Genomic DNA, 72,089 nt, shown 5'->3' with positions numbered 1-72,089 from the left:
CTGGTGGACTTTTGAAAATGCATGGCTACATGATGTAGCTTAGAGGACTCCGTGAAGCCCTTATCTCCAAATGCCGCATCGAATTGCTGGATAAAGGCCAAGCTTTGTCCGTAGCACCAAAAGTGCCATTGTGGGTAAGGAAAAAGATGTTCTTTCCTCCCTCTTTGAAATTTTTGAGCTTGGATGACCTCTTCTAGGAGGCATAGGATTTTCTATGGCCTCTTCTTTTAGGTGGTTTGAGAGCTGCACCATCACTTTATTCGAAAGAGGAAGAGTATGAGGAGGATGGAGAAGAGGGTGACCTCCTTCTCCAGTTTTTCTTCCCTTGTTCCTCCTTGTCTTCACCATCACTTTCTTTAGAAGAGGAAGGGATGAAGAAGATGGAGAAGAGAGTGACCTCTTTCTCGCCTTTTCTTCTCTTGTTTTCTCTCTTCCCTCTTTGAATTATGGTGTAGATAAGTATGCAATGGTCTTCTTTGTTTAGGGGTGTTGGAGAGCAGTTTTCCTGCTGACTTTGTGGAGCCATCTCCACCGAGGTGGCAGGAGACTCACTTCTATCTCATTCTTTTGGTGGGGGCTCTACCGTTGAACTTGGGTTCTCCTTTGGGAGGAAGATGCCTCATCAAGTAGTAAGTTTTTGAGCCGTTTGTACAGATCCTCCTCTTCTTTCCTTATCGGAGAGAGTCCTCTTTTAGAAGTCTCACCGTGAGCTTTACTAGGTACTCTCTCTTCATGGTGGGGAGTTTGGAGAATACCATGGGTGCGCAATTGTTGTAGCACTTCTCCTTGGAGGGATGGGTTGTCCAGGGATTGTTGAAGCCTAGAAATAAGATACTTTACAAGCATAGGGGCATCATTAGTTGCTCTTTCATTAGCAAAATCAAAGCTATTAACATTCATTTCAGTCTCTTTTCCCTTTTCATCCATACTAGCAAATTTTATGTGTAAAATTTTACTTATACTTTGGCACTTCAAGCCCCAGTTTCTACTCCTCTTTACCTTCAAAGATAAGCACTCAAGCATCTATACCCGTGGCTTATACATTTTTAACTGCAAGGAATAGAAGAGAGGGTTCAACGGAGCCAAGACAACATCGGTTCCTGTCATGCTTCTAATAGCTCAATAATGGTTGAGCCATAGGCAAGCCCCGTAGGACTCCATTATCAAGACCATAGCTCTTGAGGGTATCCCTGTTAACTGCATAAAGCGGGCGTGCTTCAAGGATGGAAAATCCCTATTCTACTTACTCTTTTGCAATTAATAACACCAACCATTTGTAGCAAGCTTGAGAACCTCTCTTCCTGAGAAAGAAAAGAGAAACCAATAGGTCTGATAACAATGTAACATTTAATGCACTAGTAACTTGTGTGTAGCGGAAATTGATATCATAGTGAGCATTTTATTAAGAACATTTTCTAATGAGTATAGAGAGAGTACTTAATTGGAGAAAGCAACATAGAAATTCACACATAGCTAATTTGGCATTGACAATACTTAAAAAGAGAGAGAAATAGAACAATTGACAATAGTTGAGGACCGGATTTACATGGAGCCGGTCCTCCCTCCATAAAGGCTTTGTATTATAGCTTCTCCCATCAAAGGAGACTTTTGCACAATATGATCTTTTTGCTCCTTGACAAAACTAGTTGGTGCAATGAAGATGGAAGCTTCATGCACCCAATTATGCTTGAAAAACACACTGTCCCTAGCCTCAGTCCCAAGACCTCACACACCTTCAAAAATGGTGAGATCTAGCAGGGAATGAGGATAGAGTGAGAGGAAGAAGATGTATCTTACGCGAAAGAATTATTCTCCTCACATAATCACTCTAATAGCATGCTTAGATTAGTAATTATCATGGTAGAGGAAATGAGCATGCCATTGAAGCTTGGCTCTTGGTTGGATTTGCATTCCATAGCCAAGAGTTGTTGGTGTAGGCCTCTACTTCTCAATGCTTGGAGAAGGACATGGAGTTATTCTTGCACACATGAGTTGTGTGTGTGTGTGTGTGTGTGTGTGTGTGTGTGTGTGTGTGTGTGTGTGTGTGTGTGTGTGTGTGTGTGTGTGTGTGTGTGTAGCAATGTGTTAGACTAAAATGTAGAACTCTCTCTCTTCTTGGTCGACCCCTCTTGCAAATTACTCATGCTGGCTTCCCATTGGCCCTTGTAGAGCTTAGCCAATCACAAATTAGAAGCATAATTGATAGCCTTGTGACATGTGTTCCCCTTTCACCTTTTGTGAGAGCTTTAGGTAATTAAATAATTAATTTAAACTCTCATCGAACCTTTTTCTCTTCTCGCCAATAGAAATCAGGCAAGCCATTGGTCTCATTGGACCCCTTAATAGACTGTCCAATAGTCTTCTAGGGAGCTTAATTTCTATTGGTTCTTTTATCAAGCAATTTTCAATTGATTAGACTAATTTTACTCTAGCCTAATTCTCATTGGTCCACCTCTATGGCCATCCAATAGGATTTGAGGGAAAATTGGGGGCAACTGGCCTAGGAGCCTACCATGTGTCCATCCTTCCCTTTGGGGAGAGCTTGGGAGTGTGTATGATGAACTCATCACAAAAAAAAAACAATAGGGTCACCACTTAGCTTGGGATGCAGCTAGGACGTAGGGTGAGCGTCAACGCACATCACTCGCAGACCAAGGCATAAAAGTATTAACTCCCACACTCAAACACAACCAAAGGTAATGGACTCCATCCACTCATGGCTGAGTTGATGCACTTGCAAGAGTGAAAAATTAGAGGGAGGAGGGGTGAGAGGGCAAGAGAGAGAGAGACCCAAAATGATCACACCAAGAAGTCTGCCATCATGGACCATGAATCCCACTAATTACACAAATATGTATATTGTATAGAACACAAGAGGGTGAATTGAGTTACAAAATGGGAAAACTCCATTATGGTGGTGATAGGCGGTTGATGTCGATGCATGCACCATGATACTTCACTACCACCCGATGCGTGTTTCCATAGAGGTTCTACGGGCTGTGCCACTCCACAAAGCCTCGCCAATGGTGCTAGCAAGATCTTGTGTCATATGATGTGTTGGATGATCTAGTGCAATCTATACATGCAGCATGATAGGGAGTGCAAAGGTGTGTGCTAATTGTAGTTTGTGCTAACCAATAGAAGTGTGATATTGTGAGAGAGAAACATATCTAATGCATGGTGCATGATAGGTGCTTTACATTGAGAATAGATGACATGCTAGCAGTTGGTTTTGTGATGGGGTGTGTGCTTGTGATCTCTTTGTGTGTTGGCGACCTCTCCTTATATACAGAGAGAGGGTGGAATTTCTTATATTTTTTATTTGGGTGTTACCTACACCATGTAACCGTGGATTAGCCATGTCTCTTGCATGATGGTTGTGATACAGGCCCATAGAGTGAAAATAGTAGAGGAAGAGAGGGATGAAGTGGGAGTCATATAAAGGAATGGGGTTTGTTCACAAGATGCACTAGTCGTAGCTAGCTTAATTGAGAGACGGGAGATTGGCTTTTACATGAAGTTGTCGAGGGTGGTTTGTCGTTGGGGAAGATGAGTCCGCCACTTATAGCGGTAGTGGATCTAGCTTTGACCAATACCTCATTAATATGGTTTGTTTCCCTCACTCATGCCCTAGATTTCAATCTAGAGTAAAAATATATTTACATTCGAACTTCCACCACTAAAAAGAGGCAACAAAGTGTCATAAATGTCCTGTAAGATTACATTACTGTCTCTAGTACATGAGAGCAAGGGCTCAACAAAATCTTCCACAGACACAACATCCTGTGAGACCAAGATACACTTTTTTTACGGATGATACAACTTGTAACCTTTGCTTTCAGCACTATAACCAACAAAAATGCATTTGACGGCCTTATCATCAAATTTTTTGCACTACATTTGTGGCACCAGAATATAAGCCAAAAAACCAGAAAAGCACATGTGCTCAAAAGAAGGCTTTCTATCATGCCATGCTTCATAAGGAGTCATAGATTGCAAAGATTTTGTAGGACACATGTTAAGTACATAAGTGGCACACATAATAGCCTCAAGCCAAAAGAAATGTGGTAAATCTTGACTTCTGAAAGAGACTTATTTTTCCTCTCAGCAACACCATTTTGTTGATGTGTATACGGCACTGTACATTGGTGTTTTATCCCACAACTAGCCAAAAATGCATTAAATTCATGAGACATATACTTGCCCATAGTATATCTCGTCAAAACATTTTCAACCATAGTCAAAAATTGTTTGAAGCACATAAACACTTCACACTTCTCTTTAAGGAGATACACCCATGCATGTCTGGAGTAATCCATCAATTAAATCCACGAAGTAAAGGTAATTGCCCAAGGACAGAGTTTTCATGGGCCCACAAACATCACTATGCACAAGTTGCAACCTACAAGTAGCCCTAATTGAACCCTCCTTTTGAAACTTCAAATGCTGCATATTACCCAAAATATAGCCTTCACAAACATGTTTGATAGGCTCTTCAAGAGGCAGCAAAGAAGAAACCACATCAGATTTTTACAAACGTTAGAGAGGGGGAATGGGGGAACACGCCCAACACAAACACAAGGGCCTCTCTATAGCTCAGGGCATTCACAGCACCCCAATCCACTTAGTGAGCACCTTCGACTCACAAAATTCATACACGATCAAACACAACTTGACGCACCCCAGCGCACACGCACTCAAATAGACCACCAATCAACCCGCACCCACAAAACGACTGCAATCATCGCCTACCGTTGCACACATACCACTCTCTCTCTCTCTCTCTCTCTCTCTCTCTCTCTCTCTCTCTCTCTCTCTCTCTCTCTCTCTCTCTCTCTCTCTCTCTCTCTCTCTCTCTCTCTCTCTCTCTCTCTCTCTCTCTCTCTCTCTCTCTCTCTCTCTCTTTTCACACACTCATCGCGGGGGCGCACACGCCATCACACACACGGCATCACATGCAATAGAACAGAGCAGAATAAGGGGGGGGAAGGAAATAGAACGACAAGAAACGCCCGTTTTCAGTGGGGGGAACTCACTCCCTGCTCAAAAACACACTATAGCCGCACTCCGCTTCACAAAATACATAGGGGGAGGCGCCCTCTCGGCCCTCTGCAGATAAAAAACCACCCTTGGCTCTTTTCCCTGTGGCTCCCAAGTCTCACGAGGCGACCAAAAGCCCCCCAAAATGATAAAAAATACTCCTTTATAGAGGGGGAGCACCCATTTTTAGCATATTTGGCCTCTTTCCGACACATGGCGAGCTCGTTTAGACATTCTCTCACTCTCACTCGCTTTGCTCTACTGTTGTGGGACTTTCCCCTTGCCTAAGGGGGGGAGGCATTAGCGATGTCGCTATTGCCCCCTCTCTCCCTTTCAAAACTTTGGACCTCCATAGTCCGTGGGACCATCCCCCCATTGGAGCTGCCACATCATCACGTCCAACTGTCGGACTCCACCGCCGCTCTGGGCGCGCGCCACCGCTTCGCCGCCATACTCGCCGACTACCGCCTCTAAAACCTCCCAACCTCCGCCTGTGCAGTGCTAGAGGCGCTCGCGCCATAGCCCACGCTCCAAGAGCTCCAAGCTCCCTTGCTACACACCAAATGGGCCTCACGGCCTTGCCCATATACCGTGCCACGATGTGTCCGCCCTGCGCATGTGGGGTGATCCCCCTGCCATGTGGCGGCTTCGCATGCCTTAAGCCTTAAGCCCTTGAAAACAAGTAAAACCCCATTGTGGTTTTATCCAAAAAACTTTGCAGCCTGCTTTTGCCTCGCTCTCCTATATTGTCCCCATCTCCTACTGCCAAGCTGCAAAGACCTTCTGAAGCTTCACTTTCCCGTCTCCAACCACAGTCTTCATCTCTATATTTTGATCCCTCGGCGACCTCGAACCAAAGCCTCCAAGAAGGAAAAAATACCATCTGCAACTGTTCACCACCTAAATGCCCCAACTTCATTTCGCTGCATCTGACCGACCGAGCATCCGACTAGCTCCGTATGGTACACCCTTTGACCAAGAATCTTGGCAAGACTGAAAAACTACCAAATGGCACATCCTCCAATGCAGTCAAGTGAGCACAGACCCGGCCCCCGGAAAATCTTCAACTGACCATAACTTGCTAACCAGAGCTCTGATTCGCAATCCAAAAAGACAGGCATGCTCCATAACTTGAGCACTACACACCTATACACTGACATGAGCTTGGGCCACCTATCCCCAGTTGCCCTGTCCGTCGGGGATTTGCTACACACTTCAACTTTAAACTGCAATATCTAGAGCACCAGGGCTCCATTGACGAGCCGTCTGGACCGGCTTGCAAAGCACACTGAAGACCACATTCTAGGACACAAAATCCACATGTCGGACACAGTAGGTCACCAACCTTCTTGGCTCTTTGCAGCATACCTTTGGCCTGAAAAAACCACTTTGAACATACACCTCCTCTATCCTTTGGTTGCCTAGGGCCTTGGTACCTTCCCTAGCCTTTTGCCCTGCACTCAGCTGCCGCCTTTGCCTGGCATATACCATCTCCTAGCTCGGACCAACTTTAGCTGCACCATCATTGCCCACCCCCTCGTTGAACATTTATGTTCAACCACACATGGCCTTATTGCACTAAAAAACTGCACACCACAAACAAACTCTCTGTATATTGCAAAAACACCTAATATATGTACACCACTGGCACCTGCTACCCGCTATCTTTGCTCATGCGGGTTGCCCAACCCCCTCCTTTACCTGTCACCAACCTCCTGGGTCAAACACTTTGCACTGGTCTTCTCCATCCACCTGCAACAACCTTGCATAGTGCCACACCAAGGCACATACCCAACTGCATAGCCAAACTGCGAACATCATGCTTCTACCACTCCAAGCATTCCTTGGCAAACTGCCCACTGGCAACAAAGCACCTCCAAGAACACCAAATAGAGCATCCTCGTGCTCACCATCCTGCTCAATCAACACTCGCGACATACCTGACACATCTGACCCACCCTCCCATCCATGTAAAGCTAGATCCTCGTCTAGCAGATCTTGTACCTGCTCAACAGCATACTGCACAGCTACCTTGATTAGCATTCCCTTCAACCACCACTTATAAACCTCCTTACAAAGCTTGGACACTGCCTTGGAGTCCGCATCACTTGTCATAGAAGGCATTGATTGCATAGGAAGCACCTCCTCCTTTGACTCTCCTTTGCCCTTCTCACCTGCCATGAACTCAATTCCAGCATCGTCGAGCTCCTCCTCGTCAATTGGCCCTTCAAGGTAGATAAGCACCACCTGTTTGTCGACTGCAATTACCTGCTCTTCTATCGCTGCATCCTCAATCTCTGCCAAGGAAGAGAGAAACTCGTTCTCTATCACATCCTCCTCATTCTCTTCCATAGGTACAACTGCTTCACACCTTTTAGCACAACTTTGCACCTGCTGCACCACTATGGCACATTCCACCACTATCTTCATCAACATAGCCATTAGCATGGCACTGCACACGAGTTTTACATGTACATCATCATCTGTAGGCCTAGACTGCTCCACTTGGTCTTCACTAAGCACTTCGGCTTGCAATTCATGTTGTTTTTCGCACAGGTTTATAGCCTCTCCACTCACATGTAAGAGGTCGAACTCATCATACCTGGATTGGGATGACTCAGTCTCCCAACTCGTATCTGCGTCCATAGAGCTACTGTCACTCGACCTAGTCTCCACTTCGGTTTCAAGCTCAGGAACCTCCTCTAACTTCACCGCTTCAACCTCATCTACAAACCGCACTCCTTGCTCTTTACCGCACTTCATTGGAGCTTCAACAACTACACTTGAACTTGGCAGCACATTCTTTGCCCACTCTGGAACCACCTGCACTTCTTCCACAATTGGAACTGCTCTAGCCGGCATCTTCGGCAGAGGAATCATTCTGTCTCTTTGTAGCCAAAGAACCCTTGGTTCTTGTAACATTTAATGGCCTAAAATCTTATGTGTAGCGGAAATTAGCATGAACATAGTGAGCATTTCATTAGAGTTGATTCCTAATGAGAATTACAAGAGTGCTTGGGTGGAGAGAGCAACAAAAAGCATAACACCTAGTTAGATAGCATCGACAATACTTTCAAAAGAGAGAGCAATTAAGCTATTGACAACAGTTGAGGACCGGATTTGCATGGAGCCGGTCCCCCCTCCAAAAGGCTTTGTATTATGGTTTCTCCCATCAAGAGAGACATTGTACAATACAATTCTTTGTGTTCCTTCAAGACGAGCTAGTGCAATGAAGATGGAAGCTTCATACACCAAGCAAAACACTTAATCAAACACAACTTGAATTATCCCCGTTCTCAGACCCAAGACCTCACACACCTTCGAAGATGGTGAGAGCTAGCAGGGTATGAGAGTAGATTGAGAGGAAAAAGAAGTATCTTACGAGAAAGAAGTACATCTCCTCACATAATCACTCATATTAGCATAGCTTAGCTTAGTAATTAGCTTGGTAGAGAAGATGAGCATGCATTGAAGCTTGGCTCTTGGTTGGATTTGCATCCACATGCCAAGAGAGTGTTGATGTAGGCTTCTATCTCACAAGCTTGGAGTAGGTGATGAGCTCTCCATTAAAGCTTGGGAGGAGATAGAGTATTTTCCCTTCACACATGGTCAAGTGTGAGAGTGTGTGTGTCCATGCCAAGCAAAAATCAGCCCCCCCCCCTCTCTTGGGCGAGCCCTAGCTGCTAAGTAAGTCTGGCTTTTGCCTCATTGGACCTCCCCAGGTCAAGCCAATAGGGATTAAGCAGCATAAGTGATAGCCTTCTGACATGTGTCCCCCTTTCCCCTTTTGTGAGAGCTTTAGGTAATTAAATAATTAAACTAAACTCTCATTGGACCCCTTTGCCTCCTGGCCAATAGGAATCAGGCAAGCCATGGGGCTCCTGAATGCTCATTGGACCCCTTGGGAGACTGCCCAATAGTCTTCTAGGACACTTAATTCTTATTGGTTTCTTTTATTAAATGTTTTTAAATTAATTAAACTAGATTTACTCTAGCTTAATTCTCATTGGTCCACTTCAAGGGTCTTCCAATAGGAATTGGGCACACCTTGTGGGCATCTGGCCTAGGGAGCTGACATGTGTCCCTCATTCCCTTTGTGTAAAGGGAGCCTGTGTGTGTGTGTGTGGCTTTCTCTCTCATCCCCTAGCTTTGGGGCTCGCCCCCTCCCATGTAGGGATGTAGAAAGACTTTTTGGGCACACACTAAGCATCCAATTTTCCCTAGGGTTGACCTTTGGACACAACCTTTGAATTTTGGAACCTTAGCATTTTGGAAGTCTTAATGGGCTGAACCTTAGGGTCTTTTTGGCCCATTGTTTCACATGGCTCTTTTGCAGATGGCCCCCCCTTTGGATCCCTATTTTCCCTCCTTTGGATCCCTACTGTGGCCGGTCTGCTAACTTAACCAATATTCTAGCTTTTTCTCCCTTGGCACTTCCCCACATTAAATGATCAGTTTAATATGAGAAAATCATTTAGGAGAATTAGATATTGATTATTATGACATTACCTCTCTCTTGAAATCATAGTCGTCCTCGACTATGGTGTAGAGAAGATAAAGCATATGCATGAGTCCTTTTCTTAGCGGGTAGAGGATCCCTATGTTACCCTACGACATCATTCCATAATGGATGACTAGTCCATTTGGCGCTTGAGAGCCTGAGGCTGCCGCAAGCATGTCTGCACATTAGTCCTATCAGTCTTCCATAGTAGAGTGACAAGCTCTACTTGGTGTTTGGGAGACGTCGTCCCCACAAACTTGATCTAAGCATGCATACTACTTCATTTTTGTGCACAAATAAAGAAAAAGAGAGTCTTATAAGACAAAAATTTTTGTTCATTTTTAACATTTTGTACATTTGCTTACTCTTGGGAAGCATTGTAAGCATTGACAAGGTTTAGGTTATCCTTTAATTGTATGCCTTGCATCCATCTAGCATCTTCAAAAGGATAATTCTTAAACTTAATAAGATATCGTCGGATAGTCTTACCGCCTCTTAATACCTTGTCTTCATGTCGGAGAATGGACTCGGGCTCCAGCACCTCCTCGTGGTCCTCGATCTCCGGTGGGTCTTCAATAGTTGGTTCTTGAGGTGGCTCTCCTTTGTAAGGCTTTAAGAGGCTCACATGAAAAGCATTGTGTATGAGCCAATGATTGGGCAACTTAAGTTGATAGGCCATCTCATTGATTGGCCTAAGAATCTGGAAGGGACCATAGTACCTTTTTGCTAGTTTAGCATAGTACTTTTGGTGGCCCGTAGGATTCTTGCCCGTAGTGTGCCTTAATCGAGCCTTGGGAAACTTTAACAAGACCCAATCGTTTTCTTTAAAGGTTTGGGCTCTTCTGTGCTTGTCAGCAGCAGCCTTTTTCCTTTGCTGTGAGATAGAGATAGCATCCCTAATTTTTTTGAAAGATTCTTGTAGGTCTTGGCTATACTCATGTGCAGCGAAGATCTTCCCATGTACCTTAAGTAGCAAGGGACTTTTTGACCTTCCCTCAATTACCTCGAAAGGTGCTTTTCCTGTAGAAGTATGTACAGTGTTATTGTAAGCATACTCTACTAAGGGTAAGTACTTCTCCCATTGGGATCTTTGATCTACTTCCGTTACATAGGCTTTTAGTAGATCGAGAATAGTTAGGTTAGCTATTTCACTTTGGCCATCAGTTTGTGGATGATAGGCCGAAGAGAAGTTTAGCCTTGTTCCTAAATTCTCAAAGAGACCCTTCCAAAAATTACTGGTCATTCTAGGATCTCTATCCGACACTATGGACATTGGCAAGCCATGGTACTTGAAAATTTGTGAAATGAAGAGGGTTGCCATTTGATGGGCTTTGATAGTCTTTTTGACAGGTATAAAATGAGCTTGTTTACTGAACCTGTCTACTATCGTCCATATTCCCGTATTCCCATGGATAGACTTAGGCAATCCAAAGATAAAATCCATGGATATGCTCTCCCATGGTGAATTAGGGATTGGCAAGGGTTGAAGCAATCCAAGTTGCTTCCCTCTATCAAATTTTGTCTTTTGACATACCACACATTTGGAAACATACTCATGTATGTTCACTTTCATGGTAGGCCAATAGAAATATGTTTCAATTCCCTTTAGGGTAGACTGAATCCCTCTATGCCCCGCATATGGGGGAGCATGAGATTCATACATTACTTTCTCACGTAGTGAGTTAGTAACGCATAGTCTATTGCCATAGAGAAGATAACCATCTTGTAAAGTAAATGGTTCTTCTTTCTTCCCTAATGCAAGGGCTGAAATCACATCTCTAAAATCGGGATCAATAGCATACTCATCTATCATTAAAGATAGATCATTGTGAGTTGCTATGGAAACCGCATTCACTCTCGGTCGTCTTGAGAGTGCATCGGCTACTTGATTATGCTTGCCAGCAATGTGAGCAATATGAAAATGAAATTGCGAAAGGAAATTTGCCCACCTCATTTGTTTGTCGGAGAGCTTGGTCTGCGTCATGAAGTACTTAAGACTTTGGTGATCCGTTCGCAGAATGAAAGGAGTCCCCAATAAATAGTGCTTCCATGAGTCTAAGGCATGTAGAACTGCAAGGAGTTCTTTTTCGTATATGCCTAGAGCTTGCTCAACAGGGTCGAGCCTTCGACTCTCATAGCCTATGGCGTGCCCTTCTTGGAGCAAAACAGCCCCAAGGCAATCACCACAAGCATCACATTGGACCTCAAATGGTTTTGAGAGATCCGGTAGTGTAAGCACAGGTTGAGAGATAAGCTTTTCTTTAAGCTTTTCGAAAGCATTGTTCTCCTTAGCAGACCACGTATACCTAACATTTTTCTTTGTTAGGTCATGTAATGGTCCCGCAATTTGTGAGAACTTTTCTATGAAGCGTCTATAGTATGCACACATACCTATAAAGCTTCTTAGTTCATGAAGATTCCTTGGTTTAGGCCATCCTTTTATTACCTCTAACTTGGATGGATCCATTTGGATTCCATCTTGAGAGATAATGTGACCTAAATATTGAATCTCTTGCAAGAAAAATTCACTTTTCTTTCGATTAACATAAAGTTTATTCTCTCTTAAAACTTGAAATATTACCTGGAGGTGTTGCTTGTGTTCCTCTAATGAATTAGAGTAGATGATAATATCATCAAAGAACACTCCAGTGAAGGTTCGATGAGGTCTGAACAGCTTCTCCATCAAGCGGTTAAATGTGGCTGGTGCATTAGTCAAGCCAAAAGGCATGACAATGTATTCGTAAAGACCAAATGTAGTACGAAATGCGGTCTTTACAATGTCTTGATCAACTATCCTTATTTGATGATAGCCACTTTTTAGGTCAATCCTACTGAAGTAGGTCGATCCTTGTAGCTTATCAAATAGGTCTTCTACCCGTGGAACGGGAAACCTATTCTTGATAGTGATCCTATTTAGTGCTCTATAGTCGACACACATACGATATGTGCCGTCTTTCTTTTGCACTAATAGCACAGGTGAGCAAAATGGAGATGAGCTAGGCCTAACCATGCCCTTCTCAATTAACTCATGCACTTGCCGCATAATCTCCTCTTGTTGAGCTTGAGAAACTCTATAAGGAGGTTTGTTAGGCGGTGAACTTCCTGGAAGAAGTTCAATTGCATGGTCGTCATTACCTCGTTTAGGAGGTAGCTCACAAGGGATGTCGTCAATAAAGACATCTTGAAACCCCTTGAGAAAATTGGATAACTCTAATTCCTTTTGGTTGCTTTTATTTTCTTTTGCTAAAGCATTAGGTTCATTTTGAGAATCTTTAACAAAAATCATGTACACGGAAATAGAGCTCTTTATTGACTTGTTGAAAGCTGGTGTATGTACAATGGGGATGGTGTTACCCATCTCCCTAGCATCTATATACATGTCCTTTTCCCTGAACTTAAAGGAGATTCTCCTTTCAGGAAATTTAACATGGGCAGCCAGACGGTCAAACCATGGTGCCCCTAGGATTACATCCTCATGCTTGAGAGGAGAGATAAAGAAGTCCTCTTTGTCCACATAGCCTTGGACATGAAGCCTCAATTTCCCGATTAAGGGAGTGACTGAAGCTTCTTGCCCCTTGAAGGCACTGTCTGCGGGTAGGATATCTCCCATCTCGTAGGATTGTATGCCTAGCTTGGTGGCTAACTCCATAGATATAAAATTGTGAGTAGAACCAGGGTCAAAGAGAATAAAAGCATCATGTTCTCTTACCTTTCCCCAAGCATGGCATAGAGGAGATCCTTTGTGGTGAGTTTGGTGAATCTCCTCCTCTTGGATTTCAACCAAAGAAACTCTAGGAGGATCTTGGCGGTTGTTCTTTTGGGGACAAGCGCGGTACGCATGCCCTTGTTCGCCGCACTTGAAACACCGGTTATCTTTACGATAACGCTCAAGCTCTTCAGGAGAGAGTTTATTCTTTCCTTTGTAAACTCCCTTCTCTTTAGCTTTGTTGGAATTGCCCTTAGGAGACTTTTGGACATTGTCCTTCCCCTTAGGCTCATTGGAACCCTTGTTTTCCGGGGGCTTATTATTTCTTTTACCCCCCGTTTGGAAATTGATTCGCGAGGCCACCATAGTATGGTGTATTACCGCCGATATGGTACGTGGCCTTTGGGAGTTGACATACTCCGCCATTTCTTCGGTTAAGCCCGCACAAAATTGTTGCTTTTGCTCTCCAAAATCCAACTTTTTGAAGACAGTGGCTTTGAGTTGTAGGTCCCAAAACTTGTCTACATATTTGTGGATGGATTCATTGGGAGAGAGCTTTAAGCTTCGCCATTCGGTGAGTACTTTGTCTTTGGCATCGGTGGCCAAAAACTGCTTCATAATGGAAGCTCTTAAAGCCTTCCATGTTCGTGGAGCTTCACCGTTGGCTCGTAGGCTAGACCACCATTGTCTGGCGGACTTTTGAAAGTGCATAGCTACATGGCGTAGCTTAGAGGACTCCGTGAAGCCCTCATCTCCAAACGCCGCATCGAATTGCTGGATAAAGGCCAAAACTTTGTCTGTAGCACCGAAGGTGCCATCATAGGTAAGGAAAGAGATGCTCTTCCCTCCCTCTTTGAATTTCTTCAGCTTGGACGACCTCTTCCATGCGGCATAGGATTTTCTATGGCCTCTTCTTTTTGATGGTTCAAAAGTTGCACCATCACTTTCTTCAGAAGATGAAGAAGGTGGAGAAGAGGGTGACCTCTTTCTCGCCTTTTTCTTATCTTGATCTTTGTCGTCTTCACCATAGCTTTCATAAGAGGAAGAGGATGAAGAAGATGGAGAAGAGGGTGTCCTCTTTCTCGCCTTTTTCTTCTCTTGCTTTTTATCATCCCTCTTTGAATTATGGCGTGGAGAAGAGTGTGATGGTCTTCTCCGTTTTGGTGGTGATGGAGAGCGTTTAGCCCGCCGTCTTCGTGGATCCATCTCCGCCGAGGTGGCGGGAGACTCGCTTCTTTCTCGTTCCTTCGGTGGAGGCTCTTGAGTTCTCCTTTGGGAAGGAGATGCATCATCAAGAAGTAAGTTCTTGAGCCCTTCATATGGATTCTCTTCTTCTTCCCGAATCGGAGAGAGACCTCTTTTGGTAGTCTCACAAGGAGGCTTCCTAGGTGTTCTCTCGTCATGGTGATGAGCTTGGAGAATCCCGTGAGCACGGAGCTGCCGTTGCACTTCACTTTGGAGAGATGGATTGCCCATGGCTTGTTGAAGCCTAGAAACAAGATAATTAACAAGCATTGAAGCATCATTAGTAGCTTGCTCATGAGCAAAATCAAAGTTATCAACATTAATTTCACTCTCTTTAATATTGTCAGCCATTCTAACAACTTTTAGGTGTAAACTTTTTAGGTGTACTTTGGCACTTCAAGCCCTAGTTGCTACTCCTCTTTACCCCTTTAGAAAAAGCACTCAAGCTACTGTACCTGCGGCTCGAATACCATTAATTGCAAGGAATAGAAGAGAGGGTCTTTCGACACCAAAACAGCACCGGCTCCTGTCAAGCTTCTAATAGCTCAATAGTGGTTAAGCCGTAGGCAAGCCCCGTAGGACTCCACTATTAAGACCATAGCTCTCGACGGTGATGCCCCGTTAACTGCACAAAGGCAGGCGCACTGCAAGGCTGAAAAATCCCTATTCTACTTACTCACAGGCAATTAATAATACCAACCATTTGTAGCTAGCTTGAGGACCTCCCTTCTTGAGCAAGAAAAGAGAAACCTTGAGCTCTGATACCAATGTAACATTTAATGGCCTAAAATCTTATGTGTAGCGGAAATTAGCATGAACATAGTGAGCATTTCATTAGAGTTGATTCCTAATGAGAATTACAAGAGTGCTTGGGTGGAGAGAGCAACAAAAAGCATAACACCTAGTTAGATAGCATCGACAATACTTTCAAAAGAGAGAGCAATTAAGCTATTGACAACAGTTGAGGACCGGATTTGCATGGAGCCGGTCCCCCCTCCAAAAGGCTTTGTATTATGGTTTCTCCCATCAAGAGAGACATTGTACAATACAATTCTTTGTGTTCCTTCAAGACTAGCTAGTGCAATGAAGATGGAAGCTTCATACACCAAGCAAAACACTTAATCAAACACAACTTGAATTATCCCCGTTCTCAGACCCAAGACCTCACACACCTTCGAAGATGGTGAGAGCTAGTAGGGTATGAGAGTAGATTGAGAGGAAAAAGAAGTATCTTACGAGAAAGAAGTACATCTCCTCACATAATCACTCATATTAGCATAGCTTAGCTTAGTAATTAGCTTGGTAGAGAAGATGAGCATGCATTGAAGCTTGGCTCTTGGTTGGAGAGTGTTGATGTAGGCTTCCATCTCACAAGCTTGGAGTAGGTGATGAGCTCTCCATTAAAGCTTGGGAGGAGATAGAGTATTTTCCCTTCACACATGGTCAAGTGTGAGAGTGTGTGTGTCCATGCCAAGCAAAAATCAGCCCCCCCCCCTCTCTTGGGCGAGCCCTAGCTGCTAAGTAAGTCTGGCTTTTGCCTCATTGGACCTCCCCAGGTCAAGCCAATAGGGATTAAGCAGCATAAGTGATAGCCTTCTGACATGTGTCCCCCTTTCCCCTTTTGTGAGAGCTTTAGGTAATTAAATAATTAAACTAAACTCTCATTGGACCCCTTTGCCTCCTGGCCAATAGGAATCAGGCAAGCCATGGGGCTCCTGAATGCTCATTGGACCCCTTGGGAGACTGCCCAATAGTCTTCTAGGACACTTAATTCTTATTGGTTTCTTTTATTAAATGTTTTTAAATTAATTAGACTATATTTACTCTAGCTTAATTCTCATTGGTCCACTTCAAGGGTCTTCCAATAGGAATTGGGCACACCTTGTGGGCATCTGGCCTAGGGAGCTGACATGTGTCCCTCATTCCCTTTGTGTAAAGGGAGCCTGTGTGTGTGTGTGTGGCTTTCTCTCTCATCCCCTAGCTTTGGGGCTCGCCCCCTCCCATGTAGGGATGTAGAAAGACTTTTTGGGCACACACTAAGCATCCAATTTTCCCTAGGGTTGACCTTTGGACACAACCTTTGAATTTTGGAACCTTAGCATTTTGGAAGTCTTAATGGGCTGAACCTTAGGGTCTTTTTGGCCCATTGTTTCACATGGCTCTTTTGCAGATGGCCCCCCCTTTGGATCCCTATTTTCCCTCCTTTGGATCCCTACTGTGGCCGGTCTGCTAACTTAACCAATATTCTAGCTTTTTCTCCCTTGGCACTTCCCCACATTAAATGATCAGTTTAATATGAGAAAATCATTTAGGAGAATTAGATATTGATTATTATGACAGTTCTTCTTGCACTTGCACTTCTGTTTGCACGATCCTTGGCTTGGTTACCACCACCTCACACTGCTTTGGCATCAACGCATTTGGCAAACCCCGCCTAGCCTCACGCTTCTTTAAAATCTTCTTGGTTCGCCCTCTCGCTAGAGCTATCGCTTCTTCATACGATGTTGGACCATCTATTTCCACTTTATCTCGCACTTCTTCATGCAGGCAATCCATGAACTGACACAATTTCAAAAAACTGGCATTTTCTGCAGCAATTACCTTGATTAACTTCCCCCAAAGGGCTTCGAACTCCCACTCGAACGCTTGAAAATCTCCCTCCAAGCTTTGCTTTAATCCGTCCAGCTTTCGCTTTACTTCATCCAGTTGTGCATCCGCTACGAACCTGCTTCGAAAAGCCGCCTCCAGGGCTTCGCAATCTGCTTTTTCTTCTTCACCGAGGCTATCGAACCATAGCTTTGCTTTACCACGAACAGAAGCGGGAACACCTGTACCGCACCATCTTCTCTCGATAGACCGCTTTCCAACACGAACAATCCATAGTCTTGAAGCCGAGTTTCCGCATCTTCAACCCCAGTGAAAATGGGAAATCCCGCCCAAGCCATCACTAGCAGCACCTGCTCTTCAAAGGCCTCACCTTTGGCATCACAAAAATCACTGCTTCGACTTCAACTAGAAGCATCAACATACTCCTCAGTGGGGGCACCAGAAGATGGAGAGGGGGAATGGGGGAACACACCCAACACAAACACAAGGGCCTCTCTATAGCTCAGGGCATTCACAGCACCCCAATCCACTTAGTGAGCACCTTCGACTCACAGAATTCACACTATCGCACACACGATCAAACACAACTTGACGCACCGCAGCGCACACGCACTCAAATAGACCACCAATCAACCTGCACCCACAAAACGATTGCAATCATCGCGTACCCTTGCTCACATACCACTCTCTCTCTCTCTCTCTCTCTCTCTCTCTCTCTCTCTCTCTCTCTCTCTCTCTCTCTCTCTCTCTCTCTCTCTCTCTCTCTCTCTCTCTTTGCACACACACTCATCGGAGGGGCGCACACGCCATCACACACTCGGCATCACATGCAACAGAACAGAGCAGGAGAAGGGGGGGGAAAGGAAATAGCACGACAAGAAACGCCCGTTTTCAATGGGGGGAACTCACTCCCTGCTCAAAAACACACTATAGCCGCACTCGGCTTCACAAAATACATAGGGGGAGGCGCCCTCTCGGCCCTCTGCAAGACAAAAAACCACCCTTGGCTCTTTTCCCTGTGGCTCCCAAGTCTCACGAGGCGACCAAAAGCCCCCCAAAATGATAAAAAAGGCTCCTTTATAGAGGGGGAGAACCCATTTTTAGCATGTTTGGCCTCTTTCCGACACATGGCGAGCTCTTTTAGACATTCTCTCACTCTCACTCGCTTTGCTCTGCTGTTGTGGGACTTTCCCCTTGCCTGAGGGTCTCTCCCTTTCAAAACTTTGGACCTCCACAGTCCGCGGGACCATCCCCCCACTAGAGCTTCCACGTCATCACGTCCAACTACCGGACTTCGCCGCTGCTCTGGGTGCGCGCCACTGCGTCGCGCCATACTCGCCGAATGCCGCCTCCAAAACCTCCCAACCTTCGCCTGCGCAGCGCTAGAGGCGCTCGCGCCATAGCCCACGCTCCAAGAGCTCCAAGCTCCCTTGCTACACACCAAATGGGCCTCACAGCCTTGCCCATATACCGTGCCACGCTGTGTCCGCCCTGCGCATGTGGGGTGATCCCCCTGCCACGTGGCGTCTTCGCATGCCTTAAGCCTTAAGCCCTTGAAAACAAGTAAAACCCCATTGTGTTTTTATCCAAAAAACTTTGCAGCCTGCTTTTGCCTGGCTCTCCTATACTGTCCCCATCTCCTACTGCCAAGCCGCAAAGGCCTTCTGAAGCTTCACTTTCCCGGCTCCAACCACACTGTTCATCTCTGTATTTTAATCCCTCGGCGACCTCGAACCAAAGCCTCCAAGACGGAAAAAAAACCATCTACAAATTGTTCACCACCTAAATGCTCCCAACTTCATTTCGCTGCATCTGACCGACCGAGCATCTGATTGAGGTGCAGTTGATTCCGACTAGCTCCATATGGTACACCCTTTGACCGAGAATCTTGGCGAGACCGAAAAACTGCCAAATGACACATCCTCCAATGCAGTCAAGTGAGCACAGACCCGGCCCCCGAAAAATCTTCAACTGACCATAACTTGCTAACCAGAGCTCTGATTCGCAATCCAAAAAGATAGGCATGCTCCATAACTTGAGCACTACACACCTATACACTGACATGAGCTCGGGCCACCTATCCCCAGTTGCCTTGTCCGTCGGGGATTTGCTACACACTTCAACTTTAAACTGCAATATCTAGAGCACCAAGGCTCCGTTGACGAGCCGTCTGGACCAGCTTGCAAAGCACACTGAAGACCACATTCTAGGACACAAAATCCACATGTTGGACACAGTAGATCACCAACCTTCTTGGCTCTTTGCAGCATACCTTTTGCCTGAAAAAACCACTTTGAACATACACCTCCGCTATCCTTTGGTTGCCTAGGGCCTTGGTACCTTCCCTAGCCTTTTGCACTGCACTCAGCTGCCGCCTTTGCCTGGCATATACCATCTCCTAGCTCGGACCAACTTTAGATGCACCAACGTAGCAAACTGGCAAAATTTTGATGCCCAAATTGTGCATGCCAAAGTTTTGCATGTGAAATAGCCTTAGAATCCACAATTGCATTTGTAAAATTCTGCCCACACTGGTCATACCAAGTGAGCTTATACAACCCACATCATGAAATTCCACATGCAATAATTCCATCACCAAAATTGAGATCGTGTGTTATACATCTTTCATCCAAAAATTTGACTACAAGTCTTAGTCTAGCAAGTCCAGTTATAGAAAAAAGATTCTTCTTGTTGGAAGGTACATACAATGTATCAACAAGTGTAAAAGAACTGCCATTTGCAACAATAAGCACAATATTTTCAACTCCCTAAACCGGATAAGAGGCATTGTTGGCGCAAGCGATAGTATTCCCATGAGGAAAAACTTAAGAGAGGTAAATGAATCACAATGTGAGGTAATTTTCTTTGTAGCACCACTGTCAAAATACCACACATGTGAATCTGCAGCAATCATGGACAACAGGATCATAAGTACACTCTGCACTAAAATCCCACTCTACATCTACATCAGCATCACAATCTCCTTTCACAAAAGACTGTATTGGACTTTGTAGTTGATCCAACCTCTTTTGCCTTCAATTTTGGCAGTTGCTTGATCAAGTGATTATTAGCTTTACAATAATGGAAACGCGTCTTCTTTTTACCCTTATCACCAAAATTCCCAGAAAAAGGCTACAAGGAGAAGCATTAGGAATAGAAGATTTTCCTGCCATGGAAGAACCATGAGAAGTGGTTACATTGTTGTTACCACCTTTTCTTTGAACAGTAATAAAATCATGTTCAATTGCACACTGTTTAGCCCCTTTTTTTTTGGAAAGTGACTCTTGCAATAGCAATGTGCATAATGCATCAAACTTGACAACTTCAGGATTTCCTTGGGTCATTATTCTTCAAGTACTAGCAAAGGTCTGGTAAGAATTTGGCAAAGCATCAACAATAGTCTGCATAAGGAAAATGTCAAAAATGACTTCGCTTGCAAAAATAAGTCTCTCACGTATATCCTTGACACCAGTAAGGAAATTTCCATTTCATCTTCCTCATGCATAATCTTTGACTCCATCTCTTTACGTAGAAATGCAATTTTTGCCTCATTTTGCGACTTGCATAAAGACCAACCAGAATATCCCCTGCCTTTTTTGTAGATTTTGTTGAATGAATATGAGTAATAGTTCACTTCATAGACAATGCAATCAATGCATAATCCTACGTATCTTTTACATCCTAACGAGCTTGCTCAGTTGTAGGAAAAATAGCTTTGGCAACACCACTAGTTCCACCAAAACCTACAACATCCTCAACATTGCATACATCCTTAGAACCAGGACATACATCAATACCCTGCACAATATACAAAATGTCCTTTGACACAAGGACATGTTCCATCATATAAGCGCACATAGGGTAACTTTCCCTGTTATGCTCAGCACCAAACATCTTGAACATATCTGTGTTGTTTTCATCCATGGCAAATACTACACCTGATGTGAAAATTTCCCAAAAAGAGGAGAAAAAAGCGGGAACAACACGTTCTATATAGCACAAACCGTAGAATATTGTAAAGGGCCTGTTATTCAAAACATGGCACTACCAAAAAATTTGCACAAAATGACAAAATAGCATGTGCAGTACTACTTGTAGTGGAAACCGAGGCCAAAATGAGCCTGAATCAAAAATTTGAGTAGAGCTTGATCAAAAGTATTTGTCGACATTTTGTCGCTTTCCAAAGCTTACAAAAATTGGAGAAAGTGAGTAGGTGTGTGTAGGAGCTTTTGGCGACTAAGCCTCGGAGGATGCAACCTGCTCTTATACCAATTGTTGGAATTAGGGTGCAAGAAAACACACATCGTTTGGATAAGACAAAGGAAGCTCATGGCACATAGCAGAGAGTGTATTACTTAATGTGCAATGGAAAAGATAGATAGCCCTAGAGTGATGGGAGTATATAAAATGCACGGGGAATAAAACCTCCTAGTGAGGGGAAAAATGCCTCGGCGGTCCTAAGTGTGTTCACACACATCACTACCACATGTATATTGTAACAAAGGCCTTGGTCCAAGCTTAGATAGCTTGGTAGGAATCTCTCAAAGGCTAGATGATCCCTCAATAATAGGAATTGACAAGAGACTAACATAAGCAGAATTGCCAATCACAGTGCATAAAAGTGTAGATGTTGATCTAGAAGTAGTGATCAAAGATATTGTTGTACCTCAGACTCTTCATGGCTCACAGATACATGCACCACATTTCAAAAGAAAGAATTAGAGAGTTAGAGACCAGATGGATCACACCCATTCTGATCAAACTTAGCATCAAACTTAGTAGGAGTCCATAGGGAAACAATAAGATTAGGATGCTCAGAGAAGGCAAGAGCATTTTCATCATTGATCTAGATTTGGACATTGTTTTTTATGATTCCATAGAATGGATAAGTTTGAATAAGTGCTTAAGGAAACAAAAGGCTACATAGATACAAGAATATTTACATGATGATGATGCATATTACAATTTAGAGCAATTCAAGCTTGGGGGGGGGGGGGGGGGGGGTCACTTAATAATTATGTGACTATCACGTGAGTGCAGTAGAACCGGTTATTCAATCTTATTTTTTCTCACATTTTCACATATAGATGAAAAATTTACATATTAAATAGGAAAAGGGTGTATATTTTATTTGTCAAAAATTTATAGATAAGGAGTTTTAAAAAGAGTCCTTGAACGCATGCGATATACAAAATTTATAAATAATGAACCCCCCCCCCCCCCGGATTCTAGATGCTTTATGTGGGAGATAGAAGAATGGTATAGTAGTGGCAAATGACTAGCTATCATGAACAAAATACTTGTCAATTACCCCCTCATCCCAGTACATTTAGTTGTTGGAACGAGTACCACAATATTTGAATATTACTATTGTGATGTTGTGGTCAATATTCAACTACAACAACCATGGTGGGAACAACCATCCACTATGAACCTTCAGACTTTGGCACTCCAATTGGAAATATTGTTGGACAATTGACCAAACTATATCCGCATGAAGGCTTTTTGAATGGAAATCAAAGCCATGCTTGTCAAAGGACCCTAATTGAGAGACAAGAAGAAGGGAATGCAATGCTAATATCATGTTACTCAATGCCTACTCTCTAATATACTTTAATGTCACAAATAAAAAGGACAATGGTGCAACACTCATTAATCACTCATACACATAGATCAAAATCTCAAAGAGCTCACTAATCAATCTAAGGAGAATAGAAATGAGTGCGGGAAGCAATAATTAAAGACTATGTAACACTTAGTCACACACCATTAACGCAAATGACACGGAGATAGAGGAAGAAGAGTACTCAACTTTCAATTGCACGCCATCAAAGGAGTGGAAGCACAAGAGGAAGCTCCACTACACGCATCACCATCTCCACCTTCTCACAAGCTTTCCATAAAAGCTCTACTCTCAAAGGATAAGTGAAAAATGACCTAGTTTTCACTTTTATATCTACGGAATAAAAAATATGTCCGGCCGCCTATGAGATGCATTAAAGTGTGAGCATCTCTACAGCTCCTAGGCATCATGATAGCATTAAATATACAGTCCGTAACTCATATAGAGATCGCAAATACATCAAAAGTCCACATATAAATGATATATCTAAGCATTGTATGCTAAAAATAGCATCACTGAAGGTCGTCCAACTGCATACTACTAACATGCCCCCCTTCCTAGGCTTTGTCATATGACAAAGCCATGTCGTGATAGACGCTCGAAGAACAATGTTCCTGCAAAAGAAAGATAATGATGAGGTAGCAAGCTGAATCATATGGAAATGAAGTATAAGCGGAGTGAAAAGCACATGTGGTAATGGGTAAATGCAAATAATTATGAAATCTTACACTTCCATTAAGGGTAAATAAATTGCACTTGTTGAAATTAATTAATCAAGAATTTTGGGCTTATGGATGAGTCTATCAATTAGTTAGCTATGACTAAGGTTTAATACATTCACTCTAGTGCTACCTTCGTTAGGAAAATTATCTAAATTCAAGATTCCCTGATTTTGTTGTTAGCATGGATTAGCGAACTAACTCTCACAACTCTAAACAAAATCTTGAATTTTTCACTTGAAGCTCAATGGAAGTCTTTCATTTCATTTTTATTGATTTTTCTTTTTTCTTTTTCTTTCTTTCACTTTGATTCAAAGTCATTTGCCTTGTATGCTTATTTTGTGCGTCCAAGGCTTTTTTATTCTCAAAGAAAAGCGCTCGCATTGGGAACCTCTAGCGCTCTAGTACCATAGGCAATACATGTGAGTAAAGTACCAAATCAAGCCGGGATTTCTCTTCCAACTTAAGATTTTACATTTTTGGTCACTTTTTTTTTTCATTTACTTTGTATTCTCATTAGTGTTCTTTGTTGTTTAAGTGTGCAAGTCTCTATATGCCTAAAACACTCAAAAGGTCTCAAATACTCAAAAAAATTTACCAACTAGGACTAGCAGTCAAGTAAATGAGTTAACCTAAACTCGTGGCTTCCTAACTTCAAGGATCATTGATAAGACTAAACTCTAAGTCAATTAACTAAAGCAAAGACACATTTATGTATCTATAATGGCAGATAAAAAAACATAACTAAATGTACTCAATCAAACCATGAAAAACCACAATTAGCAAATATAGATATGCACAAACATGAATCATGGAAAGTAGTATACCTGGAGGCATGTGATGCATCTCTTCAATAGTTGTGGAGATAATCATGCGATGTTGAAGCTCGATCTATCCATGTTTTGTGAAAGTTGAAGACCAACTATGCTACAAAATCATAAACAAAACACTACCACCTAGAAAGGTGTGTCGACATAGAAGTGAAAGTTTTATTACTAAACACAAATAAAAAGAAATCATATACTAAGGTCTCATACCTAGATGTCTAGAGGGGAAAAAACCAAGTGGGAAAAAAGTGCCTCTAGTATACAAACATGTGTCTAGTGCAACATAGTCAATCTATACAAGTCAAGGGTCTAGTGCACCTAGGAGGTATAAGGAACTCTCTCCAAACAAGAAAATCAACAATCTACTAGCTCTCTATCTAATGGTCATTGACTAGCTAGCATCTAGCTCCATACGAATAGTAGAATTTGTAGGAAAACTAATGGGTCTAGGGATGACATCAGCATGTGATTGTGTGGTCAAACAACTCTATGGCTCAAGATCCTTCAATAGTTGATCGGCTTTTTGGTAACCAAATCTTCAATGTCCATGGTATCTCAACAAATGTTTGTCGAGCTCTCCTCACATGTGGTCGTTATTGTCTAGCTCGTTGAACTCTAGGTCTAGACTGTCTTGTATTATATGGCCAATTTCATCGTCATCAACGTCTTGTATCCTGGCTTGCTATCCACACAAGTGATAGGTTAAGGTGGATGGGTTAGCATGCCATTCATGGCATTAACATGATGAGAATGGGTTAGTTGAGGACTTGATAATGGACACACAGTGCAATACAATGTAGTTGCAAAGAAAAAGATAGATTTTATATTATTCAGCTCACAGTATATCATCATATACCAAGCCAACATTGTGGTCATTCGCGTCATCAAAATCATCATTGGTGGCAAGGTTGATTTTTCTTTTCCTTTATCCTTGAAATGCTCTATGTGATCGGTAACCTCCGAAGATTTATCTTTGAATCTACAATATTTTGTAGCATGGTTGCTCTTGCCACAAATGCGACAAGGGTTGAACTCATAGCAATCTTTTGAAAGATGATTTTATCTGCCACACTGTGTGCATTTTAAATTCTTTTTGTGGTTTTGATTGTAGCGATTGGATGAGACCATAAAAGCGCTATTGGTTTGTAGTTGATTTCCTTTGAGTTTCTTTTTGTGCTTTTGTTACATCTTTAATTTCAGGGACAGGGTCTTTCTCTTTAAGCATTGTTACAATTTGGCCAAAATATGCATCTGGTACTGCTTTGAGAAGCACAACAATTTGTTCTTCATTATCTACAAGGAATTTTATATATGTCACTTGTGTGCCAATACTTTTGAGCCTATTGAGAGATGACACATCTTCTCCACGCTCCATAAGCAATTCGTAAAGTTGCATTTTTAATGCATTTTTAGAATGCTTAGCAATAGCGTCAAAATGCTACTCTAAGGTTATCCGTGCATCACATGCAGCAGTGGTGAAATCATCTAAATAATGCACAAAGTTGTCGTCAAGTGATGTGAGTAGAATGCCGAGAGCTTGTTCATCTTTAGCTGCAAATTGTGATAAGTTTTGCCGCATTTCTATTTTGTCATCATCACTCACCAGCTTAATGACGGACCATAATAAATTTTGCATTAGGTAGCCCTTGGTCTTTGCCTGCCACATGTGAAAACCATGGCCGTTGAATTTGTCAATTCCCTTTTCTCCCATTATGGTGTACTCCCATGTGTGGTGAGAGGAAGGTCTTACCCGGGTGAATGGACAATGTCTAGTCCTTGTGAGCACTTGACTCAAAGGTTTTTACAAATTAGTCGAGAAGTCACTCTCCAATATTATGGATCACGTCTTCACCAAAAAATAAAAAATTTGAAGCGCAAAAAATCCTTTTGAATGCCTAATGGGGAGCCCTTGAACACTCATTGAAGCTCGACGATGCTTTGAAGTTAAAACAAAGCTTGGCCAAGCCGTGGGATGATTCTTAGTCTAGGATGAGGGATTCAAAGCTCCAAGCAGTTTCAAAGCTAGGTGGGAAAACCCTCTATTAGAGGATGTGCTTTGCTTTGTCAAGCCCTTTGCATGTGATGAGTCTCTTAGGAAAATAGGCAATTTCAAAAGCTTTTTTTTATTAAAAATAAATAGCAAAGCAAGCTTTGATGGCGAGCTTAACAGGGTGCATCATCCTCGTGATTATTTGACACCACGTGTGTCAGGTGGGATCAATGATCGCTATTAATTGGGGGCGGAGGGACTGATTTTGCACCGTCCAATGGCAAATTAATCCTCAAGTGATCATCATGTGATCACAATCAAAGTGAACCCCAAGGAAACTCAATGTGAACATCAAGTGATCCCCGTGTGATTCTCAATTGAGATGTGATCACCCTATGAACCTACCTATTCCAAAGTGATCAACGTGTGACCCCAACCATTCTAAAGTGATCATCGTGTGATCCCAACCATCTCAAAGTGATCTCTAAGTGAACACCGTATGATCCCCACCCCGTCACTTTTTCCGTATTGTACTATGTTATCACCCTCTTTTCAAGTGGCATGCAATAGCTTAATGGGAGAGCCGACGTCACTAGTGTGGGATGTGGTGGGTTCAAATCTTGGGGGCAGACCGATCAAAATCTTTTTATTCTTGGGAATAAATGGACGGTCTACATCTTTCAAAGATCCTGGACCGCTGATCCCACTTGACAAGGTGGCATCATATAGTCCCATGGGTGCCTCATAGAGCTTGCTGGCAGGTGGGGCCCATAACTCGCAAGGTGGAAAATTAGGACGAGGCTCTTGATGAGAGCAGAGCCATGGTGTAGTGGGTCATGATAGTTTTAACTGTGAAGTTGAGTAGGTAGCTAACATGCAGTAGCAAGGTCACCAGGTCGAGGTGTGGTCAATTTGGCAGGAGGTTGAGGGCACATATGCATGTGTGTTGATTGTGAAAAGGGGTGTAGTTGTGTCAGCTTTGTGAGCATAGCCTTGGGGCAAGGTAGTGGATCTCAAACTGCACACAAGAAGGGAAGTAAACTGCAACACTCGATGTTGGAGGTAGGTAATTGTGAGTGGCTAATGGCCCACTTGAAAGAGGATGAAGATAATGGTGTGAGTGGCTAATGTCCACTTGAAAGATGAAGATGATGGTGTCAAGATGAAACCAAGAGCATCTGCACACACAAAAAGTTAATGAGGCTTACAAAGCATTGAACAATGCCTCGCAACACCTAAATTTGACATGGATGCTCAACGACAATTTGTGCCTACTAATTTGGGCAGTTATGCTATTGTCAACAGCTTTATAAGAACCAGGTTTACTTCCACCTTTAAACGTGGTTCCCACCACTTAGTCACACACACAATTGCTTTTGATCTATTGTTGTGTAGAGATTACACAAGCTAAATATACACTAATCATGCAAAATTGACCAACTATTGCACTAATGGAGTTTGATTTGAACAAGGAGATGCTCAACAAAAATCTCTTGATGAGTGCTTCTTCCACATACAATTGATGTAGTGATTTGTGGCTCAAGCAGTAAGCAATTAAGAAAGCAAAATCGTACAAAAGTCAATCACTAAATGCAATCAATAAATAAAAAACACAATGAAACACATACACTAATTGCTACAAATGACGCGTTCTTTTCATAGACGAGGGTAGTGGCTCGCAATGGACATGCCCATTCTGTATGAGAATCACCATGCAATTTTGTAACTTATTGCTACTAATGCTTAATAGGAAAGAGAGTGATAATTGTGGACTTAAGAGATCTAATAAGGCCCAAGTGTGAACCATATACTCTGATACCAATTGATAGGTTAAGGTGGATGGGTTAGAGTGCCATTCATGGCATTAACATGATGTAAATGGGTTAGCTTAGGACTTGATAATGTACACACAGCGCAATACCATTGATAGCCATTTTTCGGCTCTTCATAATTGCCATAGTGAGTTACCCCACCCTACCAAAATCACCTAAACATTGTGGCTATTCTTACCTTTTCATTGTACATAGGCCTGTGTGAGTTAGGAGCCTTTTTCCATATCTTGTTAAAACCCTCAACTAGCTAGTCACTGGGCTAGTTGAGCCAAAAAATAAAAATAAAAAAAGTATATTATGGCCTCTTTGTGTGTAAATATTTCATTGTATATATGGCCTAAATACAGGGATTTTTTATAATTATTTTGGTATTTTATTTAAATATTTATACTTAGGTGTGTGTTTTATTAAACCTGTGTATGCCTTCTTTCATCCTCTTACACCATAAGTATATTTTTTGCCAATGTGTACATACTTTAACCTCATATTTTTGTTTTATAAAAATCAACCCCCACATTTTCACCCTCACCCTCGTGAAAACAAAAAAATTGATTTCTACTTTCTTAGTCATGTTTATTATTTTTTTTTCATTTACTTCCTCTTTCACCCAAAATAATACAAAGAGGGACCATATCATATGATTCCAATATCTTTCCATATCCATAATTCCCCCAAATATTTTTTTTTATTTTTACTCATTATTCTAACACCATGTGCTCATTGAGCTAAAACCCATGAATAGTCCATACACTAGTCCCACCATGTATATATTGCTTTATTCACCAATAATACTCCTCCATGCATGTGTAAAGGGCAACCTGGATGCTTTTTATTATGATATGACAAAGGAGGGGCTCACTCTTGGATGCATTGTACAAATTCAACAAAGGAGGGGGCCACTAAAAGACTTTTGCAGGCATAAAAAACAGGCTTTTAGGTGAGATTTTTAGCACCCATCTCCACTCCAAATTTGGAGCAATGGTCAAAAGAGAAAATGTGAAACAAGAGCTGAATAATCACCTCAAAACTTTTGGTGATTTTTTGAAGAACCACCGGTGAGCTATGATGTTTTGAGTGGACCCCAGTCTGCCCACGTTTCTCACAAGTAGCCCATAGTCTTCTCTCACCTCTTTCCACACTTCTACACACACACACTCACTCATTCCTCTCAATCCCTCACTCAAACCTGCACCTTCAATGGTTTCTTTCACCTTCTTCACCATTAACCTCCCCTCTTACTCCCATAGCTCTCATATGAACTCTCCATGTATATACACCATCTCTATGCCTCTCTCTATTACTTCCAAAGTACAATTCCATCTTACCCCTTCTCTATATACATAAAATTCAGCATGTAAACCATGCTTAACCTCTACAAATTAAGAGATACAATCAACCAAATTTCCTACTTCATCGAGATAATCAACCTTGGCGGCGGTGGCGTAAAGAAGAGAAGACAAAGAAGAAGATCGATAGTCATTTTGAGAACCTACACAAGTAAGTCAAAAACTTCTTCAAGCTTCACGATCACAAGGATTTCCTCACTTCATTCAACCATCTTACTTCAACCATCCACCCTATTCTACCCATTGTAAATATATCATTAACTTTCTACAGATTACTAACACTAACCACTAACATACTAACACAAAATAGCCATTGACCTAACCATAAAAGACACCTAACCTCAAGACATGTACATAGTAACACACTCTCTCTCTCTCTCTCTCTGTCTCTCTCTCTCTCTCTCTCTCTCTCTCTCTCTCTCTCTCTCTCTCTGTGTGTGTGTGTGTGTGTGTGTGTGTGTGTGTGTGTGTGTGTGTGTGTGTGTGTGTGTGTGTAATTGCCATGGTGAGTTATCCCACCCTACCAAAATCACCTAAACACTGTGGCTATTCTTACCTTTTCATTGTACATAGGCGTGTGTTAGTTAGGAGCCTTTTTCCATATCTTCTTAAAACCCTCAGCTAGCTAGTCACTAGCTTAGTTGAGCCAAAAAGAAAAAATAAAAAAAGTATATTATGGCCTCTTTGTGTGTAAATATTTCGTTGTATATATGACCTAAATATAGGGATTTTTTATAATTATTTTGGTATTTTATTTAAATATTTATACTTAGGTGTGTGTTTTATTAAACCTGTGTATGCCTTCTTTCATCCTCTTACACCATAAGCATATTTTTTGCCAATGTGTACATACTCTAACCTCATATTTTTCTTTTATACAAATCACCCCCACATTTTCATCCTCACCCTCGTGAAAACAAAAAAATTGATTTCTACTTTCTTAGTCATGTTTATTATATTATTCTTATTTACTTGCATATCTTTTCCTCTTTCACCCAAAATAATACAAAGAGGGACCATATCATATGATTCCAATATCTTTCCATATTCATAATTCCTCCATATATTTTATTTTATTTTATTTTTACTCATTATTCTAACACCATGTGCTCATTGAGCTAAAATCCATGAATAGTCCATACACTAGTCCCACCATGTATATATTGTTTTATTCACCAATAATCCTACTCCATGCATGTGTAAAGGGCAACTTGGATGCTTTGTATTATGATATGACAAAGGAGGGGCTCACTCTTGGATGCATTGTACAAATTCAACAAAGGAGGGGGCCATCAAAAGACTTTTAAAGGCATTAAAATTAGGCTTTTTGGTGAGATTTTTGGCACCCATCTCCACTCTGAATTTGGAGCGGTGGTCAAAAGAGAAAATGTGAAACAAGAGCTGAATAATCACCTCAAAACTTTTGGTGATTTTTGGAGGAACCACCGGTGAGCTATGATGTTTTGAGTGGACCCCAGTTTGCCCACTTTTCTCACAAGTAGCCCATAGTCTTCTCTCACCTCTTTCGACACTTCTATACACACACACACACACACTCATTCCTCTCAATCCCTCACTCAAACGTGCACCTTCAATGGTTTCTCTCACCTTCTTCACCATTAACCTCCCCTCTTACTCCCATAGCTCTTATATGAACTCTCCATGTACATACACCATCTCTATGCCTCTCTCCATTACTTCCAAAGTACAATTCCATCTTACCCCAGTCTGCCCACATTTCTCACAAGTAGCCCAAAGTCTTCTCTCACCTCTTTCCACACTTCTACACACACACACACTCATTCCTCTCAATCCCTCACTCAAACCTGCACCTTCAATGGTTTCTTTCACCTTCTTCACCATTAACCTCCCCTCTTACTCCCATAGCTCTCATATGAACTCTCCATGTATATACACCATCTCTATGCCTCTCTCTATTACTTCCAAAGTACAATTCCATCTTACCCCTTCTCTATATACATAAAATTCAGCATGTAAACCATGCTTAACCTCTACAAATTAAGAGATATAATCAACCAAATTTCCAGTTTCATCGAGATAATCAACTTTGGCGGCGGTGGCGTAAAGAAGAGAAGACAAAGAAGAAGATCGATAGTCATTTTGAGAACCTACACAAGTAAGTCAAAAACTTCTTCAAGATTCACCATCACAAGGATTTCCTCACTTCATTCAACAATCTTACTTCAACCATCCACCCTATTCTACCCATTGTAAATATATCATTAACTTTCTAGTGATTACTAACACTAACTACTAACATACTAACACAAAATAGCCATTGACCTAACCATAAAAGACACCTAACCTCAAGACATGTGCATAGTAACTCTCTCTCTCTCTCTCTCTCTCTCTCTCTCTCTCTCTCTCTCTCCTTTCTTAAAACTCTACTTTCACTTTATCTACCATCAATAATGCTCTCTTTTGAGCCCACATCAATGACTCAAGCAGACAAAGAAGGCCCGCAATGTTTTGATATTCAAAAAAAATCATAATCCTAATTTTTTAGCTTGTAAATTAGGATTTCCAATAATCTTAATGAGGGGTCTCCAACCTATAGATAGGCCCCTCTCCTTCTTGTAAAACAACCTCCAATATCTCACATAGCACCCCAACACTCTATGCGTGAGGAGAGACTTAGGTGTAGCAACCACTTTGTGAGCTCCAGTCTTGGTGTGAGAGAAGCTTTCAAGCTACACATTGCAAGTGAGAGAGCGTGAGTTCAAAATATCAAAACCACTATTGTATATGTTCCTCCATCATCAATAAATTGAGGTTTGGTGCATCAAAGGCGTGCTTCAATGTTCAAATCTTCGTCCTTCCACTTGTGCGATACGGTTTAGTGAATTCAAGGTGACTTGTGTATTTTAAGTTCTATCGTTTGATCTTGCTTTAGAAAGTGTTTTAGTATGTTTTCATTGCCAATTTTGTGCCCATTGTAAGAGGGTATCTCCCACACCCTAAGACAACGTGTATGTGTTGGCAATGTTTAGCATTGACTAAGCATTGAGTGAGTTTTTGTACAAGCTCTACAATAGCAACATAATGAACCATCTCCATTTGCAAGTCACAAAAAAGGTATTACGCACGATCCATTCCTCTCTCTCTTCCCTTTGCTCTAGCTCTCTCTAGTCCATTTTGTGTGTGTCTTGGTGTGAGGTTGCTTGTCTGGTTTTTTTGTGGTGTATCTTCTTGGTTGTGACAAAATCTCTCTTGCGTCCTAGTTTGCATACCATAACTAGGTGGTGCCCCTATCTTGTTTGGGTTTGGCTGTGGGTTTGTTGTTGTGTTCTGCTTGTGGTTGCCCTAGCCCCAATTGAGTAGCACGGGAGCCTTGAGGGGTGTTTAGAGGTCGCCTCTCTTGTTGCCTACCCCCGACCGCCTCAATTTTGGTGCCCCCACGGAGGAGGGCTTGTGTATTTTTGTGTAGAATCAGTCTTTAGCATAGTCAAGTAGTTTGCATGAATCACGATAATTTGTATGATCCTTTCATTCCCATTGCAAGGCAAAAGGTACACATAATTGTTAGTACTAAGTTACCATTTCAACGAGTAATTCATAGGATTTTGGGCCCTCGTAGGTTGGCCGAGATAAACGCTTCAGTAAATCCTTTTATTTTGCCTCTTATTAAGTATGACCTTAGTTTGGACATCTATATTTTTGTTTTGTTTTAAGAATTAGGTCATGCATAGACCATGGACAATGGCCCAGGAATAGAGGTTTTCCCCTTCCATTTCACTCCACACATTAGAGTAAACATTGCAATTAGTAGAAAAATCCATTTTCAACAACGTATGGTGTTCATGTTTGGTGCCCAAAGAGTAGGAGAAATTCTCGCGTCTCCAAACCCTGTCATCCTACCTCTTATTGATTATCATAGGTCATTTGATGCGAATATTTTTATTTTGTTGTAGAATAGATTGCAATTTAGAAAATATTATTGAAAAAACAAAAACGTGCGTCACTTTGGAATCAATTCAATGGAGAGCCAACGCCAAATGTCTGGATATCCTCTTTTCTTTGGAGATCCTGGAGAGGATGCAGAATTATTTTTGGCGAATTTCAAGATGTCTTGCCGTATCAAAAGGATAGTAACTGATCAAGAATGTGTAGAAATGTTTGAGGTGGTCTTTAGGAAAGATGCTAGCACTTGGTTTAACTCTTTGTCTGAGGAAGTTAAGGGGAATTACACAGAAGTTTTGAATCGTTTCAAGAAATACTTCTTTGATCCCCAAAACACTGAATAACTATGGCAAGACATTGTTTCCCATAAGCAAAAGGACTTAGATGACTACTACTTGTACAAGCAAGAGTTTCTACGTCTTTGGGCTGTATGGGTGAGAAATGTTGCTAACCCTGGTGATGGTGCAGAGTTCCTAAAGAAGGAGAGGTTCATAGCCGGACTCTTTCCTGACCTTAAGGTAAAAGTTGAGGCGGGTGCACCTGCTACATTTGATGCAGCTGAAACTAGGGCTGCTGAGAAATATAGGAAACTCAAGTGCCTAAGAGGAGACGTTCCAATAGAGGGTCCTAGACCTAAGGGAAAATTACAAGCATCAACATCCAGAGAGATTCCAGAGATAATAGCAGAGGTAATTGAAAAGTTAAATGAATCCTTAAGTAACTTGTCAATTCACCTTGCACAAGCTGTAGGTCCTAAGGGACAAGCAAAGAAGTCAGAAGAGCGAGATCCACCACGACCTAGGAGAGTCTTGCAATGTTGGAATTGCGGAGAGTCTGGACATGGGATGTATAATTGTCCTTGGCCCCGTGGGGAGCCAGGGAGACCTAACTTGAATTACCCAGTGATGAATGCGGGTGAAGGAACTAGTCAGCAACCACGACTTCTACAAAGGACAAATGGAGCAAGACCACCTCCACAAGGAGTGGAAGGAGTTCCACCTTTGCCAGACCCAAATGTGCATGTGGTAGAGGTGACAAATTCAAGAGAGGTTGACATGGAAGCAAATGGCATTAAGCGTGGCCGAGGAAAAGGTAAGGAGAAAGAAGGGGTTACATCACAAAGTGACCATGGACGAGAAAAGAAGGCAAAGGAGACCAAGGAAGCTAAGAGGACTCGACGTCGTATCAATCTCCAAGACTTCCCTCTTGGACATGGTATGGCTCCATACAACCTACCGGAAGACATGAGAGGTAAGGGTCCTGATATTTCATGGCCTCAGTTTCTTGCATTATGCCCACAAGTTAGGAGGGATTTAACGAAGGCAGTTGGCACTAGGAGAAAGATAAAAGAGAGTGTTCCTGTTGTAAAAATTGCACATGCTGAAATGAATGAGGATATTATATCTGTGCTAGATTGTTACATCAAAGGAAGATTGGTTAGGAAAGGTCTAGTGGATGGGGGTGCACAAATTTGTATCATGACAGAGGGACTCATGCAAAGACTAGGCATGCACATCCATGAGACACCTGAAATCAAAGTGAAGATGGAAAACAATAGCAAAGCTAGGTGTGTAGGCATTTCTAAAAAAAATTTTGTAGAGGCCTTTGGCATTAAGAAGGCGGTGGATTTTTATGTTATGTCGACCAAGGGAAGAGGTTATCCATTTATCCTAGGAAGACCATGGCTAATGAAAATGCGAGCTTTGCAGGATTGGGAGAGTGGAAAATTAATTTGCAGGAATGAAAATCATAAGAAGGTTGTCTTTGACATGAAGGAGCAATGCCAAGAGGAGCTCCATGAAGAATCATCTCAAAGTGAGACGGAGGAAGGCTGGACCGATAGCACTTCAGAAGGAGAAAGTAGTGGCAGCATTACTCAAGAGGAGTCTTCAATCGAAGTCATGGGGGTAAGGTTTAAGCCAACCAACCAAGAGACCTTTTGTCAAGGTTTGGAGGAGGTAGGTTCCCAAGAGAACAAAAATGTGGAAGGTGAAGGAATGTTAGAAGGTATGTTGTCTACAACACTTACAAAGGATGAAAGAGAGGAGTTCAAAGGTGTGTTAAGGAAATTTCCTAAGCTTTTTGCTAAAGACTACACCGATGTGCGTGGAGTAGATGCTGTTCAACACAAGATTGAGTTGAAGCCAGAGGCCACACCTAAGGTTCAGAAGCTACGAAGGCTAGGAGTCATCAAGGAGCAGGCTTTACTTAGGGAGGTAAGAAAGCTTCTAGCAGCAGGTTTCATTTATCCAGTGGAGAATTCAGAGTGGGTCTCTCCCGTTGTTGTCACTCCTAAGAAAAACAGCAAGTGGAGGGTGTGTGTGGATTACCGTCCACTCAATGAGGCAACAAAAAGAGATCACTTTCCCCTCCCATTTCAGGATGAGATACTAAATGAGGTAGCTGGTCATGAGAAGTACACTGTGTGTGATGGCTACTCAGGTTACTTTCAAATAGGTATCTCATTGGAAGATCAATTGAAAACAACCTTTATCACTCTTTGGGGTTGTTATGCTTTTAGAGTCATGCCATTTGGTCTGACAAATGCTCCTGCAACATTCCAACGTTTCATGAACATGGTGTTTCAAGCATTCTTTGGAAAGTCAATTAGGGTGTTCATTGATGATTTCTGCATTTATAGCTCAAAATCATCGCATCTACAAAGGGTAGAAGAAGGTTTAAAGAAGCTCTACGACATGGGAGGTCAACTCAACCCCGACAAATGTCACATAGGTGAGGATGAAGTGATCTTGCTTGGTCACAAGGTTTCCTATAAAGGCATTGAGGTGGATCCTTCAAAGGAAAAGGCTCCTATTGAGCTCCCATCACCCAATAATCTCAAAGAGGTCATCTCATTCATTCAAAAGGTGAAGTATATGTCACGCTTTACTCACTTAGCTTTGGAGTTGCTTCATCCTTTGCAAAAGTTGACACAACAAGTAGAATTTGCATGGTCTGATGAGCTTGAAGAGTACTTTTGTAACATTAAAGTCATTTTGTCAGAGCTACCAACACTCATGCCTCTTTGTTGGGAGTACACATTCTTTGTTAGCTCTAGTGTTGGAAGGGAAACAATTGGTGTTGTGTTGCTACAACAAGATCCCCATAGTACCAGGATGCGACCCATCTACTTTGCTAGTAGGGTCATGAATGCTTTAGAGAGAGGCTACACGGAGGCAGAACTCATGATGCTTTCTCTCATGTTTGCAGTGAAAAAGTTTAGATCCTACTTGCTACCAAAACCTTTTGTAATTCTCACTGCAAAAAAATTTGTTCCCTTGGGTGTCATCTCAAATGAATCTTAGTACTAGGATCTCAAAGTGGATTATGGAGTTGCAAGAGTTTCAATACTCTTTCAAAGTAGAAGATAGTGTGCGTGCACAATTGGCAGGGATCCTTACTTATAGGGTACATGAGAAGGAGATTAAGGTGCTTGAAGTAAAGACCTTACCATTGCCACCACCTAAAAGTATTCCTAATGCTTTTACCTTGTTCTTTGATGGAGCTTTTCGACGAGTCACAGGAAAAGCAGGGGGAGGGCTAGTATTGCTCAACCCAAGTGGAGAGGTGGTCATGAAAGAGAAGGTCAATCTACCAGGTTCAACTAGCAACAAAGAAGCAGAATACGACACACTACTTCATGGTTTAAAAATGTGCATTGGCCAAGGTATACGACGTCTCATGGTAAAGGGAGATGCACTTCTCATTGTGAAGCAGATTTTAGGCATTTGGGCATGCAAGAATGAAAACCTAAGGACAAAAGTTCATGCCATTCGTAGGTTGTTTAATCAATTTGAAGAAGTGCAACTATATCATATCCTTAGGAAACAAAATGAAGATGCAGATTTACTTGCACAGAAAGCAATTGCATGTGTTGAGAGTGAAGTGCAGGTCATCATGGCAGCAATAGTGATTAAGCAACCAAGGTACCAGGGGATGGAGTCATTGGCTCCCATTGTGAGCTACATTTTAGAGGGTGAGTTTCCAGAGGGCTTCACAAAGGCTCAAAAGCGAAGGCTCATTAAGAAGGCGAGTTCATATTTGTTTTTTGAAGGTGCCCTTTACCAAAGGGGAAAAGATCAAGTTTGTAGGAGAATACCAACAACCAAGGAGATTCGAGCCATTCTTGAAGGTTTGCATGAGGAAGCGTGTGGTGGTCATTTTGCACAGGAACTCACTGCAAAAAAGAATTTTCTTGCCGGATATGTTTGGCCAAGCTTGCACATTGATGTTCAACATTGGTGTAAAAGCTGCCACAATTGTCAGATTAATGGAAACAAGCGTCTGTTACATGGCCCACGTCAGTTCGTCCTTGCAAATGGTCCATTTGAAAAATGGGGCATTGATGCTATGGGTCCATTGCCGAGGACTAAAAATGGAAAATTGTATATCTTGGTGGCTATAGACTACATGACTAGGTGGGTAGAAGCTCAAAGTGTGGCAAGAGTAAATGAGAGGACAGTTAGCAAGTTTGTGTACACTCACATTTGTTGTAGATTTGGCACACCTTTGGAGATTGTTTCTGATAATGGTCCAGGGTTTAGGAAGAGCTTGCTCATAGAAGTCTGTGAAGAACTTCACATTCTACATTGTCACAGTACACCCTACTATCCCCAGTCAAATGGTCTGGTAGAAAAAGCTAATGGTGTCATTGCAGGCATCATTAGAAATATGGTGAGAAACAAGACAAAATTATGGGATGACTTCTTGGATGGTGCCTTGTGGGCATATCAAACCACATATAGGGAAGCCACGGAGTTCACACCATTTCACTTGGTCTATGGTCAAGAGGATTTGCAGCCTATCCAGCTCAACATTCCAACAATGCGGCTTCATGGCAAAGGTGCACAAGATGATCAAGAGGTATGGATGGATCGACTTCTTACGTTAGTGGAGCTTGAGTGGAAAAGATAAGCAGCTTACGAGTGTTACAAGAGGAAAGCCACACAAGCGAAAGAAGATCTCGACAAGAAACTAAAGGACAAAGGCATCAAGGAAGGAGAGCTTGTGCTAAGGTATGACAATCGACTTGACAATCGTTTTGATACCAAGTTTGAAACTAGATGGCAAGGGTCATACATAGTCAAGAAGGCTTTCAATTCAAGTTACTATCAGCTTATGGACTTGAATGGTAAAGAGCACTCCAGGAAGGTAAACAGGTATCGCTTGAAGCCCTATTTGAGTCGCCTTCTACCAAAGGATCTACCAAAGATCTGTCAAAAGGCCATTGTCTCACGTAAGTATTGTTACATGAAGCATGAGTGTAACTCCAGCCAAAATTCTGAGGGGCCAAACAATGAAGATCTCGTCAAGGACTCTGAAGCACTCTCTTTGGAAAGATGCTCTATGATGGTACATGAATATACCATCATCCTGGGGGAGGGCTAATGATAGCCATTTTTTGACTCTCCGTAATTGCCATAGTCAGTTACCCCACCCTACCAAAATCACCTAAACACTGTGGCTATTCTTACCTTTTCATTGTACATAGGCGTGTGTGAGTTAGGAGCCTTTTTCCATATCTTCTTACAACCCTCAGCTAGCTAGTCACTAGGCTAGTTGAGCCAAAAAAAAAAAATAACAAAAGTCTATTATGGCCTCTTTGTGTGTAAATATTTCATTGTATATATGGCCTAAATATAGGGATTTTTTATAATTATTTTGGTTTTTTATTTAAATATTTATACTTAGGTGTGTGTTTTATTAAACTTGTGTAGGCCTTCTTTCATCCTCTTAGACCATACGTATATTTTTTGCCAATGTGTACATACTCTAACATCATATTTTTCTTTTATACAAATCACCCCCACATTTTCACCCTCACCCTCGTGAAAACAAAAAAAAATTGATTTCTACTTTCTTAGTCATGTTTATTATATTATTTTCATTTACTTGCATATCTTTTCCTCTTTCACCCAAAATAATACAAAGAGGGACCATATCATATGATTCCAATATCTTTCCATATTCATAATTCCTCCATATATTTTATTTTATTTTTACTCATTATTCTAACACCATGTGTTCATTGAGCTAAAATCCATGAATAGTCCATACACTAGTCCCACCATGTATATATTGCTTTATTCACCAATAATCCTCCTCCATGCATGTGTAAAGGGAAACTTGGATGCTTTGTATTATGATATGAAAAAGGAGGGGCTCACTCTTGGATGATTTGTACAAATTCAACAAAGGAGGGGGCCACTAAAAGACTTTTGCAGGCATTAAAAACAGGAATTTTGGCACCCATCTCCACTCCGAATTTGGAGCGGTGGTCAAAACAAAAAATGTGAAACAAGAGCTAAATAATCACCTCAAAAATTTTGGTGATTTTTGGAGGAACCACCGGTGAGCTATGATGTTTTGAGTGGACCCCAGTCTGCCCACTTTTCTCACAAGTAGCCCATAGTCTTCTCTCACCTCTTTCCACACTTCTACACACACACACACACACTCATTCCTCTCAATCCCTCACTCAAACGTGCACCTTAAATGGTTTCTCTCACCTTCTTCACCATTAACCTCCCCTCTTACTCCCATAGCTCTCATATGAACTCTCCATGTACATACACCATCTCTATGCCTCTCTCTATTACTTCCAAAGTACAATTCCATCTTACCCCTTCTCTATATACATAAAATTCAGCATGTAAACCATGCTTAACCTCTACAAATTAAGATATATCATCAACAAAATTTCCTGCTTCATCGAGATAATCAACCTTGGCGGCGGTGGCGTAAAGAAGAGAAGACAAAGAAGAAGATCGATAGTCATTTTGAGAACCTACACAAGTCAAAAACTTCTTCAAGCTTCACCATCACAAGGATTTCCTCACTTCATTCAACCATCTTACTTCAACCATCCACCCTATTCTACCCATTGTAAATATATCATTAACTTTCTAGTGATTACTAACACTAACCACTAACATACTAACACAAAATAGCCATTGACCTAACCATAAAAGACACCTAACCTCAAGACATGTGAATAGTAACTCTCTCTCTCTCTCTCTCTCTCTCTCTCTCTCTCTCTCTCTCTTTCTCCTTTCTTAAAACTCTACTTTCACCTTATCTACCATCAATAATGCTCTCTTTTGAGCCCACATCAATGACTCAAGCAGACAAAGAAGGCCCGCAATGTTTTGATATTAAAAAAATTATAATCCTAATTTGTTAGCTTGTAAATTAGGATTTCCAATAATCTTAATGAGGGGTCTCCAACCTATAAATAGGCCCCTCTCCTTCTTGTAAAACAACCTCCAATATCTCACATAGCACCCCAACACTCTATGCGTGAAGAGAGACTTAGGTGTAGCAACCACTTTGTGAGCTCCAGTCTTGGTGTGAGAGAAGCTTTCAAGCTACACATTGCAAGTGAGAGAGCGTGAGTTCAAAATCTCAAAACCACTATTGTATATGTTCCTCCATCATCAATAAATTGAGGTTTGGTGCATCAAAGGCGTGCTTCAATGTTCAAATCTTCGTCCTTCCACTTGTGCGATGCGGTTTAGTGAATTCAAGGTGACTTGTGTATTTTAAGTTCTATTGTTTGATCTTGCTTTAGAAAGTGTTTTAGTATGTTTTCATTGCCAATTTTGTGTCCATTGTAAGAGGGTATTGTGGTGAGAGGTCTCCCACACCCTAAGACAATGTGTGTGTGTTGGCAATGTTTAGCATTGACTAAGCATTGAGTGAGTTTTTGTACAAGCTCTACGATAGCAATATAACGAACCATCTCCATTTGCAAGTCACAAATAAGGTATTACGCACGATCCATTCCTCTCTCTCTTCCCTTTCCTCTAGCTCTCTCTAGTCCATTTTGTGTGTGTCTTGGTGTGAGGTGGTATGTCTGGGTTTTTTGTGGTGTATCTTCTTGGTTGTGACAAAATCTCTCTTGCGTCCTAGTTCGTATACCATAACTAGGTGGTGTCCCTATCTTGTTTGGGTTTGGCTATGGGTTTTTTGTTGTGTTGTGCTTGTGGTGGCCCCAGCCCCAATTGAGCAACACGGGAGCCTTAAGGGGTGTTTAGAGTTCGCCTCTCTTGTTGCCTACCCCGGACCGCCTCACCATGTAGTGTAAAGAAAAAGATAGAATTTATATTATTCAACATAATATGCCTCTATATAGGTATATACAAACAGACAGCCTTTTGACACATGAGCACGTACAAGATGTGGCTTCTTATGCACAAACACAAGTGGCTAGTCTTTACACATGGGTTGTAAGATATTCTTCACATAGTTTATTCACACATGAATTTTCTAGATGGAAGAGATTGTTCACACAAGAGATGCAACAAAATCCCACATCCCAACAACAAGTGCATTGTTACTAGACAAACATTCATCATGAATCTCTCTACAGGGGACATAAACTTGTCTAGTTCTATGGTAAGTTCTATGAGTTAAGCTATGGCTAAAATGCCTCATGTGCCCTGCTAAAGTAGAAGTACATTAGGGTGTAGAGGCTAAACTAGGATCCAATGGCTCTAAAATCTGTGGTATAGACTCTACTTTGGTCTCATCAACGTGGTTTGTGGGACCTTATGCGCCAATGTCTCACAAGTCCTATCTACCCACTCTATGATCGCATAATGTGGTTGTGTCTCTACAATCCCCAAGTTAAATCTCATTGTAACTCCCACTTTGTGTCCTTTGAATCAGACTTTTCTCATGCCTCATCGGTCTTGAAAACCCCACTTGTTGTAAAAGCCACTACCCCACTAGCCCTTTCCCTAGTAGTCTAGTTAAGCTTGCTATGTACTCCTATTTATTCTCTCTAATATAACTCCCAATTTTTTGATGAGGGGGGGGGGGGGGGGGGGGGGGGGGGGGGGGGGGGGGAGAGTAATTAACTGCTTAAAAGAGGGCCTAATATAGTCCTCCAAACTAGAAAAATATTTAAGTTAAGAGTCCATCTAATATATAGTAGAGCAAGCACACTTTTCAAATGGCAAAAAGTAGATCTATGGTGAGTGGTGGAAAGATATGGTTAAATTTTCTTTCTTTTCTGGCAAAACTCACAATTTTGAGTATGGGGTACCCAGCTGTAAAAAAGGATAAAACATCCCCATAAAAGGGAATCTTTGTTTTCGAGCTTGTGTTTGAAGGCTAGGGAGAGAACAGACGTGTGGTGGCTGCCAACTTTGGAAGTTGCTTTAGCATGAGGTTGTCGTGGCAATATCGAATGGGTAGTTGCGTGCTTTAATTAATGAAAGCGCGCCACTACGAGGCACCTTCCATCGCACATGCAGATAGTAGAGGACGGCAACAGGCTGTCGTGAGCAGTGACATTTTCGTTCCAGCCGTGGACGACGACGACAGCAGATTTTGGTTTGATGCAGTGCTTGATGACAACAGCAGGTATCGGTCAACGACGACAGCACGCTATTGATCTTGGTTTGCTGCAGTGCTTGAGGATGACAACAGGTATTTGTTTGCTGCAGCGCTTGTTAGTATGGGGTTTTGTAGCCCTGTTGTATGTTATACAATAGAGAGGATTGTGCACGGCAGACAGTAGTTGGTACGTTTGTGTTTTATGCGCAGGGAGTTGATCCCATGGGATTGCACGAGTTGAGAAGCGATCATCATTGTGCATAGGCGTTTGCAGGTGGAGCAACCTGTTGTTTGCAACCGTGACCTATTTGCTGCAATAGTGCACCACGACACCCAGGTATGTACATACTGTATAGTATTGTATTCCTATTGTAATGGTAAATAGAAGTGGTCTTTTTTTTGCTTCCCTTATCGCCGTGTGCACGCACGTTTACATGTCGTAGTTCAGTGGGTTGTATCTTTAGGGTTGTTGTGAAATGGCAAGGATGAAGCATCTCGCCAGGTCGGCAGACGTACAACCCTCTAGTTCAAAGAGACCTCGAGGGAGGCCTAGGCTCTCGAAACAAGAGAGAATGGCTCGTACAGAAGGCAACAAACCCAAAAAGATGCTCGAGCTAAGCATAACAATGTCTATAGGTGGTAGTGATGTGGATGTTTCTCTTTTTCCAAGGTTGAAAGCCTTTGTGGAGGAGGAGGTGATCGCCGGAATGTGCTCGATCGAGCGTGGCGGCACCGTCTTCCACCTCCACTTTCAAATGGTTGTTCGGATCATGGCGACTTCCATTATTGCAGTGAGCAAGAAAATAAAGCAGTACCTAGGATGGGATATTGATAGTCCCGTTGGAGCAAACATTCTCTATCGTGCCCTCAAGCAAAAGAACATGCATACCTTTCATGGTATGTTGGGGTATTGCATGAAAGACATGGATCAACCACATTATCAGAACTTCTCGCATAATGTAACAATTGACGACATCAAAAAGGGAATTGAATTGTACACGTAGTATGGGGCAGATGAGCTAAAGAATAGGGTTTTTCTAACGCATGGGAATATTTTTGATCGTGCACTTATGTATTGGAAATTCCATTTGAAGCACCCAATTGCTAACAACTTCTTATCAACATTGCACCATATGCTAAAGTATGGCAAGTACTATCTGTCTTCCTCGTGGATAACACCTTTTCAGGGCCATGGAATGCCGTTGAAAAAGATCAAAGCATTATGGCAGACCATGATTTTCCATTCTTCTACAACATATCAGGATGTAATTGATATTTTTGTTCTTGATGAGGCTTACACGAACGCGCAGCCTCACATCAACTGGTTTCTCAGAAGGTGGCTAGAAACCCACATGTAGATTGATTTCTTCCCGTTAACATTAGTTGTGCTGTAATGGTAAATGTCACTGCTAAGACTGTTAATGTTTTGCAACTTCTTGTCAGGGACGATGAAGGGAATTGGCCAACATCTCCTCAACAGGTCAATCCTCCAAGGGTTGCAGAGAAAAACGCAGTTGCCTATCGGATAGATGGTCATGAAGGACTAATCGGCAATCCTTCAAGTTTAAAAGGCAAAGAAAAAGTTGTTGTGTTGGACAGTGAAGACGAAGAGGATGCATCTCTTCGCACAGATGGTTGCGAGGGATTCATCGGCAACCCTTCAACTATAAAAGGCAAAGAAAAAGTTGTTGTGCTGGACAGTGAAGACAAAGAGGATGCACCTCTGGGCACAGATGTAAGGTCTCTGATCCCAACCAAAAAGAGCACCCTTGTACCATGAAATGATCATAATGGAAAAAAGTTACTATTTTTAGCAGTTTTCCGAATTCTGTCAGTGCCATGATGTTTAAAATGTCATAAAGCTTCGAAATGTGAATTAAAATAATTTTTGTGAAAATTTTCCAAATATAGTAAGTTTTTGGTCACCCGACCCGTCTAGTTTTGACCGTCTCGAAAATCTGCACTTGTACCCCGAATTTGAAAAAAATGCATTTTCGGACCCCGGGGGGGGGGGGGGGGGGGGGGGGGCTGCTAAATATGGCAGGTACTCAGACCCGTACATCTTAGTTAGAGCGTAGTATAGCAATTTACGGCATCAAAATCCGACTCGTATGGCCCGTTTTAGCCTAAAACCAATTTTTCACAAAATTGTCTGGGAAGCACCGGGGGCCTGAGGCTGTGTGGGAACAGGTCCCAGCCCACTCCAGACCTGCTTTAGCAGCTAGGGGGTGCCCTCTTGCTTTGTGGGAGTCTTGGGGAAGCTGCCAAGCCTGCAACTCAGTGTGAGAGTCAGTTTACTGAGCCAACTGGACACTTGGTGGGCAGGGAACTGGACTTGCCATGCTTAACTGGAGAAGCTCACAGATGCATTTAGCAACCCAGATCGATTTTCAGCTTGAGGAGGCCTATTTAAAGACCTGCACACACACACATATATGCACACACACACACATTGCATACACACACTCTGGGAAGGTGCTGCCGGAACACACACCTTTTGAAGGAGAAGCAAGGAGGGAGGTACTGTCGAATTCTCGCCTCAAGAAGCTTGATTAGATCAGAGATTCCAGTGGATTATCAGCCCTTAATCATGGTAACCACGGTTTAATTAATGCTTCTGCAAATCCTTTTCATTACCATCTAAATTTCTCGTCTATTATGCTTATTCTTAGTCGCAATTCTCTATAATCACTCTCTAAATTCTCCTTAACCATATTCTATTATGTAATCATCATTCCATAGCTGAATTATCAGCCATTCATCACTCTTAATTAATGATTAGTGCACGATTATTAGAATTTTCTCTCTCTAGGTAGCATAGAAATTAATCGATAAGTTGGTAATTGCGTAGATTGATGAGAATCACTCTTTCTATCACGCATTGATATTGTAGCTGATTTAGATCCATCTTTGTTATGCATTAAGATATAATTAAGGAAAGATTAATCTTTCATTAAGTCTCTAAGAGGTGGTTTTTCTCACACCTATGCATGCGGTGATTCTGCACCCTCTAATTGCTAGGAAAGAGATTAATCGTGCTTAATTCATCTCTCTGGTAATTCCATTAGTGAAATCCTATTATTCTTAATCATGTAAGCCGAGTAATTATCTTTAGAGCCGGTTCCCATAGGATTATGTGCCATCCTTAATGATTGCTTTATGAAAAATCTAGATCTATCATATAGGAGGGATTAATTAATGTCACTAATCTACCCATTGGACTGTTATGATGCTTGCGAACCTTAGCTCTTTCTCCAAGCTAATCATTTAAAGTAGTGAGAAATGGCCCCGGTTAAGAGGACTCGCTTCGGTGGTGCCCACGATCGCAAGGCAGGAACGAGCAATGTCAACGGGAAGGGGAAGGCTCCCATGGAGGAACAAATACCGGCCATCTCACGGGCCATCGATGAAGAAGGGGAAGAGGTAGATCATATTTTTATTCAAGTTGTTTAAACTAACATTGCATACGCTAGTTAGGAATGCTCATATCCCCAAACATGTTGGAGAAATCCGACGGAAACCTCGGCATTGAAAGCATTGTACATTAAGTTCTAAAGTAGGAAGGAAATGATTGATGGGAATGCTGTTTGCAATAGGAAAGATTGTCTGCTAGGGAAAATTTAGCTCGGCATGTTCATTCTATTTCCAATGTTGAATTAGTCATGAACCCCCTCCTGATCACAGGGGGCAGAGTTCCTGGTTAAGGGCTCTTGAATCCACGACTGCTGGTTAAGCGGTGGATACCCACGTCTGCTGGTTAAGCGGTGGGAATGTCCATGTCGTGCTTTCTATGCGGTGGACATACCTAGTTGTATGGGAAGCTAGGAGACAACGAGAGGAGTAAACTCTCGTTGGAGGGGGGATGTTGTACCTCCAGAACATTGGAATTTTAATGAATAAGTTTGAGTAGAATTTTTACTAGAATACTGTCTTGGTGTTGTCTTAACGAACAATGTGCTTCGGAATTAAAACAAGGAATGTCTATGTTGAACAACCTTTGTGGTAGTAATTAGGTCACACAAGGAAGTGTGAGTGTGGGGGTGGAAAGTGGGGGCTTGGCTCAGGTTGCCAATCCCTACGAGATGGGTGGTCCCGATTGGTCGGGAACTCTCTGTCCCCATTGTGCTTACTTCGATATTAGTAATACTCATTGCCCCTAGAGCGGTGAAATCTCGAGTGTACGTGCCTCTGAAACATGGGGAAAAAGGCGCTCGGGGTTTCTCTCCTCTTGGAAGGTGGGTCTTAGGATCGCTAGATAGTTCGAGTACGCTTCCCCTGCGAGGTGGAGCTAGATCTCCCTGCTAGTAGGCTCGAACTCGACTCACTTTGTGATGAGAGATCGTCCGCTAGTTGAACCCTGAACCATTTTGTTTGCTTCCGCTATAGATCTAGTGGCCACCAGGTTTACCATCAGATCCGTTGTTTGATACGACGGGGTGGGGACCTCACACCTGGTATCAGAGCTATAGGTTTACGAACTGGAAAAATGATGTTGTTTGAAAACTAAGGGATTGTAGGATAGCTCGTACTCAAAGCTTGAGCATGATGTTTCTCAGAATAATGACATTGGATTTGTCTAGTGGATTGTCTCCTGAGTGATGTTAAAGAGTTTTACTCGATGAGCTTGTTGGGATTCAGTGGGTTCCACATGATGTTTTTTTTTTTGGGAAGTCGTTGGTGCGACTAGTGCTGCGGGCAGGTAGCCTGTTGATGCACATAAAGTTATAAGTATGGATCAAAGCTCTCGAGTAAAGTTTTTACCATTATTTATCGAACAATTTTGGATGTATTCAATGGAATTTAAATGGTGGAATGGTTAAAATCCTTTGTGATAGATGTACAGATTAAGTAGGCTGGTTAATCCCAAAAGTTAAATTTCTTCTTGAGTATGGAAAAGCTTAGGTTCATTTGAGACGAGTGCTATAGTAATGAGTTTTATACCATTGGATATGCACCGCCTGCTGCTCTCTACTCGGCAGCGCAAGAGAAGAAGCTCCTCCTTAAACAAGCTCAGCCTCCAACCTTTAAAGGCGAAGGGGTTACTGTGGAGAGAGATGCGGAAGTATGGATGGAAGCAATGGACGACTATTTCGAAGCTGCGGGAACCCAACCCGTGAACCAAACCATGCTTGCGATGTTCTGCTTGTCTGGCGATGCCAAGATCTGGTGGAAACAACATTGCAGGGACTTGGATATCAAGGGATCTTCCCAGTCATGGGAAGACATCAAGGCTGCTGTGATGGAGCATTACTTACCACCCGCCTATAAAACCTTGAAGATGAACGAGTTCTTTTCCCTTCGACAGCTGACTTCATCTGTAGAAGAATATTATTCAAAGTTTGTCACTCTTTGGAGATATGCTCCTAAGATGACATTGGAACAACAGGTAGCACGGTTCTGCCAAGGACTCATCGACCCCCTGAACAACCGACTAGAAGCTCTCAGGCCAGCAACTTTGCAAGATGCCTTGCTAAGGGCCAAACCGTTAGCTAAAGAGATTCAGAGGACTACCCAAGATAGTGAATACTATTTGTCAAAGAGGTCCAGGACAGACAACTGGAGTAACAAACCAATCAACCCTACATACGACCATCGTCCGGTAGTAGCTACTACGGCAACTACCGAGTTTCCCAATATAAGATGCTTTGAGTGCCAGGAGTATGGACATTACAAAAGTCGATGTCCAAAAAGGATTTCCCAAACATCCGATTCTAATAATGTACCTCTGAACATCAATGGGCGAGGTCAACCAAACGGAAGAGGAGGCCGAGGAAGAGGAAACATAGGACAAGGAAGTAGAGCTTTCGCTAATGCCGCAGTGAGACAACCAACTGTGGGTGATGAAGCTGATGAGAGAGCAGCAATGTATGATGCAATTGCTAATCCTAGTGAGCAATAAATCAAGCACCAGAATCTCATCAAAATTCAGCAGAATAAGACGCATAAAGCTAAAGACTACTCTATTATCAAAGGATATCTTTACTTTAGACAAAGGATATATGTACCTAAGTAGTTAGCATGGAGTTTATCCAGATTTTTTCTTGAGATGAGGACATCTCAATTTTTTTCACGTTGGGGAGGTTGTAAGGTCTCTAATCCCAACCAAAAAGAGCACCCTTGTACCATGAAATGATCATAATGGAAAAAAGTTACTATTTTTAGCAGTTTTCCGAATTCTGTCAGTGCCATGATGTTTAAAATTTCATAAAGCTTCGAAATGTGAATTAAAATAATTTTTGTAAAAATTTTCCAAATATAGTAAGTTTTTGGTCACCCGACCCGTCTAGTTTTGACCGTCTCGAAAATCTGCACCTGTACCCCGAATTTGAAAAAAATGCATTTTCGGACCCCGGGGGGGGGGGCTGCTAAATGTGGCAGGTACTCAGACCCGTACATCTTAGTTAGAGCGTAGTATAGCAATATACGGCATCAAAATCCGACTCGTATGGCACGTTTTAGCCTAAAACCAATTTTTCACAAAATTGTCCGAGAAGCACCGAGGGCCCGAGGCTGTGTGGGAACAGGTCCCAGCCCACTCCAGACCTGCTTTAGCAGCAAGGGGGCGCCCTCTTGCTTTTTGGGAGTCTTGGGGAAGCTGCCAAGCCTGCAACTCAGTGTGAGAGTCAGTTTACTGAGCCAACTGGACACTTGGTGGGCAGGGAACTGGACTTGCCATGCTTAACTGGAGAAGCTCACGATGCATTTAGCAACCCAGATCGATTTTCAGCTTGAGGAGGCCTATTTAAAGACCTGCACACACACACATATATGCACACACACACACACACACACACACACACACACATTGCATACACACACACCTACACACACTCTGGGAAGGTGCTGCCGGAACACACACCTTTTGAAGGAGAAGCAAGGAGGGAGGTGCTGTCGAATTCTCGCCTCAAGAAGCTCGATTAGATCAGAGAATCGAGTGGATTATCAGCCCTTAATCACGGTAACCACGGTTTAATTAATGCTTCTGCAAATCCTTTTCATTACCATCTAAATTTCTCGTCTATTATGCTTATTCCTAGTCGCAATTCTCTATAATCACTCTCTAATCACTCGACTCACTTTGTGATGAGAGATCATCCGCTAGTTGAACCCTGAACCATTTTGTTTGCTTCCGCTATAGATCTAGTGGCCACCAGGTTTACCATCATATCCGTTGTTTGATACGACGGGGTGGGGGCCTCACAACAGACTTCATCCCACTCTTCACTAGAAGAGGAGTCACTACTATTTCTAGTTAAAATGATGTATATAATATGTTACAATCACTTCCTCGGCGGCTACTGTTGTTGCATCCTTCTCTAAAAGCCTTCTTGACGTTTTGCAAGGTCGATGGAGCAATCTAGCCCTTGGGATAGTGCAAAAACATAGCCACCGAAAGCGCCCGCATTGGACGAGGATGCAACGCTCGACAGACTGCATGACATGCTCATGCAAATGTGGCGCCAGATGCGTGGAGACACTCCTGAAGACTCGACTACTCTCCGCACTTTTATTCATAATTCTGTAGACAATTTAAAAAATATGATTAGTGAATACGAAGTGAATGTAACAGACGTACAAATCTCTAGCTTCAAGAGCAGATACAATGCTTGCGCACCGAGTTCACATCATTGAAGAAGCAACTGAACAGGCTTAATGCGATTGTAACCAGATTGAATAATATTACTAATAAATTTTACAGCAGATACTCTTTGCAACTCTGTTTCTCACAACTTCTACCCTTCTCTTGTTCCATTAAGCATTCTTTACGTGTTTGTTGTTGCGAACAAAAAAAATTCGATCTCTTCTGCAGATGTTCTATGGCATGGGTTATTTTTCACCAGTGAATTAATGGGTATGTTTTTCTTTTTAAATCTCTTTTTATCCTTGTGGTCTTTCTTGAGGGTGTCCGATACGTATGGAACTTGCCGTTCTTTTCTGCCTTTATCCTCAAATACCTTTCACCTTATGAAGATGCCAAAGAATCTTGGATGTAATGAATTTCTTTTCTACTCTCCCAGTAGTACTAGTACAAAAGTAGATTATATTGACATAGCAAAAAAATTACAAGTTCTTGCCATGCTCAAGTTGAGCCATGACAGCTTCCTTGGGTCATCATTACATCAGCTGAAAGGGGAGCCACCCCATGGCTAGTGAACAACCCACCCTTTCACCCAAGAGAGTAAGTCACTACGGTGTAAATGGCCTTGATCTACTCATCACAGTTAATTTTTTCCCAAAGGCAATGATTTCCTCCCTACTTTCTTGGACTATCTTCGTGGACTTACTTGTTTCCAATGTATTCTCAAATATTCGATCGTTCCTTGCCTTCCAAACATGACTAAAATAACAGTATCTCACAATTTGTGTGACTATGAGTAGCAATTGACTCTTGAATACCTTTCCTCCCAATCCTATTTTCCAGGATTTCTTGAGCCATTTGCAGATTTTCCCTGCTAGGCCACAATTCCTTGGAATAGGTCAGCGAGGTCTTCCCTAGTTTATCTGCACTCTAAGATCTGTCCAGACCAATTCCCCTAGCAAATACCTTCACCCCAGTCGGCATGGATCCCCAATCACCTTCCACACAAAAACCTTCATTCTATGCGGCCATGGCGGGTGCCAGATATTGTTCACAATTGTCTCTCATCTTGACGCCAAACAGTTCTTGCCCCATTTCTTATTCAGTGAGTGATAACAAATCCTTTGAATACATAATTGTACAGTAAAGCTCCGTAGTTTGAGGTTTAAGGAAGTGTTTGTTCTTAGGCCACTGCCAAGCTTTCGACTAGAACTTGGATTCATTGTCGGGTAGACACACCTTCTTACTCTGTTCTAGAGCTATACCAATTAGCATCCTTTTTGTCCCATCTAGATTAAACAGGAGAGCCACCTGAATCCGTTCCTTTCCAATTACCCCTGTTGTAATCCCAAGAGGTAATACCTTTGTTGTTAATTTTCCTGGTACCTTCTCTCCAGAACGAGGTCAGCAGGATGCTTCCTACCTTGGAGAGCCAAGGGAACCAATGAGTTATAGAGTCATGGAAGTACCTAAACAACTCTCCCTATTTTAAGGACTCTGTGGCCTTGTTGCATTTTTGAACGAGCTCTCTGACCAAACCCCCAAGTTTAAGAACATCCCACCGAGGGGCAAGCAACTTGTTGTGCACTTAAAGCCCTCTCCAAATACCACCTTCCGAGCATATCTTAGAGCTATCCATCATGTCCTTCACATTAGGAAAAATATGGACTCTCCTTGGGCCTTTTTGATTAGTGAAGGCTTAAGGGAGAACCAATGAGAGGGCTCTTGGGATATCACCTAGAGGGGGAGGAATGGTAGGGGTGCAACGTAATTGTCTCCCTCTTCAATGCTTGGTTCTTAGAGAGTGGGGGGAGGGAGGCTAGGGGGGGGGGGGGGGCGGGTAAAAGGGGGAAAGAGGGAGGGACCCCCCCAAAAGCAAAAATGCGCAGGCTTAAAAACCCTAAATAATGAAATTTTTTTAAAGTGTCAAAATTGACTCATCTACCTCCAAAACATATACTTACTTCAAAAAGTCAAATTTCCCCCCCCAAAATCTACTTTCCTCTCCCTCTATCACTACTTTTCTCTCCCACACTCTCCCTCTTCTCCCTCCTCCCATTCTCTCTCTACAGCCAAGGCAGCCATAGCCAAAAGCTTTCCACCACTCTCTTTATCTCTCCATAGCTCCCCCTTCTCTCATACCTCCATCAACCCTCTACAGTCCCACACCCCATAGCCCATAGCTCACCACTATCCTCTCTACCTCTCACTCCTCCCCTCTTTCTCTATCTCTACTGTCAAAGCCACCATAGGTAGCTCACCTCACCCTTCCCTCAACTCCTCATTCTCTCTCCACAGTATCCACACACAATAGCCCACATCCTTGCCCACTTCGCTCCCTCACCTTCCTCCCACCCATTCCCAATCCCTTCCTAAGCCCAACTTCCCAAGCATGTCCACCGCTAACACGCATAGACGGCCCAAACCAAAGATACAGGAGATTGTGTTGCACAACACAAAAAATTCAGAGGGGGGATGGATCCCACAGGTATTCAAGAAGGGTTCATGGGTCTACATCCAACCGTCCAGTGCTGGACCTCATTGCATACGATGTTGAGGTGTACTGGAACGCCATTGGAAGGGAAGACTATTGGCATTCAAAGAAACCTAGTGCGGAATGGTGGCCATCATGCAACACGTGTACAGTGCAGTTGAGATCCACCTGCAGAGAGCTTCAACTCAATTTGCACCTCATTGTAAGTCCTCATGGCTTAGCTATCCCATGCATATATCATGTTTAACGTGCATGTGATCATTTTGTTTGACTGAGGGCATTTGTAAAGGGGTGAAAGCATGTATAGGTGGACCGCTTTTGCCACTATATAGTATATGGTTTTTGGGGTTGAGAAAATGGGTGGTTTAGACATTTGAAACAGTGGGATTAAATTCAAAATTTATGGAAATAAGGGTTAAAATTTGACGTGTACTAAGTGAAAGCGCATACTCATTAATGATCACCTCAAGGTACGTTCAAGCACTTACTGCAATTATTCTCTCGAGTCTTGTCCCTCCCACTATGTCTCGCTCGTTCCTCCCCCCTCTCTATGTCTCGCCAGCGCCATTCAGGTCTCTGATTCCCTCTTTCCTCCCTCCTTTGCGTTTCTCTGCTAGTCGAAGCAACAAGCAGCAACATCACAACAACAGCAAGCAAATTCAGGAGGAGTACTTTTTGCTGGGCTGGTCATCAACTTCAGTAAAAATCCCCTGCAGCAGCAACAGGTATGTGTCATCATATAGCTTGAAGCATTCTATCTCGAATGTTGGTTGAATTTCAATGTGGCTAGTTTTCCTAGGTAGCATTTCCAGGTAGCATTGATCCATGTTTTAACATGCTTCATGCAGATGTAGAAGCGTTGTATGCTTGTCTCTGAATGTGTGGCAAGATAACCAAAGGGGGCTTGGCCTAGTGGTTAAAGTGAATGGGTGGGTGCATAAGGACCTAGTTCAACCCCTGGCGATATGGTCTGCCCTCTGTTGGGTGGCAAGATAATCATGGATTGTAACTATTAATGATGCATGTGTAAGTTTAGAATTTATTTTTGGAATGTATATGCATTGTGCGCATCTAATTGATCACCCTTGTGAATTCTTTATAAGAATGCATCATGCAGCTTGAAGCATGAATGCAGATTTTATCAATTGTGTGTGCATGCTTATACGAATGCATCATGCAGGTTCAAGCATGAATGCATTTAACTATTGATCTTGTATCTATGTGGCATTTGTGATTTTTTCAAGATGAAGAACCAGGCTACAAAAGGACCTTCAGACTCAAAAAGGGTACACCTAGGAAGGGAAAGAGCTCTACGTAGGAGTCGCCTATCAAAACGGGTTAGATGCATCATGCATGCATTTCTAAAATTGGTTTTATGTCTTGTAAAATTTCTGAATTTTTTGCACATGCATGCTACAAAAAGAACTTCCGAGTCCCCCAAGGGTACACCTAAGAAGCAAAATGTTCAGCAGGTTAGATGCAGGTATTTCCCCCATGGATTCAATTAAAGTGTTGCTTTATTAGGAAAAAGGAGTGTGCACACCACTAGTAAATATCAAGTGGGTGAACCCCACTTTTTATGGGTACAGCACCACTGATAGGCTGTGTTGAAGTGGTGCACCTGCAGCACCCTTTAAAGTCGGGCAGAAACCATGGTTGCATCACTACATAGTTATGCTGATATGGTGAACCATCTCTTAAAAGTGATACTGGACCACTTTAAAGTGCTGGGCAGCACTAAAAAGAGGTAAGGTTCTAGTAAAAACTGGCGATACAATGGGTGCGTCACTTTCCAGTGGAAAACCCTAACTATTTTGTGGTGAAGCATCACTTTTAAGCGAAGCATCATGATGGTGCACCACGTTTCAGTGGTTTTACACACTTTTAAGGTACCGAATAACGTTCTAATTAAGAAGCACCACTTTATAGTTGTACAAAAGTGGTTCTTCTTTATTAGAACGTTATTCGGTACCTTAAAAGTGTGTAAAACCACTGAAGAGTGGTACTTTTTAACCTGAACGTTATTTGGTTTAAAGTGGTAAACACCAATAAAGTAGTGCTCATCACTTTTTGTGGTTCAAATCACATTTAAGTGGTGTTTATAGTGGTGAAGACCACTATAAAGTGGTGAACATCACTATAAAGTGGTGCTCCTTAACTAGAACGTTATTCGGTACCTTAAAAGTGTGTAGGACCACTAAAAAGTGGTGCTTCTTAACCTGAACGTTATTTGGTATAAAGTGATAAACACCAATAAAGTGGTGGTCACCACTTTTTGTGGTTCAAATCACATTTAAGTGGCGGTGCGTGATGGTGAACCACTTTCAATGCTGTAGAACCACTTTTTAGTGATGCTTTACAAACGTGCAATAATCGTTAGTTCTGCATCTTTGCTAAAAGTGGTGGTTAAGTGCTTTTAAGGGATGAAGCTTTACAAGGAGATACCACATTCTATTGGTGAAGCACCACTTTTTAGGAGTGGAGCACCAGTTTTAAGTTGTGTACAACAATTCACATCGGTGTAGCACAACTAATAGTGGTTCAGTCCACTTTTATGTGTTGGAGCACCACTTTAAAGTGGTGAAGAAACTCCAAAAGGGGATGTATCACTAGAAAATAGTGGTGTAGCAGGACTTTTTAGTGTTACCTAACCAGTTTTAAGTGGTTGAGAACCATTTAGTGGTACACCACCACTTAAAAATTTTGCAGTACCACTGAGAATGGTGCAAAAATCATTTCAACCACTTCTTATTATTGATAAAACAAGTTTAATTATGGCTCATTACATACTAACATGCATTCTTATATGTTTTTACAGGGAGGTGGACAGTACCACGAGTGGCCTTACCCACTCAAACAAAATTTTGCTTCCCCAAGGAAGATTTTCATACCGAATATGGGCTATGCTTGGTTGGCCAGGATCCGAAGCTCCTATGTGATGATGATTTCTTAGATGAGGAGTGGCTTAGTGTATGGCTTTACAAGCGCCACCAAAAGGAGAAGATGCATTTAAAGGGGCTGAGGCCTGAAATGTATGAAGAATGTCTCCTACTATACCACAAAGTATATCAGGGAGCTCCCCCAAACAACGAGGTAGGCGTGCATTTTGCACATGGATTTACTTGGCATAAGTGCAAGGCCACTGAAGATTCTGAAGGTTTAGTTGCATGCGCTGTGTATGCTGAAGGTGTTATCAAAATGTTACGCCAACAGAAAACTTTAAATAGGAAATTGGAGAAATGGAGGTCCACAAACGGTCCATGTCTTGGAAGCGAGTGGAAATTTAATGCAGAAAATATGCCTAATTACACTGACAGTACTGGCACAGGCTTTGACTGGCAGACATACTCAGGTGGACATCAATTTTCAGGGCAGACTAAGGAGGAATTTCTAAAGAAGCGGGCCTTTGGCTCATCGATGGGAACATTTGGAATGTCAAATGTTTCCTTGACTATATTTTCTGCGTCAACGGCTGATGTAGCAGCTATTTCTAACATGAAGGCTAATGCTGCTGAAAAGTTAAAAGAGAAGCAGCAATGTCTTGAAACAATAAAAATTGCTTTAGATCAATCAAAGACAAAGAGAGATGAGCAGGTTGGTTTGATGCGAGGCGCCGCCAAGATCGTAGAGAGAATGAACAAGGATATGGAGGAACTCAAGTTGCATAAGGCTTGTACCAAACGAGGAAGCAATGGCAAAGCTTGAGACCTTGATTCAAATCGGAAAGGAGGCTCTCAAAGACATGGGACTTGATATTGAAGTGCACAATCTCGATAACCTAGGTGAAGAGGCAGCACAGTTACAGGTATGTAAGCTTGATTGATTCACCTAGTAGTAGTTGATATTACTTAAAAGTGGTTAAACTCTAATTAGGAAAAAATGGTTAGAGACCATTTTATATGGTAAAAGACCACTTAAATGTGTTTATATAACACTCTTAAGTGGTACCACATAAAGTGATGAAGACTCTTGAAAGTAATGCACAAACACTTATCCTGTTTTATAAAGTACGCAGTGCTATTTTTTTATAGGGTCAGCATGACACTTTGTTATGGGAAGTAGAAGTGGCGTTAGGGCATCTTCGATTTGTGGAAACGATTATTAATTTGTTCAAGTCAAGAATGCCTATCCTTCCTGTCAGGCCGCCTGTTCATTTGGGATCGGACAATAGCTGTGTGCAGTTAGGTGATTGTGTTGCTTGTGGGATGTCTATCATGCAGACTGTTGTTACCGGTGTCTACATGCTCCGGTGTCAACATCCGTATCACCCACTTTGTTTTGTAACTGCCTGTAAGTCTGTCGGCCAGTGTATATTTCATGGATGTGAGGAACCTTTAAAAGATGCTTTGAAGCTGCTGGCACCTGGAGAGGCAAACATGGATGAGCATGTTGGTACAGGTAATCGATGTTTTTATACCTTATGATATGAAGCTGATTGTAGATTCATTTCTTGAACATTTTGTTTCTTTTCTCCATGTAATTGCATAGAAAGATCCAATGGAAGGCATCTTTGGATCTCCTGTTGATGGAATTGGTAATATTCTGTGGAACATTCTTCTCTTTGAATGTTCACATAACTTAATATTGAGTATTATTACATTGTCTTTTATGTAGCACACTCCCAAGCTGGGTCATCATGCAAGCCCAATATTGATAGCATGTGTGGTGGGTGCGGGGATAAGAATGCATCCCAGAAACAAGCAGGTGAAGACACTCCAGACCAACAAAAGGCAGAAAAAAGGGCTGAAAAAAGAGCAGATGTAGTGGGAGCTCAAGGTGACGCATCCAAGGAGTCGGCCGAGGTGCCTCTGAAGCCAGAACCTGCAATGAACAAGGACATAGAGGACGCTGAAAAATTATCTGAGAAGCCAATTGAAAAGGATACAACAGTGAACTTGTCTGATGAGGACTCAGAACTTCTTATTTCACAGGTTTGTGCAGAGATTTTGGGGCGTAGGAAAAAGGGGAGCAGCACTGAAGAGCGCGCCACACCAAAGAAAAAAGCTAAGGTTGCATCCGAGCCTCCATAGCCTACTCCAGGAGGTAAAAAATCCAAGGAGCCTTCATCTACTCGGAAAAAGACTAACCTCCAAGCACCCAACCTTAAACCTCCCAAACCAAAGTCCCGCAAGAAACTTCTGTAGCCCCTATTAACCTTTTGTGCTTTGTAGCCTCTTTGTAATTTTGTCTTTGTACCCTCATTTTGATGATAATGAAACGACGGTTTTATTTTTCGTTCACTAGTTGTTTATTGCTCATTGATTGTCTATTTATTGTACTCATATTGTTCATTGACTGTCTATTTATTGTACTCGTATTGTTCTTTCTGACATCATCATGAGCATCTTCAAGTAGAGCTTATTTTTTCTCTCCAGTATCTCCTGCCAAGTGGACTATTGCCATAGAAGTTCAGGAAATTAATGAAATGGAAATCGATAGCCTGGAAGGTATACTTTTCAAGTGTATTTTGAAAAGGTTAATATGTCAGTCTGATTGAGGTTTTTAAGGCATGCTACTTGTCTATGGCAAAACTTAGCTGGATTGGAGATGTTCAAGAACCAGATGAGAAGGTTGAAGACATAGCAGCTAAGCAGGATGCAGATGTAACACCAGATAAAGTAGAGGAAGACCAGGAACCAGCAATTTGCCCCAAAATTGAGGAGATTTCGCCGAACTGCCCTGGATGGGGATATCTTGTTTCGAATTTCCGCAAGATCAAAAAGCTCATTATCCTTGATCTCGACGGACTATTCGTGAAACGAGATGTAACCAAACGTGATCCAAAGACTGGACAACTTAAACACCCTCCACGTCCAACTTCTGACAGAGTTAAACTAAAAAGAGTGGACGAGAAGTTGTGGATCTACTACCGTAGAGATGTTAAACAATTTTTTTGGGATTTGAGACAAATAGCAGATGCAATGATTTGGAGCACTTGTAATGCTGCTAACATTGAGCATATCCTCAGTACATGTTGGCCAGACATATGGGAACATAGGACTTATTACTTTAGGGATCTCTTCTCAAACTGGCAATGTGAAAAGTGGTCGTATTTTGAAGAGATTGCTGGAGCTCCAAGAGACCTTGCAGGTGAACCTGTGTCTTTCAAGCCCCTTTACCATGTTTGGAACAAGTTTCCAGAATACGACTCCTCTCGGACATTGTTGGTAGATGACTCCAGATATAAAAATCTGCGCAATGTCTAGGACAACTGTATATGTCCACCCACCTTTGATCCTCTTGATGAAGAACAAGACCCTGATTACCTCACGCGCACACTGTTGCGATGGTTGTGCAGATGGGCACTAACCCCCAATACCCTGGAGTATACAAAGGCAAACCCCATCAACAATCCCAAAGATGAACTTTCCAGTCTAGTCTTTGAGCACTTTGTTATAAATGAAGATGAATGAGATTGTACATCCGGAAGTGCCAGAAACGTTATATATTGTACATTCTTGGTGGATATGTAGACGTTTCTAGATAATTGTTGTAATATACTTTTTGTAATATACAGAAGATCTGGCACTTTACTGTCTCTGCACTATACATGTCTCTACACTTCTGAATGTCTCAAAACCACTTTTTAGTGGTGCTAAACCCCTAAAACGTGGTTAAATTTTTATTATGTTATTGCAACAGTTTTTTTGGAACTGCAACACCATTTAATGGTGATTTTTGGGGGGAGTGGTGAAGCATTCTTAACCACTTTTTAGTGGGGCTAAACCACTTTTTAGTGGTGCTAAACCACTTTAGTACCACTAAAAAGTGGTAAATTTTTATTGAGTTTTTCTGAAACAGCAACACTTTTTAGTGGGGCTAAACCACTTTTTAGTGGTGCTAAACCACTTTAGTACCACTAAAAAGTGGTAAATTTTTATTGAGTTTTTCTGAAACTGCAACATTTTTTAGTGGTGCTGTTTGGGGGGGGTGGGGGGAGTGGTGAAGCATTCTCAAAAACCAACATGTCAATTCCATCGTACGTTTACACCAATTCCATCTTGTTCAATCTTTCACTAGATGATATAAAATCAGATTTGATTTACAATTCAAAGGGCATGCTATTGTATATTGCCTCATGGTTTTCATTGGAAAGTTCGAACACTTCTCCTATGCCATCGAGCACTACAGGCTCCATAGGGAACTTTATTGCCCTTATCAAGTGGGAATATATGAAAACTATTGGCTTGTTATCCCACAGCTCATACAAGTTTGCTTGTAGGGATTTATACCAATGGCCCGTGACCATATAAGTATGCTTCTCTATCTTGTTGCCCCATGCATCAATTTGCACGTTAGTTGTTAGGCCCTTAGCTACTACACACTTCAAAATGTAGAAGTCAACAGCCTCCTCATTATTCTCTTCAGAAGTGACAGCAAAATTGTCTCCAGGTGTGAGAGCATCGCTTAAGGAGTCATACTGACCTGCATAAGTGGCACCATGGAACTCCTCATCGTCTGAGTCTCCGTATGACTGGGAATCATTAGCAAGTGGCTCCAAAGTGTGATATTGCCATGTCTCCACATGTGATCTGTTCATACACTTTCTCCAATGGCCAAGCCTGCAAGGAAAACAAAAGCATGACAACCGTTTTGATCGCAATGCACAAGTGTTGTTCTCAGAATACCCATTCACACAGTGCATTGCTCTTGAGCCCTCCAATGGTTTGCAGTCCCATTGATGGGATCGTTGAACATCGCCTAGCTTGACCTCCCAGAACACCCTAATGACCTCGCTCTTTTGCTTGTCATACATAGTAGTTGCTCCAGTACTAAGATGCATTCTCAAAAAAGAGACAACTTCAACTGCACAAGTCAACCGCACGCTATTTTGCTTCAATTTATCATGAGTTAGAGCCCTTTTAATGACATCCCCAGCCCCATCATGTTCCCCCTTTCCATGTCCTGAGCAAAAAAAATTCCAATTCATTTCCATGCTAGTAAGGCTCCAATATCTAGCAACAAAGTAAAACGGTTGCTTTGCTTTAAAATTGTGAAGCTGCGCCATCTGACCAAACCCAATGTTTTTTAAAGCTTAGCCCTTGATCTCTCAACCATTGAGCATGTAAGAGAAAATCATGTTGCACAAATAAGGTGTCATGTTGTTTATCATCTGAGACAAAAAAGTGCATGGTCTTCTTTATTGCACCTGATGCGATGCGGAAATAAGTAATCAGGACAAAGATAGTGACCTGCTTAGTGTACCAATGCATTGACTGGATCTCATTTTGCTCCTTGAAGGAGTAGTTCTCTGCAAAGTCAACGACGGAGACAACCACATCATCTGGAAACAAAGAAATGCAGTCCTTGAACTGTTGTGCTTGCCACCTAAATATAAAATTGTGAGTGACATACTTCTTCAAGTGGTCTTGGTACACTCGCAAAAGTTCTCTAGGCAGCATTTTCTTGTGGACAATGTCTTTCACAGTGCTCTTTCTAGCTTCATTGTTTAATCCAGTGGCACCCACTATATTTTCAAAAAACTTCACAGATACTTGCTTACTCTGCTCAACTTCTTCTCTTGGATACACGCCATGCATTGCATGTTCCCATTAAGCATTGGTAGCTATTGAAACTATGTTCTGCAAGTATAGGGCAGAGTATAGACTCCAACAGTGAAGTGGTGCTCATACTTGCATTTTTGTATGCAAGACATCCATGGTTGACAACTTCATCATGATGAAGGCATATAGGGCAGCTACACATGCAGCAAGAACCATGAAGATCAAAACTTCGAGTCCGCATGTGATTTACTGCCTCTTTGTACATGCACAATACAACAGCAGGTGTAGCGATCCCTCAATTTTCGGACAAAGAACGGTTTCATAGACTCGAAGCAACGTTGCGAAATCTTAATATCTGCATACTTTGTCTTGAATCTTAAATAAAGCTCCACCTGCAATATACATGTATACAAATGTTAAAAATAAACTTAGCATTCAAAACTGATTAAATTGTTTCAAAACATTAAAAAGTGATTCTATATCACTAAAAACTGGTGTGCACCACTAAAAACTAGTAATGATACATTCAGTAGTATTGTTTTACCTGTGAAAATAATGCACCACAAATACAAATTAGTGTAGAAACTAGTAACCATACAAAAAGGTAGAATATTAAGAGGTTGTGTGAGGACAACTTAATGGTGGTGAGAAACCGCATTCAACGTAACTAAAAAGTGGTTTGGCATGACTTAAAAGTGAATTCAAACCACTTTGACGGTGATGAACCGACAATAAAAAATGGTGTGCACTGCTTGAATATGGTGAGAAACGATTAAAAAGTGGTGAGTAAGGATATGAAAGTTCTTGGGAAGTTCAGAACTAGCACTTAAAAAGTAGCTGGGAGGGACAAAATACTAGGCGACAGACCAGCATTAGCACTAGATAGTAGTCCAACACAACTTGAGAGTGGAGGAGCTCTTGTGAAAAGTGTTTGATGACCACTTTAGAGTGGTGAGCGACTAGTTCAAAGTGGCCACTCACCAATTAAAATCTAGCACTTAAAAAGTAGCTGGAAGGGACAAAATACTAGGCGACATACCAGCATCAGAACTAGATAGTGGTCCAACACAACTTGGAAGTGTAGGAGCTCTTGTGAAAAGTGCTTCATGACCACTTGAGAGTGGTGAGCAACTACTTCAAAGTGGGCAGTAACCACTTGAACGCGGATTCTGGTCACTTGAATGCGGTTTCTGGCCACTTGAAAGCGGGAACTTGCAGCTTGATTGCAGTGACAAGGTTTTAGATACCACTTGAAAGTGGTGTTTTGCCACTTGGGAGTGGTGCCTCATCACTTGCATGGAGTGATCACTAACGTAGTTACTTAGCACATGAAAGTGGTGTCTCACCACTTGATGACCACTTGAAATTAGTGAGCAACTACTTCAAAGTGGGCAGTCACCACTTGAACGTTGATTCTCGTCACTTGAATGCGGTGTCTGGCCACTTGAAAGCGGGATCTTGCCGCTTGATTGCAGTGACCAGGTTTAAGCTATCACTTGAAAGTGGTATCTCACCACTTGATGACCACTTGAGAATGGTGAGAAACTAGTTCAAAGTGGGCAGTCACCACTTGAATGCGGATTCAAGTCATTGGAATGCGGTGTTCGGCCACTTGAAAGTGGTGTCTCACCACTTGCATGGAGTGATGACTAACGTAGTACTTTGCACATGAAAGTGGTGTCTCACCACTTGATGACCACTTGAGAGTGGTGAGAAACTAGCTCAAAGTGGGCAGTCACCACTTTAACGCGTTTTCTTGTCACTTGAATGCGGTGTCTAACCACTTGAAAGCGGGAACTTTCCGCTTGATTGCAGTGATAAGGTTTTAGTTACTACTTGAAAGTGGTGTCACACCACTTGGGAGTGGTGCCTCACCACTTGCATGGAGTGATGGACTGACGTAGTGACTTAGCACATGAAAGTGGCTTCTCACCACTTGAATGCGGTCAGACACCACGTGAAAGTGGTTTTTATACTTGTAAGTGTTGTGTCCACCGATTCATTGTGGTGTGACAGCACTTGTAAGTGTTTACTAACAAAATGTGTTCAAACTCCACTAATATGGTTTTGGTTACCATCATAAGGTGGTGGGCACCATTCGTGTAGCAGTAGTAAAAAGTCTATGGCACTACTATAACTGTTGCACCATGACTAAAAGCTGCTACATCACTTGGAAAAAGTGAGTTTCACCACCAAACACGTTTGCACCTGTAACACCCCTACGAGTTTGTAAAACACGTCTGTTAGCATTGGGTAAACAAGACTTTTTAGTGGGTGAACACCACTTTGTAGGGTTTACGGTGAAGCGTTGGTGCATTTCTAGTAAAAACTGTTTCTTAAACATTAAAACCTGCTGTAAAACATTAAAACTGGTTCAAAGACACTAAAAAGTGGTGTGGAAACACAAGTAAAAGTGCTTCAAAAACATTTAGAACTATTGATCACATTTTAGAAGTGGTTCAGATTCAATTAGAGACCAGTATAGTAATGTTTCACCACTTTTTAATGTTGCAGCACCACTAGAAAGTGGTGCAAAACACCAAAACAAGCTGTAGCACTAATAAAAAGAAGTATAGAAACATAATGTTATGGCAGTAATGAGTTGTAGCACCAATAAAAAGTGGTATAGAAACATAATGTTGTAGCAGGAATATAAGTTGTAGCACCAATAAAAAGTGCTAAAAAAATATATCAATTACCTGAGGCTCCTCAAGAAGGTGGATTGGATGCTTTACATATGAACATCTAGCTAGTCTCTTACTACAAACATCTTTCTTGTTGGGGGACACCCTCGTCTCATCCGTCCAAAATTGAAAGACTATGTCTTTAACAGTTTGAGTGATATGAGTTCTCCGTGCATCATCTCTATGACACGCAGATGCAGGGAACGAACCATCGGATTCACTTGACACTATTAAGTGATGTTTGGCTGAATATAAGTTTCTTTTGTGGATCCCCATAAGCTTGGCAGCTTGCGGTATGCTCATGTCAGTGTTTTGCTCCTTGCTTCCACCATTCACCAACATCATCATTGCTGATTTCTTCACAAAAAACTTGTCTGAAGATCTTGGGACCTTCACATGATTCAAAGTGTTGCGGATGTTTCTTAGCATAATTGCTTCCAACTCTTTGGATTTACTCTGCATAGTAAGGAAGCAAGGATGTTGAAGAAGTTCATCAAAGATTTCCTTCCTACCACTTGCATCCATTCCCACGGTTAAGGTATCAAAGTGTTGTACCATAGATTGACATATCCTTCGTTTCTTTCTTTCATCCATCTCCCCTGTATTGGTTTCCGTCACAAAGTTGACCATTGCCTGACGTTGCTTTCGTTTATGAGCAGTCCAATATTCCCTCATTAATTTTTTGTGCTGAAGTTGAGCTTCTCTACTCAATGACGATGAGTTGATAGACAGTTCTTCACTGTGCTCCATTGTTGTAGTACTTTCAAAGGATTGCTCTACAAGAAATACAATACAAATCATAACTACACGCTATTTAATTAATACATGGCACTTCTTGCACTAATTAGCAAGATACTAACAAAGCATAATAAGTGTTTACATACCTCAAGAATCATCAAGTAGAAGAGTAACCTATAGAGATAGAGTTCGTGAGAGAGAGAGAGAGAGAAAGAGTGCTAAGAGAGAGAGAGAGAGAGATGAGCGCGAGCTCAGACACAAGAGGAGCCATGCTTAGAGAGAGAAAGAGAGAGAGAGAGAGAGAGAGAGAGAGAGAGGGCGCTGAGCGATACAGAATGCGCAGCAAGAGCTCTATGAGAGAGAGACAGGGAGGAGCTAGATAGAGCTCCAAGAGAGATCTCAGAGACAAAGAAAGCTCAGACAGGTTGAAGCGGGAAAGAAGCGGCCCATCGTTCAGCAGTAAATTACATTTAGTCTCATTAATTGTGGTACATTACGTTAGGAGACTTAATTGACGTACCTTAGGAGAGTGATATTCTTTTTGAGATTTGAAGCACTTTTAAAACACCCACTTTTAAGCACAAAAAAGCAATGTCCTTGACATTACTTTCCAGGCCACCTATACATGCTTTCACCCAAAGATGTTTTTCCATCCAGCTTAGTTGAGGAGTAGCCGCTTGAGTGCCTCTCAGGCACGTTCATGGTTGTGCATGCTCACATTGGGGAGCTTATGTTTCCTAATGTCTCGTTGAAAAAACTTACCGAGTAGAAAATATTCATGTACTCCCACAAGTATGTGGTACCGAAGTGAAGCTAAGGCTATGGTAGGTTAGAAGCTGTGGAGACACCCTCATTGTAGAGTGCAAAATGGCCAACTCCAGACCATTGGGCCTTGCTTTCTTTCAAGCGCAAGGTGCTGCAAGGTTTCCAAGGGTCCCTAAAGCTTGGTAAGGCAACCAGATCGGTGGGTCTGAGTTGGCATTGTCCCATCCATTTGTTTGTGCATGCATTCCGCTCTCTGTCGATTGTGGAAACATCGAAAATGTTTGTTTGCAAAGAAGTTGACGTAGATGCAATGGAAACCATTCTAGGTGTCAATTGGGGCTATGTTGATGGTTCGCATGATGGTGACCGTTACAAGTGCAATGTGTCCCCCACACAGCTTTGCCTTCGATATTTGAAGGCAAGGTGCACCTTGTATGCACGGTTTAGCTACGAAAGGTGGATGCACAAACGTGGCAAATGGATACCCTTGCAGCTTATGGCCGAAGAGGTTCAATCCTTTGAAATTCGTGTCCGCATGCCCAATAATGAGGTGGAGGTGGTTGCAGTGAACCCACATTGGACTCTTGCCAATCTTCGGGAACATTTTGTCATAATGGGGTTCAAGGATGTCGGCAATGCAAGTTTCAAACTGGAACAACGCAAGGTCTGCTTTGTGCTTAATTAGCTACCTTTTCTTAATTTTTTGGGTATTTGTATCTTGATTGCCCATTTTTGGTTGTGTAGATTGGAAGGCGGATGGAGGCCACTATGCTTGTTTACAAAGATTGAGCTACAGACGAAGTCATCTTGTCTAAGTGAATTGGCTCATTCGGGATGCCATCCTTGACGTAGAGATTACCCGTTTCTCCTCCATTGTGGTGGGTGGGGAGGAGTTTTTGTTTTTACATGATCTGGAGAAATCCTTTGAGCTTCTCATGGATGAGTGTTCCGCCATCCTCAATGACCATGGCAAGTTTGAGGTTGATACCACCACCTCCCATGACGATGATCTTCTACTGCCCATGGGGAATACTGTGGCGGACACAGTGGCGATTGCACAGGCCGAGGTGGCAGCGGACCGAGCAGGCCAAGGTCTCTGAGGAGGGGTTTGTGGCCGTGCAAGCCATGTGTTTGGCTAAACGCACAAGAGTGGATTCACCATCACCTGCTACAACACCTATTTTTCTTTATCCAAAGGGGAAGTCAAGTGTGGATCTTTACTTGCACTCGGATGCTGATGAGGAGGATCGTAGACAAGAGGTATAGATGCTCACTTAAATTTGATCGCTATAATTGATTTTGTTAATGCTATAACTCATTTTTTTCCATATTTCTCACAAATCCTATGTTTTGCACGATATTTTGGAGGTTGACGCCTGGGCGCAATGGTTAGGGGGGAGGAGGATGCCGTTTGGACCTCAAGCGGCACTTGCTCACTACCTTGGCATACTTCCGACTGGTGATGTGGTGTTTGTGCATGCTGACTACTCCCCCAATGGATGCTACAACATTTTTGCCCTCCGTTCACTCTCCAAGGCCTTGTGCTTAACAACCCTTGCCCAATCGGCCGACCTTGTAGTGCTTGTAAAGAAAGATTTTGCAATATCCACTTTTGGCATTAACTTTCATGGGCGCGCCTCATCGCCCATGTCGGCATGAACCAAGCTATAGGGTTTAATGACACCCAAGAAATTACAACCACTTTTCTTAACAGGGAGCCACCCCAAAAGGCCAAGCGCCAGAAAATTGTAATTCGAAAGATCCTAAAGCAAAAGCCGGATATCATGTAAAGCGTTGATTTCCTTAAAGAATCTACTTTTTGGTGTCTATGACTCTCTCTTACTTGCAAGCTTTTGAATTTGTTATATGTTTGGCTTCCAATGTGTTTATGAGAAGCACCTGTGCTTAGTGAATCATGCAGTTTTTGATGCATGCTCGGTTGGAAAGCATGTTGGCCAGCCAACTTGCATTAAATCATGGGGAAAGTTATTGATATGACTACAAAAGGGCTTGGGAGGCCCCAAAATGGGCTGCCACAAGGGCGCACATCTGGGTCTTCCATAAGCATATGGAAGGGGCAAATGCGTGCCCTTGTGGAAGCCCATTTTGGAGCATCTGAAGCCCTTTAAAAGGCTTATCAATACCTTTTCCCATGAATTAAGACAAACTGGCTAACCAAAATTCACTCCAACCATAGATCCTTTCATAACCAAGCTGCTGTACAAGCCCATATACATTTCAGTTGCAAAATCAAAACTAATTACATGTATGCTTCAAAACATCTATGCTACATTGACTTAGTGGGGCATGCACTTCCTGATGCATCCAAGCTATTTGAAGCATTGAAGCAAGGGAAATATACTGAATGCAAGGCAAAACATCCTGGAAAGCTTTCGAAAGACCTTGGCAGGCCCTAAGAATGGTTGCCACAAGGGCGCGCATTTGGTCCCTTCATCTGCCTGTGGAAGCACCAAATGCGCGCCCTTGTGGCACCCATTTTGGGGGCATTCCAATCCCTTTCCAAGGCTTTCCAGAAACTTTTACCATGCATTCAAGATATTTGGGTTGCATCAGTGCTTCACATAGCTTGGATGTATCAGGAACTGCATGCTTGACTTAGCCAAGGTGCTTAACGTAGGCAAGTTTTCCCAATGCCAAGCTTTAAGCTACATACATACAAAAGAAGGTAGACAAAACATGGACCAGTGCTACATTGCATGGTACACAATTAAAGCAATACAATGCACAAAGAGTGGAGTATACAATCAAAAGACGCTTATATTCAAATTCTTCCCAATCTTGGAAGTTCCGTAAATACAAAAAAAGGTTTGATGACTAATTACAAGCTAATGCTCATGGCGCAAACGGAAAGCAAGTTGCATATCCTTGGGCATAATCATTACACGCTTTCCATGGATGGCATATAGGTTCGCATCCTCAAATATGCTAGTTAGATATTGCTCCGCTGCCTCTTGGACTGCCTCTATGGCCACGGCGCCCATCCGAAACTCAGTGTTGTACATTTGCAAAACCTCCCTGCAAAGCCTTGCAAAAGGGGCCATCTGAATCAAGATCTCGGTGCTCTTCTAATAGTGGCGAATCTCCACAAATGCATGGCTGCGCTTTCGCACCTTCTGAGGTCGATGGGGAGGTGCATTTGTTGCACGAGTTGGGGCAGCTTGCTTCCTCTTCTTGTGGACAATGCTCTTTCTCTTTTTCGGCCCACAGGCACCTCCAACACCTCATATTCCGATTCCACCCACTCTTCATCTGATTCGTGCTCTTCACTATTGAGCGGTTGTGATGGTGTGGGTCCACTCCCTTTAGGGAGTTTCTTACCCCAAGTAGACATGTGAGCGGCATAAGTTTGTATTTTGATGCCAACCCATGGGGGATCATCATCCATTTGCGTCTCTTCGGAGCCTTCTGACCGCTGTTTTTGGTTATTTCTTTCTTTGCCTTGGTCGCTCTCATCCGTCGTGTTGCCCTCAGAATCGTTGGAGTTCGATGAATAGACAACAAGGCGATGATTCTTTCTCTCTTTTCCTGTTGTAGAGGACTGACCATGTTGATTTGAAGCTCTAGCTTCTTCTGTGTGGAGCTCATCTTGAACTTGTGAAGTTCCGGCTTCTTTTGCTGTATCTGGGATTCGTTGGCCATCCGGGCCCTCCGGATATGCAATCCTTGCCGTTTGTTTTGTTCTTGCTATGGTAGCACCTAGTATGGAAAATGACAAAATGAGCGCCTTCAACCTTTAAATAGGGGTTTTTGGGATTTGGGCCCTTTCACACTATGTGGCCAATTAAGTGAAAATCTCAAATAAACCAATTGAATTTAACAAGTAAACATGGATCATGCGGACGGCTGACGCAACACCCAAACGCTGCCATTTCAATCCGTAGTTGCACGCCAAGCCTCATGGCCCAGGGCCGCTCGTGAGTGTTTCCACTTCTCGGATGCTGCAGTATGGGAGGCCGTGCATAACTGCTTTGCTAACATCGACTCTCTTGCCTTCTCAATAGTGAGAGTTCTCCCAAAGGTGTGCCTAAAAAACCAGTTAAACATCTCTTGGAGGTAGTTGGAGTGTGAACCACCACCACCATGCCGAGTATTCTTGAAGTAGACTCCTTTTGCTCAATAGTGGGACTTCTCTATGCCGAGTATTCTTGAAGTAGACTCCTTTTTCTCAATAGTGGGACTTCTCCATGCCTTGTGTACTCCATATATCAAGTGAACCATAGTGGTCCATGTAGTATGCACCATGCGCATAGAGAATGTGTTAAAACAACCAAAAAAGAGATAAGCCAATAGAAAAATTGCATTTTCAAACATTGCATATCTATTAAGTCCGTTAAAACAAACCATGTAGTGTGTAATCTTTCTTTCAGACCATCCGTCCTTAGCAGCCTTTGTGAACTCATAAAGCACCTTCTTGAACTCCTCTCGCTGCTCAACGGTGGTGCTTGAAAGATTCATCAATTGCACAACCTTTTGAAAGGATGACCATACTAGCTTGCGTTGGTTAGCAACCTCCACATTGGGATCTTTGTCCGTCGTGCATGAACACAAATCTTTCCACAACTCCCACCGCTTCCACTTGCTAGATCGACACTTGCCTTGTGTACCTGCATTGGAGTCTTTGACATCTTCTTGAAAAATCGACGTGCTTTGGCTCCATTCATGGAAACCTTCTGTGCCACCTCATATGTCTTCTCCCTACAAGTCTCTGCTACAATGTTCACCCTTGATCGGTTGACATCCAATCTCATTAAGGAGCGTCTCCACCCCCTGCAAGGAGTCTTTTGACCGTTGAGGGACTTCATTGTGAAAGCATAATCAATGTGATGCTTTAGCATCCTATCAAATATTCGCATAAATGCATGCAATGTACAGAAGTGAACATTGTTGAGGGAGAAGGGAATTATGGGGTTCCACCCAGGATCTTGGCTATCCCTATTGGTCACCTCTAGCATATCACATGAAAGAACCGAAGTTTGCCACTCCCTATTTAAATGATCATCATTATCTTAGTCCTGACCTTCTACTTGAGTTGCTCGACTTATCTTGTGCCCTTTCACACAGAATGGGCAAGGAAGTAAATAATTTTCACCTTGTTTGCATCCAAGCATGCACTTTTTGTTTTTCGTGACTCCTTGACTTCTTAATGCATCTTTTAACACTTAATGTATTGCTTGATAGCCCTTCGTACTAATCGCAACAGCATCACAAATATCTTGAACATCTAGGTCAGTGACAATATTAGAAAAACTTTGAAGAACTCTCTTAGTGATTGCCTCTTTCAAGTGTTTTGCCTCTGGAGCATCAAGCATCCCAATAAATTCCTCTTTGTTGAAACAAGAACGAAGTAAAGATGCCCGAGCTGGCGCATTCTCGCCGGCGCACGTTTCTTGGACAAAGTTCCTACTACCCAAAACAACAATTATGAGCGGTACTAGACTTAAACAACATGAGGGGAAGAACATCTTACCTCATAGCTGTCACCCTTTGTTTTCTTGCCCCACCATGTGGTGCAAGATTCTGAATTTCGGACAACTCTCGTTTCCTCACCCTACCTCCCATGGCAGTACTCTTCATGTGCGAGAGAGTATCCTCAAGCTTTTTAATTTCATTCTCCTTGGTTGCGATGGTGCTCTTTGCCTCCTCGAGTGCACTAGTAGCTATTTGCATCTGATCTTGAAAATTGTGGAAACTCCCATTCAGCAATAACTACCAATGATGCAAGTAGATCTCGGACCGAGCAATCTCGTGTCTGTTGAGTCTCTTGCAATAGCCCAACAAACCTTACTCTCCATTTCCAACATATTGCAACATTGATGGAAGGTTTGTAAAAGACGAATGGACATTGACATAAGGATCCTTTGGGTACAAGCATCCCTCTGTCCAGAGATCCACATTCTTCTCCCCTTGAGCGCGGCGTTTGTTGGCTGAAGGTAATGTACCCAAGCATGTCTTCTTTGTCGGAACATACTCTTGAAGTAGGCACAAGAAAAGCCCTGGAGACCTACCGCGTGAAGAGCTTGCTGGGACATTGGTCGCGTTGTCAAGAGGCATTCTAGGATGGAGAGATGGAGCTTGAAGGATGAAGAGATGGAAAGGAGATGGGTGTGTAGGTGCAGCAGTAGGTGCAGGTGCAAGGGGGATGGGTGTAGGAAAGGAGCTTAGATTAGGAGGGACGGTGGTCAATTTTGGGGGGAATTTCTTAAAAGTTCTAGAGGGAATCAAAAAATGCTGAATTATGAGTAATTTAGCTTAATGTTTTTTTATATGTACATATGTTGGGGCCACTTTTTAGGGGGAAATAGAGTTTATTCGAAAGTTTTTGAAAAAAGTCACTTTTTTTACCTCTTTGACCCACGGATTTGATTAGGTGGCATGGGAGAGTTAAGAGGCCACTTACAAGTTGGCCAAAAAGCTAGAGAGAGAAGATAGCATTCTCCCCCCTCCCCCCTTACTTTTCAAATTTTTTGCCCCCCTCCCCCTTCCCTACTTTTCAAATGGTTACCCCCCTTCCCACTACCTTTTTAGGGGTCAAAGGTGGAGGAGACCCTACCAAAACAGCCCCACTCAAAGCCTTTGTCCCCCTTAATCTTGGCAGGCTTCCTTGA

General features: G+C 42.3%; 2 protein-coding genes and 1 pseudogene across 2 annotated transcripts; 2 read left to right on the top strand and 1 right to left on the bottom strand.

The window, feature by feature from the left end:
* The first annotated feature begins 43,184 nt into the window (after positions 1-43,184).
* Positions 43,185-43,703, top strand: LOC147445299 (uncharacterized). The gene has a single exon (XM_086524567.1). It carries the CDS (start codon positions 43,185-43,187, stop codon positions 43,701-43,703), a length of 519 nt encoding a protein of 172 aa, XP_086380693.1.
* A 40-nt stretch (positions 43,704-43,743) lies between these two features.
* Positions 43,744-50,850, top strand: LOC147445298 (uncharacterized; annotated as a pseudogene).
* Positions 50,851-63,612: 12,762 nt separating this feature from the next.
* Positions 63,613-64,710, bottom strand: LOC147445297 (uncharacterized). Its single transcript, XM_086524566.1, has 2 exons — positions 64,149-64,710; positions 63,613-63,626 (listed from the first exon to the last, which is right to left on the bottom strand). The coding sequence occupies exons 1-2, from the start codon at positions 64,708-64,710 to the stop codon at positions 63,613-63,615; spliced, it is 576 nt and encodes a 191-aa protein (XP_086380692.1).
* Between the last annotated feature and the right edge of the window lie 7,379 nt (positions 64,711-72,089).

The sequence above is a fragment of the Adiantum capillus-veneris genome, chromosome 12 (assembly GCF_014529385.1).
Source record: "Adiantum capillus-veneris isolate H3 chromosome 12, ASM1452938v2, whole genome shotgun sequence".
Taxonomy (NCBI): Eukaryota; Viridiplantae; Streptophyta; class Polypodiopsida; order Polypodiales; family Pteridaceae; genus Adiantum; species Adiantum capillus-veneris.
This window is presented reverse-complemented; position numbering and strand designations above follow the sequence as displayed.

Excerpts from the sequence above, each read along its gene's own strand:
- LOC147445299 (XM_086524567.1), top strand. The coding sequence starts at position 43,185 with ATGAAGCATCTCGCCAGGTCGGCAGACGTACAACCCTCTAGTTCAAAG.
- LOC147445297 (XM_086524566.1), bottom strand. The coding sequence starts at position 64,710 with ATGGAGCACAGTGAAGAACTGTCTATCAACTCATCGTCATTGAGTAGA.